The sequence below is a fragment of the Crinia signifera genome, chromosome 1, assembly GCF_055691185.1.
Source record: "Crinia signifera chromosome 1, ASM5569118v1, whole genome shotgun sequence".
Lineage (NCBI taxonomy): Eukaryota > Metazoa > Chordata > Amphibia > Anura > Myobatrachidae > Crinia > Crinia signifera.
Window position 1 is genome coordinate 398,813,549 of NC_139217.1, and position 72,089 is coordinate 398,885,637.

Here is a 72,089-nt window from a genome sequence, read left to right on the forward strand (position 1 = left end):
TGCCCTGGGACTCTTTACACAGTGTGGTTGCTTGCTTGGCTGTGCAGCATTCTGGCAGCCTGTCACTCTCCAGCAGCTCATCCAGGCTAAAGAACATTACTGAAAATAAGGATTGCAGGCTCTGTACAGCTTGGCTTCACTAAACAGCCATGACATGCTATAGCAAAAACACAGTCTATTGATTACCTATCAGTACGAAGCAGAAATCATTCTCTCAACAACTGGCCTTTTGTCCTCAGCCTGAGCGATTTACAGTTTCTATTAAAGGTTTTGCAGTTATTACTGTGATCACACATTACCTGGAAGTGCTTACGATGAACTTGAAACAAAACTACGCGTTCTATGGGAAATACTGTCTTTAAGGTCCAGTAAACCTAAAATGCAAGTTGAGGTCATGGGTTCAATTCCCATCATGGCCCTAACTGTGCAGAGTTTGTATACGCTCCCCGTACTTGTGTGGGTTTCCTCCGGGTACTCCGGTTTCCTCCCAAAATCCAAAAATATACTAGAAGGTCAATTGGCTTCCAAATTAACCCTAGAATGTCTGTGTGTGCCTGTTCGCCAATCTGCGTATACTCACAGCCTAGCGAACAGGTAAGCGTCACTCACCGAATTACTGCGACATCCCCCCCCCCTGCTGAATCCACTCATTTGCCTGTGACGAGATGTGTACTCAAGCAATGCCACACCTGCATTCCCAGTTTTTATGGGGATACCCGTATAACGCTGAGCTTTGCCTTGCTCCAGCCTCCTGGCCAGCCCCCTCTGAAGCGATCGGCCCCGACAAGAGAAACTCACCAAAGCCGTTCACTCCTGGGATTTGCACATGCGCATAAACATAAACCCCAAACATCGGGGAAGGGGCCAAATTCGTCCTGCTATGAGCTGGTCTGAATCAGACCCAAAGGGTGATGCTGTGGGATGGGTTTCAGATTGCATGCACATGCTGTGGTGCTAAAGGAGTTAGGCATTTACCTCAAGTGGGACTTCAGGGGATAAGTATTGAAAAAAAGTATGCAGTGTGGGTCCCTCTGGACCCCAGGGGCTCTTGTACACCGCAAATACCGCAACCATTATAAATATGCCAGTGATTAAGTGTAATATCAGATAGAGCCTTATGCCCTTTTGCTGACCGGACCTTTTACCCACTTTATTGGAACCCATACAAGGACTTATGCCCACTGTGCCCAAACCTATTGCTGCCTTTTGGGGAAAAAATACTTATAGAGCCTCATGTCATCTGTCAGCTACGGTCTAGTGCCTCCTCGTTTGCACTCATGCCTTCCGGGTCCAAAGCCCACTTCCTGTGCCACAGGTCTAATGCCTGATAATGTCCCGGCCCTAGTGCTTGCACCCTAATGGTCTAGGGGAATAGGTGACCAATGACCCCTGGAGGGATTTGGCTGGACCAAGCCTTGTGATGCTACAGCATTATGATGCATTTTGGGGGCATGGCTAGTGCAACCGTGTCCTCATGGTCCACCCCTCGCCATGCAATACCGGTATTGCACAGCGGGGGCGGGGCTACAATGATGCAAATGTGTCATTTGGTGCCATGGACCTCCGCTGATGGGAGGGGTGCAAGAGAGGGGCAGAAATCCGGGAGGCTTGTCCCCCTTTCCAGGGGGCCAGGAGGGTGTTCCAATTTCCGTGACCCTCCCGCCCATTCCAGGAGGGTAGGCAATCCTGATGTAATTAAAGTCATGATACAGGCTACAGCTAGAGTGTTGCAGATACAGTAATCATCGTTGGTAAATGAGAGAGGATCAGAGAAAAGCCTGAAATTGGTCAGCAGCAACAGCAACATCAGGAAATCCCCTGCCTCCGCCTAGCAGGAACAATTATTAGCCCAAGCTCCATATGCGCAAATTATGTCCTGTTACAAATTGTATTGCATGTTTATGTACAGTGGAGGGCTACTTAGCCATGTTTCAGAGGGCAGAAGAGGGGGCTGATGGGAAGTAGTGTCATCAGTCCTATTGGTACTTATTATTTCTTGAAAATTTGTTTGACTTTAAAAATGCGGTACTTATGTAATATCTGGACTCCCGTTTTTCTTATGAGACCGCGTCCCCTCGCGGGGCTCGCTGCGCTCACCACGCTTCGGGCACGGTGGCTCGCTGCGCTCGCCACACTATATAAAATCAACTCCATGCGTAGTTGGATAGTAGGGGTATGAAAAATGGGGTGCATTTAACATGGGAGTCCAGATAATACATAAGTACCAAAAATGCAAACACTTTAGGCTATGAAAAATTAAAAATAAAATGTTGTCCCTATATCAGCTAAGTATGTGAGACAATATCAGGTCATACATCCCAACAAGAAGATGGAGGCAGTGGCAGAGACAAGAAGATGAAAGCGGCGGCATGGGCAGGGGGGGCATCTCTGCAGCCCCTCTTTTTCGACGAGGTAAGAGCCGTCACTGATTACCGGGATGAGTCACCGTTAATGAGATAATTAATAAACCTATACAATTGGCGACTATTTTTTCTGTATAGTCGCGGACTAGCGGTCCCATAGCCGCAGACTGATAAGTTTTCCCAACAATAATTGAAACACTACAATTTGTATGAACTATATAATTAATATGCATGTCACTCAAAAGTACTGAATGCCTATACAACTATTGATGAATAGAAGAAGTGTAATCAATCATTTGTCTATAGATGGACAACAGACCATAGCTACAAATTATTATAGATTTACTGTTTATTAATTGCCTCAATAGACAGCATTTTGGCTGATTAGAACATGTCTGAGCAAAACACACTCATAATATTTAGCCTAAAACAGTTACTTTTCCTTTGACAAAGTAACAAGGAAAAAATAACAGATGTAACAATCAGGTAGACTGAAGGAATTAGGCAACTTTTATTACTGAATGCCACTGGCAACATTTAACCAATTCCTAGATTGGCTTCCTAGTATAAGAACCAGAGCTAATATATAATTGAAGCTGACTACCACATACTGTATTACAAAAGCAATACTAGCTAAATGTTACAAATACTGTAGTCTCAACATCACGGCCTCATGATACACAAATTGTTTTTAATCACTTTTTTTCATGATAATCTTTATTTTATTTTATTTCAATTATATCAAATTCTTCATATATTGAATTTGAAGGTTACTGTCTTACATGAATTTTTTTTTTTACGGGGAATACAATAAAAAAAAAAACAATATTTACGACGCGCTAGAAACCATGTATAAAAATATGAATTTATTATGTAGAAACTCACTGGCCAGTGATAGAACACAGTATACTCTAATTATAAAACATTATACGTGTATACATCTAAGACATAAATATGTAACATCAAAATATTATAAAAGACCTAAGTATCACGCCTGGATGTTTTGGAACCAGGACCTCAATATCTGTCCCAGTATGGTGGAAAATGGGAGAGTGTTTATTTTGAACATCACTCAGATAGAGGATTCTTTGATTACATCTGGCCAGACAAAAGTAAAAAAACAAAAATAGTCTTTGTAAGAATTAAAAAATATATATAAAAATTATTATAGTGTAGGGACGTCCACCCTGTACCTTTAGCTGGAAAAGCCGGTCAATAGAGGTAGTAGTCCTGGCTTTTTATAGTAGGGAGCCCAGGCTCTTTCCCATTAGGGATGTTCTGTTCGCTGAGTTGAAAAACAGCTGCACAGTGATGGATAGTGGAGCGTCGAAAATTTGCGGAGAGATGAAAGAAATATATCTGCTCAAATGACGCGTTTCCCCGCCTCCGTTGGGACTCGGCGGCTTCCTCAGATTTTGAGCTAGAGTGTAAGCTACACGGTTCACCTTAAATAGGGTGTTTTCAGCTGTTTGTGCTTATGGTTAATGTTACTTCTGGGTACGGAGCCCGGTATTGGTATACGCCCCCTTCATTACCTCCAATGGGTGGCGTGTGTTGCAAGCCTTGTTTTAACAGTATGTTTAATATCGGAGTTATTTCCGGATGTGCGGGATGTTGCGTTCCAAGCCTCGTTTGGACGGAGTGCCTGGTGACAGAGGTATTTCTGGGTGTGCGGCAAGATGTTAGTGTCCGCCCCCCTCTTTCTCTATTGGATAGTAGCAGTTTCAAGCCTCATTTTGGAGTGTCTCTGTTTTTAATCCACGGACTTTCCAAGCCTCGTTTTGGATCTGTATCTCCCGACATATCACATAATATATTAGAAATTTATAGCATACCTCGGAGCAACCTTTTATTAATAAATTTGTTTTTATTATCATAGAACACTTCCTCCAATCTATATTGTTTCTATCGTTGAGGGATAGTGTTATATATACCACAGAGGTGGCTTGTACAGTTTTTATATATATCTCTTAGAGGAGGCTTCAGCGGCCATTTTGTTTATGGGAAATTTGTGCCCTTAGTTGGTCGCAAAAAATTTTCAAACAAATATTAGGTCATTAGTCTTTAGACTCTTTTTCCAAATTATATTATTTTTGAAAGCTGTGGGTTTTTAGTAGGTTCAAAAAAAAAAAAATACATATAGGGGGACCTCTTTTTCTATAATTGTGTAGATACAGTATATTTAATATTTAAATCAACCGGAAAGTCATGCTCTGTTTCATTATTGTTGCGAAACCCAGATGGACCTCTGGTGAGTCGCATTCAATCCGCAGAACATCAATATCCCGGTACCCGACATACTGAACACCTGTATTCATGTATCTATTGTGTCTCCACACGATGAGTTGTATTAAACTGTATCCAATGGCACCAGTAGTTTGTGGATCCCAGATGGACCTCTGGTGAGCCACCTCTTATACCACATAGGACACCCTTCTTACACAGCCCCCATATGTGGACATTAGATGTTGTTGAGTTCAATAGTGTCGTTAAGGCCATTTGGCACTAACGATCCCAACCAGAATATCCAGTAGGCCTCACGTCTATTCAGTTGTCCGAATCTGTCACCCCCCCTTTTGGTATTTTTTATTTGTTCGATACCGATAGCTGACATACCCTCCACTGTGCCATTTTGACATGCATTACAATGTTTGGATAGAGGGTGTGCGCGAATTCCACTCAGTATATTTCGCCTATGTTCCATTATTCTAATGTGCAAGGTACGTGTGGTGCGACCAACGTACTGTTTGCCGCATTTACAGGTGATGAGATAAACAACAAATGTAGATTTACAATTTATAAACTCTTTTATATCAAAAGATTCTCCTGTTATGCTTGAATTAAATGTCAGTGTTTTTTTGGGACAAAGTTTGCATACCGAGCAGTTCATATTACCACATCTATGGTAACCTACTGGCCTAGTTGGTAGCCAACTAGTTCTATTTGCGTCCACATTAGTGGTCTTATTGACAAAATGACTTCGGGTAAGTTTATTCCTGAGATTGTCGGATTTGCGAAAAATAACATTCTCTGCTATCTGTTGACTTTGGTTCAGGATTCTATCTTGTTTTAGTATATCTGAATTATTTTGAATAATTTTTTTAATTTCGTTTGCACAGCTATTATACTGAGTGGTAAAGACGCATGTTCTATTTATTTTACCAGTGCTTTTGGCTTTCTGATTACCTCGTAGTAGGTTTTGTCTCGGGATTTTCTTAACCTCATTATAGGCTTCTATCAGAATCTGTGATGGATATCCTTGTTCCTTAAAAGATTCAATCAATGAATCTGCTTGTCTAAGGAAAGCTTCTTCGGTAGAGCAATTTCGCTTGATGCGAATGAGCTGGCCTTTTGGGATCTTGGTCACCCAAGGTCTTGCATGTGAGCTCTGGAAATTCAAGTACCTGTTCTGGTCTACTGGTTTCGTATAGGTCTCTGTTGTTAGTTGACCATCTTTAATTTGTAATGCAACATCGAGAAAACTTATAGACTCCGTGCTGTGTGTAAACGTGAAGGTGAGACCGAATTGATTAAAGTTAAGATTATTGGTGAATTTACTTAGTGAGCTATCATCCCCATCCCAAATAATAAAAAGATCATCTATAAATCTACCGTAGAGGACCAGGTCCGACCCACACCCCGCCCCCCACACATGTTCATCTTCAAAGATGCCCATGTAAAGGTTGGCGAAGCTCGGGGCGAACCTGGTCCCCATAGCGGTCCCCCGTGTCTGTAAATAATAATGAGTATCAAACAAAAAATAATTGTGCTTTAAAATAAAATGAATAGAATCCAAGATGAAGTTGCGGAGAGGGGGAGACATCTCATCATCGTCTGATAGATATTTATCAATAGTTGATAATCCCAATTCGTGTGGTATATTTGAATAAAGTGCTTCGACGTCACATGTTAATAATTTGTAACCCTCTCTCCATTTTACACCTTCGGTCAGATTTAAAAAGTGTTTAGTGTCTTTAATATGTGATTTTAATTTTAAAACATATTTTTGGAGGTGGAAATCAACGAAGGCAGATAAATTGCTGGTGAGGGAACCCACACCCGAAATAATTGGACGACCCGGTGGAGTGATCAGTGACTTGTGAATTTTTGGTAAAAAATAAAATGTGGGGGTGATGGGGTGTGCACTAAACAAAAAAGAAGAAATGTCTCTTGTAATTGCACCTTCCTCAACTGCAGTGTCCAGCATAATTTTTAAATCTTGTTGGAACAGGGTGGTGGGATTGCTAGTAAGTTGAATATAGAAGATTTCATTATTCAACTGTCTCATCGCTTCTATCGAGTAATCACTCGTATTTAATATAACAATCCCACCACCCTTGTCCGCTGGTTTAATGACAATCTCATTGTCATCATAAAGATTTTTCAGTGCTCTTCGTTCTCCCCATGTAAGGTTATCGTTTCCTGTCCATCCTTTCGCACAATTGTTTAAACTGGTTCATAGTATTTGTATAAAAATACTCGATATAGGGGCCCTTATATTGAAGGGGATAAAAATTAGATTTATTTTTAAATGTTTTAGCTTTATTTGAATCAAATATTTTCACTGTCTCTCTCTCTATAGATTCGTCTCTTAGGGATTCTAGGATAGATATAGCCACTTCATCATCTTCGTCAAATTCTAAATGAGTGCCATCTACTGTGTTCTCCTTCATTTGTTTGGCTGCAAAGAATCTCTGTCTACTTAAGGACCTCACGTACCTATTTAGATCGACAAAGAGTTTGAAAATGTTTGGCTTGCTTGCCGGTGCAAAATTAAGCCCCCTTTCCAGAAGTGTGTTTTCTTCTTTTGTCAAAGTCCTTGTCGATAAATTATAGATGCCCTTTCCTGTAGTACCTATCTCATAGGAGTGGTTTTCTTTGGTCTTGTTCCTGTTTCTTCCTCCTCTGTTGCCTCTCCTTCTCTTATTCTTTTTAGGGGCCCTCTTTGTGTATCGTTTATATGGCGGGTGTATGCCGTTCTCCCTCCTAAAAAAGCTTGACTTCTAGGTGAAGCTTCAAATTCTCCCTCAGTTTCAGAGGTATTACTTAGGATCCTATTATGTCTCCTGTTGTAGAATCTTTGGGGGGACTCATAGTCCCTAAGATTTTCGAATCTATTTGGGTGAGCAAAGTTTCTCCTTTATTGTCTAGGTTGTTGTCTTGAACCTCTATTTGGTGAGGAAAATTGCGGGCGGGTGTTGTTAGAATATTTATTAAAACGTACATTTTTATGCGATCTTTGTACCCGTGGCTCCCCTTGTACCTGATTATCATTTTTATAACTAATTCTTGATGGATTAATATTTTTCCTATATGTATAGACCTCTCCTCGGTCATAGTCCTGTAAATCTCTATCTATTTTGTGTTCCTTTCTAGTGATTAATTGTTGTTCAAATTTTTCCAAATTAATGTTTACTTGTCTGTCTCTTTCCACAAAACCATCTTTCTGTTCAAATTCCTTCAATGAGACATGTAGTTTCTCTATTTGTGTCTGTATCTCCCTGACCTTATCCTCTCTGTATTTGATTAAAAGTCTCATAAAATTTTTTGAGCAGGCATCAAGTGTATTATTCCAATTTTGTGTGAATTCACAATCATCCTTAAAGGTAGATGGCTTTATTATTCTAAGTCCTGGTGGGATCATATCTCCATCGTCTATATAATTTTTGAGATATATATGCGCAGCAGTGTATATGGTCTACACCTAAACCTTCTAAATAAGAGATAGTGTGTCTGTTGGGATAGCGCTGATATTTTTCTGTGTTTGAATACAATAAAAGTTACTTTTATTTACTAAAATGAAAAATGAGTGCACCATAAAAGTCTCTTTCTATTTACTTTTGTTTTGATTAGTTGCCACTAATTGTGGCTGAGACAGGGTGGAAGTGGTCATAGCTGTCGTCACGGACCCTCCTTAGAAATGTCTATATTTTTTCCAACCTACCCAGAAAATGGTAGGTTGTCCCCAACCCCCACCCCAAATGTTAGTAAATGTCCCCCATTGTCTCAGTGTAATTCTATTGATTGTATCATTTTCTACCAACCATATAGTTAAGCCCCATACAAATTATAGGATATAGTAAAATATATCGTTCAGAAGGGGCTTTTGGAGCGATATCTTACTAAAATATATAGTTCAGAAGGGGCTTTTGAAACGATCTGTTACTATATCTTCTAGTTAATTATCGTTAATGATATGCACCACCATGCATCGTTAACGATCCCCTCCCTCATCCTGCATGTACAGACGAGGAAGGTCCTTGTTAATGACGGTTGCAGTGGTCCCCCGTCACCCCCGTGTATAAAAATACTTAAAGAGAGCTGAAAGCAATACTAGGCATTGTACTATGTAGTTGGCTAGTATTGATATGTGCCAAAACCAGAAATATTTGTGCTCTCTTACTGCAAGAAGTTCCTCCCTGGAATAAAACATTCACTTACAACTAAACTCAATCATTTAGTACATCCCTTAATGAGATGCAAATCTAACAGTGATTCCTGCTATGTAAATTCTAGCTTGTCAATCCCTAAAGTATACAGCAGCTAAATAATCATTTGGAGGTTTTAAAGTAAAAAAGATTTCAGTTTGACAAGAAAAAATACATGTTCTCTAATTAACTTTTTCGTAAGTAAACACAAACGGCTATTGAAAGATCTCAACATCTACAAAAGTGATATGTTTCTTAATATAATGGATAGAAAATATTTTCAAGTAATGCATGGAGGTAAACTGTGCTGGAGAAAAATCCCAACTGATTTATGGCCTGTAGAACTTAAAGAGTTGAAGGACCTGAAAGGTGATGTTACAAATAGAGAACTCAAAAGTACAGTAGTCCAAGAAAGAATGGAAAGCAAGAAAGAAAGTTGAAGTCCTAACCAGTGGTGGTTTTAACCTATGGGCTGCAGCCTGTGGGTGAACACCCACATCATTCAATGGTCACCAACCATCGAATGATGCGGAACGTATACGCATATTTAAGTGATTCTCAGGTCACTTAGATCTGCATGCATTCTCGGGAAAAAGTGGGCAGCTGCCCCCCCCCTCCCCCCCTCACCGACATCAAGATCTGATTACCATGGGAACACCCAGCATTTACATGGGAATGCCCATTAAACGCTGGCCATTCCAATGAGCGTGACTATCCACCACCGGCCACAGCCTTGGGTGCGTACACCCAGCCGCATGCACCCAGTGTATGCACATGCGCAGAAATGACGAGGAAAGGGTAAAAAGGTCGACCTGAAAAAGGTAGACACATAAAAAGGTCAACATGAGTTTTTCACCTTTGTTCCTCAGTCTATGTCGACAACTGTCAACATGGACCCCAAATTAGTGTAAGCGTACCCTCGTATGACTCGCTTCACCAGCCATGCTGTGGGCTATTATAGTCTTTCTCTATGGCGACATGGATGGTAAAGTACAGTAAGAACAAGCCGGTTTAAAGAAAATCTCATGTAGACCTTGTCATGTGTCTACCTTTTTCATGTTGACTTTTGACCCTGTCGACCTATTGCATGTTGAACTTTTTCATGTTTACCCTTTTGACCATTGGGGTAGACCTATTGATTGCCTATTTAGACACTGTAGCTCAATCAACCAGAACCGGGGTAAAAGGCAATTTAATTGAATAACTGTTTCCCACACTACAGGATGATTAGCCAGGGATTAGTTCATTAATAATTCAATATGAAGAAACCCATGTGTAAAGAATAATAGTAAACATTGCTAGGATAGAGCCATAGTTGTGTCCCTTGTTGGCATAGAACTTATAGAACCTGTATGTGATATATTTAACATGTTATTTGATTTGATGTTAAACATGTGTACATTAGAGTACTTACATTAAAGTACTGTAATATGACTTTGTTCTTTTTGGACAAAAAGAATCATGCTTAGCCACCCAGGGACCAGTGATCGATGTTCCTGTTAGAGCTGCCGGTCATCTGGGCTCCATGCAGCTTCTGGATCCCCCTCAGAGATCGCAGCAGCAGCAGGGAGCCAAGATGACCATTAGCCCTACAAGAGCTCAGATTACCGATCCCCAGGTGTAGCTGAGTATGATCATGGATGGGGAGGAGTTGTTGCGATGGGGAGGGGGTTGCCAATGGCAGCATTAGTGGCGCATAAGCAGTCATTATTCTGGGTATTTTTTAAATTTAGCTGTGGCGTGGCATCATGGAGACAGAGCTTTCCCAAAATCTCTGTTCCTGGGTGAGATAATTGTCCAGCACCATTGTCAGTGGAGAGGTGGACCCATCAGAAGCAGCCAAGGAACCAGCAGTAGCTGGAGTCCTTCTGCAAGTCAGTAACAGGATACAGCATCATATCCAGGATTCCTCAGAAGAATCCTTCAGCACTACTCCCGCTGCTGCGGAGGATGGATTTTCACTACATAAGGGGATCAAGAAGACTAGTATTTTACAATCAGTAGTAGTTTGTATTTGACTGGGATGCCATCATGGCTATGCTAGTATTAGATCCAGTCTCTGATTAACCAACTGCTGATTAGTCTGCAGCCTAGGGCCCCAGAACAGAGGGAGGAAGCCAAGGAATAAAATGTTAGTTATCACCCATCCCGATGTACTATGGGGTGTAAAGTTCTTGAGGTGACTGCAAGATGGCTGTGCCATTGTGACTTACTGATGGAACCATTACTTTATGTACATTGTGCTACAATGCCAGCTGGACACGCCACAGGCAGGGCAGCCGAGAGGGGGGGGGCTGGTACTAATTACCCGGGCTTGCTGGAGGGGCCCTGGTCCGATCCCTCCCTTCCCCGTCCATCCCTCCTGGGCAGCAACAGCAGCACATACCTCTACAGCATGTGCTGTGCTGACAGCAGGCTCAGCATGAGCATATCACTGAAAGCGTGCTGTAGGTGTGTGGTGCTGCTGCTAAGTTTAGAGTTGTTAGAGTTTTCTTCCACCCCCTCTAAACATATTGGGGGCATGGCCTAAGCGCGGGAGGTGCCACACTTAGGCCACGCCCTCAAAATTTTACCGTGGCCCGGCATTCCTCACGGCTGCGCTGGCCACAAACATTAGATCCTACAAGCCAATTGTATACCCTTCACCAGGGTCATCTTAACAGCATTGTAGGCCCTAGGCACAGCAATGCACTGTGGCCCCTACTTAAGTTAAAAAAACATAACTTCCTGCAGTCTCTTCCTGCTAACAGAAATTAGTATGCCTACAGCCATTAACTGTTTTCACTGACATTCAGAGTCACTACTCTGTGTATCACTGACTGACAACGTCTTAGAAAACTATGGCGAAATGGCTTTCCCCACTTGGATTCTTCTCAGGATTTGTGATTTCTGACACCACAAATATTTGAAATAATTACAGCTGTGAAATCCAACACATCCCATATTTTGCTCACACAAGCAGTTAGGTGGTACAGGGTTAAAACATAAGCATGCAGGAGATGGTGTCTTGGGATCAATATATTCAGCCACAGCATGCAGGAGATTTCAACACCTGCAAGAACACTTTAATATGCCCTGCCACCAACTGAAAGTGGTAACAAGGTGGAATTCCACCCTTGATATCAGTGGTTCTCAAACTCAGTCCTCAGGACCCCACACTGTTCACCTTTTCCAGGTCACCTGACAGGTGCATTCATTACTCACTGACAGACTTTAAGAGATCCTTAGGTGGAGATAATTATTTCACTTGATTCTGTGAGTAGACCTGCAAAACATGCACTGTGTAGAGTCCTGAGGACTGACTTTAAGAACCTGTGCTTTATATGATTCAGCAAATGGACGAACAGCACAAAGTGCTCCATAGCTATAGAACAAGCAATGACTTTGAGAGGAGTGGGGGGTGTACTTTATTTCAGTGCTATCGAGAATATTTTCTGTCTTATGCAAGCTGCTCAAAACCTTCACAGTAGCCACCTTTAAATTAAAAAATATGCTTTTTCTATGTAACCTCTCTGGGGCCTAAGAGAATAGTCCCCATCTGGTAAGGGTAGGCGGCACAACACCAGGGAAAGCGCCTGAGACTCTGTCCAATTTTTCTTTTTCACCTTTAAAGCGAGTTCAAACTCTGGTAGCTTGAGTCAGGTGATTTCCCTAATTAGGCTTTTGTAATATCAACTGGGGGATTAAAGGAAGAGATGAAACAAAGTATGTTGGACTTGTAGATCAAGAGATGCAAATAACTCCTTGTGAGCAAATTGGCAGCTCAGGCGGCACACAACATGATGACATCTCCTCCTTCAGTTTCTTCAGCAACAGGCAGGAAAAACCTCAGGTTTCCCAAAAGACTCAGTGGTTATACAGATGAGTCAACACAAAATTTTGACCTCTGGTTGGGTCTAAAAGAATTGTTTAAAATTGTTGACACATCTACTGTAACTTCAATTTATATGATCATCATCCAAAGAATGTAAAGGATTCTTTTTATGACTGTACAAATAGGCATGTCTCAGAGTCTCTTTAATTGCTGGAAAGAAAAATGAAATTTGGAGACCCTTGTACAAACTGGCTTTGCATTACTTAAGCTGCCCATCCTCCAGTGTGTACTCAGAAAGAATTCTTATCTCAGCCTGGAACCTTATTACCAATTGGAGTACGGGGCTACTTACTCAAAATGTAAAAAAAAAAATTATATTTATCAAAATAAACTGCAAATTCCACAAGGAAGACCTTTACCGGCAATTACATCAAAAAATGGTAGATTCCAGAGGGGATGAATTGATATTGTGTGAGGATAAAGTGCACATTGGTGAGGGTGAGAATGATAGTAAGTATGACATCTTGCCACAGCAGAGCTGTTAATTTAGGTATCTTAAATCCATTGGTAGCTTTCTCTTTGTAGCCCAACAAACCAAGCACTTCAGCCACAAAAGCTGCAGTCCCTGCCACTAGAGTGCTTGGTTTGTTAAACTGTGCAAGTCCTTTTTGCTATCCAACAAAAGAGTGGGTTTGAGTGCCTAAGGACAACTCCATGTTGCACCACTTTTTCCTTCCTGCTACTGCTGTTTGGCAAAGTTTCTTAGATGTTCTATAAACTGCCGTGTGTTTGTGCCACTGGGCCTTATTCTAGTTCACTTTTTCTGACAAAATCCTTCTTAGATGGACAAAACCATGTGCACTGCAGGGGGGTAGATGCTTGCTGCAGCTTTTGGCCTAAAGCAGATGAAAACAATATTGTGAGCTCTGAGGTGGTCAACATTGACTAGTAATGAGTGAGAGTGAATGTTATTGGGGTTAATAATAGTCTAGTAACAAAAAAAGGCCCAAATGCTTATTATTTTAACACTGTACATTTGTATGCACAGTGAATAAGACTGTGCTATACAGTGACAACACAAATGTAGTGATTTTATTAGCAGAGAAAAGCCTGTCATTTATATGTTTTGATTCAGCTGTGTCCTGATTCAATCAGACAAAATGATTTATCCCCTTATTCATATCTTTATAAATATTTCAAATGAAGGGATTGGTGGGGGGCAGACCTGTCACTGTTTTGGTGTTACTGATTAAATGCGTCATGTACTGTATTTTGTATTTCATTTTCTGCAAGGTTATTTCAATGGCTGTATGTGTATAATGTAGGGGCCGGACTTGAGGCAAAGCCTAGGGGTAGGCTCCCCTGACAGGGTTTGTAGGGAGCTGATTAGCGGGGTAGTTATAGAAGGGGTGTCAAAGGAGAGGGTCATAGTGGGAGGGGCTTAACGGGGTGTTGGAGGGGTTTATAAGCAGGGTTCAGGCGGGAAAAGGGGACACTGGGAGATTTCTACAGCAGCTCCCACCCACCCTCCCTGTTTTTATAAGGTTTCAGGTAGATAATTGTTATAGTATGTCCTTTTTTGTCACAGTGGCCTGTGCGGAGGGGGGTCCTCGAGGTTAGTGGCATTGAGGCTTAATTATGTGACGGGGAGGGCCCCATGAGGGGGCTGGACTCCCCTGGGTGAGGTTAAGTAATGAGCACTGGGTGTTGACAATTGGTGCCCCCGAGCCAATCGCTATCGGCTGGGGGTAAGAACTCCTGGAAGTGCTTGAACGTGTGGATAGGTTTATTGGGGCCTCAGGGACCACCTCCGTTGAGAATGTTTTGGTTATTGTTAAACTTGTATTGTTTCAATAAAGATGGCCGCTGTGGCCAATTTTATCCAACAGGAGTGTTTGTGTCATTTTGGGTAAGTGGGGTCAAAGAAGTATGGGTCACAGCGATTAGACAATACCCTGTCATGAGGTTTCAGGTACTTAGCAGAACATCCGTTGTGTGTATTCTGCGATTGGGCAATCGTTTGGAGAAACATCGATGGTGGAGCACCTTTGATAGTCCTAGTCTTAATCACAACCTGCCATCTGTTTGTGTGCACTAGCTGCTCATGTATTTGCAGCCATGTAAAAACTATGCTTGCATGCCCTGCACCATACGCCCACTGCATGCCCATCTTCACATCCCTCTTCACAGGGGTGCAAAGCCACAGCATGCCATAGACCCCTGGACCACTCCCAGCATGGCTCTTTCATGCTGCCTGTCTGCAACCTGGTTCTTGACTGCATGGCCGCAATTTTTTTGCAGCTCACATTCAATCTAGCACATGCGCAGTAAGCATTTTGCACCAAAATGCAAGATAATTAGCAGCAGTGATCAGGTCTGAATGACCCCCACAGATTGGAAATGTGGCTTCTCTGTGCCCCTAGGAGCAGCTGTTGCTTGGATGTAGGTAAAATAAATGTCTAGCACGGTACTTGTCCTATTTTACTTTCAATTCAATTCTAATTATGATATATGAATAATTTAGTACAGACTTTAAAAGAGTGTATTGACACTATAATCTATATTGACATCAATGTTTTAGTTATCAAGAACTCCTGATTGATTTGAAAAGAAAAATTCTACAACAATAATAGAAAATGTTTGCCTTGGAAACTGCAGCTATATAATTAATTGCAATCTTAACAAGAGAGCTAAAGTATTTCAGGAGAACAGAATGTACTACAGCTCCAAGTATTGACACAATGTGCACAATTAATGCACATTATGAAGCCCACAGCATGTCTGAGGCAGAAATGTTGATTAGTGCCATGTTCTGTTCTGTGCTTCTGGGAACGCAGATTTTCGGGAGCAGATTGGAGATGGAAGTTCCATAATCTGAAAAAACATATTATTATTTTATTTTCCACTTTATAAATATGATCTTTACAAAATAAAACAAACTTGGGTTATGTCCAAATGCTCACAATGATATTTAATCATCTATTTCAGTAAAGACATGGCTTATAACTAGGAGGGTGCGCGCAATTCCAATCTCCCAAAATGAGAGTACGTGAACAAGCTTTTATGGGGACTTTGAAAATGCTAAACTGTTAATGGCATTAGGCATATCATAAGTGTAGTTTGCCAGTATACTCATTCTTTAGGGCCCTGATTTATAACCAGTATCCAGTGACGTAACTCCCTGCTGATCACTGCAGCAACACAAGCAGCACTTATAGTTGGATCTACCTATTGCTGGGGTCCAGGAAGCAGTTGTGGCTTGCCAGTGGCTGTCTAGAATAGTGATTTTTTTTTTTTTTTTGTTATTGATAGAAGGCATGAGCACTTTACTGCTGTCGGAGGAGGTGGCGGCAGCACAAACAGAAGCCGCCACTGTTGGAAGGCACAAAAGAAGGAACGTGTCTGTGGGCTGCAACAGGCTGGAACTGGGGAGACAGAAGGGAAGCTAGCTGGGGAGGCATATGAGATGTTGACTGGATAGACAAAAGAGGTGATGGCTGGTGTTGTGAGACAGAATAGACGCTGGAGCAACATCCGCCAGAAGACACAGAAGATGGTACAGTATATGTCTTTGGGCTGCAGGATGCTGGATGTAGGGGCCAAAGCTGGAGAGATAGAAGGGTGGATGGGTGGGTAGGACAGAAGGGAGCTAGCTGGAGATACTGAAGTGGAGCTGGCTGGAGTGACAGAAGTTGTGCTGTCAAGAGAGACAGAATGGGTTGGAAAGATAGAAATATGTTAGAGAAACAGAAAGGTACTAGTTGGAGAGACAGAAAGGGGATGGAAAGATAGAATGGGTGCTGATTGGAGAGACAGAATGGGGGCTGGCTGAAGAGACAGAATGATATGAAAGAAGAGTGGCTGGCAAAAAAGGGGGCTGGCTGGATAGACTGAAGTGGTGCTGACTGGGGAAACATAAGGTGTGAAAGCTGGAGTGACCGAAGAAATGCTGGTTGGAGAGACAAAAGAGGTGCTGTCTGTAGATACACATAAGGGGTGCATGCTGGAAAGATGGAAGAAATGCTTGCTGGAGAGACAGATGAGATACTTGGTGGAGATACAGAAAGGGGATGGAGAGGTAGAAGGGGTACTGGTTGGTCAGACAGAAGAGGTGCTTTCTGAAGAGAAAGAAGCAGTGATGTCTGGTGAGAAAGGGGTGCTGGCAGGAGAGATAGAAAGGGGCTATAGAGAGAAAGGGTGCTGGCTGTTGGGATAGAAGGTGGTGTGACTGATGGGAAAGAAGGGGGGCTGGCTGGAGAGACTAAAACACTGCTGACTTAGGAGACATAAGCAAGGCAAGCTGGACAGACAGAAGAAATACTGGCTGAAGAGACAGGTGATGTGCTGGCTGGAGAGACAGGAAAGGGCTGTAGAGATAGAAAGAGTGCTGGCTGGAGAGGTAGAAGGGGTGCTGCTGGAGAGGCAGAAGGGGTACCAGCTGGATAGGCAGAAGGGGTGCCAGCTGGAGAGGCAGAAGGGGTTCTGGCAGGAGAGGCAAAAGGGTGGTGACTGAATTGACACGAGAGGGTGCTAGCAAGATATATAGAAGGGTTGCTGACTAGAAAGACGGAAAAGGGCTGGTTGCAGAGCACTAAGCCCTGTGGATGGAGCCTCAGAAAGGAGCAGGCTGGAGAGACAGAAGAGGTCCGAGCAGAATCCCTGGTACAGTGCTACTGCACATGTGTTGTTGGGAAGCGTCATTCATGGCACCACTGTCTACTTTGCCTCTAGAATTACAATCGTGCAACTATGACAGTATTGTAATCCACAAAATGGAGCTCTACCCCTCCAGAGATATGTCAAAACAGACAACTGCTCTACTGGAATCAACATTACTTGTGTAACCTATGAACTGGTTTTGTTTTGTGTATGGAGCTTTTTATATCCATCTATATTAGTTATTGATGCTAGTGCTATTTCCTCCCGAGGCACTGGGACAAAATTGTAGCTGTTGGCAAAGAAACATTTATAAATTCACAAATTCAGCACGTACAGTGTTTACAGTATTTCTTTGAACAAAAATCTTGATTTTATGTTTATACACTTAGGTTGGTCTGAATTTCCATTTAAATCCCAATAGCAAAATATATCCAATAAGCGGGAGTTTTTTGCTTTGTTTTTAGAACTGGTTGCAAATGCAAGATGGACAGAACAGTAGTACAGGTTGAGTATCCCGTATCCAAAATGCTCGGGACCAGGAGAATTTTGGATAACGGATTATTCCGTATTTCGGAATATTTTAATATTTCAATGATGTATTTTGAAGTATCTTGCATTTATGCTGTATAAACACATAATATACACACAAATATATTTTATTACCACATAAAATACACACAAACATATTTTAATTGTTAAAAAAACAAGGTTTCAAAACGTGAAACAAAATGTGTGTACTATCTCAGCACTGAATTTGAATGCCAAGCAATCATTGTCTTGCACATATATAGTGCCAGTTACATATCATGTCCCCAGTGATGCTGTTACATATGTCCCCAGTGAGTTTTTAGCAAAAAAAAAAAATGTTTTCACTTTCTGGAATGTCCGTATTTCGGAATAATTCGGATAACGGATATTCGGATACGGGATACTCGACCTGTATATGCATCTAGTTTATGGCAAGTTGTAACTTTACAGGGATATTAGGAATTGACAAGACTATGGTACATAAATCACATGCACACTATTATATACTGTATGTCTGAACAGGATGATGATGATTATTATTATTATTATTATTATTATTATTATTAACAAATAAACCCCCAATCATCATTTAGAAGGAAATTAGTCTCAAAGACAAAATTAATATAAATCAAGTTCAAATCAATACATACACCAAACACATTCAGATGAAAACTGAATATGCTTCTCTGATGTGGTCTAATTGATACATCATTGAAATAATGTGAATAGATCACAGCAGCCATATTGCAGTGATATTTGCATAAATAGAGCTAATTAAGATTCAGTCAATCAGAAGCAAACAGCGGTTAGCATCATATTTAAATCAGGGCTCAAGCTCTTGCCAATGGTCTACCTTCTGTTTATGCTCAGTTCTACCCCTTCAGCGCACTCCCTTCTGTCTGACCCCCCCATTTAGAATGTAAGCTCTCACGAGCAGGGCCCTCTCTCCTCATGTGCCTTTCTTAGAATATATAAACCTCTGCCACCCTGATGATTGCTTCAGTGTCCTGTCCCCTAATGCAACTATCCATATTTACCATGTACTTGTCCTAAACTGTCTTGTACTGTAATTCGTTAATTGTTTTTTGCTCATTTACAGATGGGGCCGCTCTCGTTGTTGCCGCCAGATAGCCATCCACAGGTTTCTGGCAGATGGATATCCAGCGGACGGGGATGGAATGTGGATGCGCGCGCGTCTCACATGCTCGCCCGTCAATTGCCGAGAATGGGCCGCATGAGCGTCTTGATGTGCACGCACCCCTTTCTGGGCGGGTGGCGCATGGCGGTAGTCGAGCAGGGAGCCGTTCTGTTGAGAGCAGCTCCACCTGTATGTATTGTTAGGCTCTGCTGAACCTTTGTGATGCCATAGAAATAAATGATAATAAATAAGTAAGAGGGCTATGTGTGACTTGCTTGTATTAATGAGGCACATATTTACTGTCCTTTGGTTGCGCCTACAACTTTAGCGCCAAGGGTCTAAAATGCTAAACGCGTCTCAGCAGGCATGGCTGTGGATGCGTAACAATGTTTGCTGTGCTGTTCAATAAAGTGGAATCTATAATCCCATAAAATCGCTTTCATCAACTAAAAAGACCATCTCCATGAAAGTTTACCTAAATGTCCTTATAACCTGTTAGAAAAAAAAACATCAATGTGCCGCCCTGCTTCTATTACATAACGTCTGAGCCTTGTCAGGCAGCTGCAGCTAGGAAAAATAATGAGAGGCAACCCTATGCCTCTGCTACTACTAGACCGGCGATCACAGAGGAAATTATACAGAACACCTCCAGTCAGCAGTGTGTATGCTAAGCATTCGGAAAACCCTCTGCAAGACTGTGAATTATTGAAGCTGAAAGAATGATTTAGTCAGCTTTGTCAGAAGGAGCTGAGCGCTCTCTGGGGAACGGACGGGTTTTCCCCTCATACACATGGAATACTTAGCAACCCTGCTGCTTTTCAAATAGACCGTTTCTATTTACCTGCACCAGTATGTTATAGCTGAACTGGCTTTACTAGAAGCTTAAGAGTTAAGTCACTAAATAAAAGGAGCTACCTGATATCTGGCATTTCCTCTACAGAAAGGAATTCAGATAATTATTTAAATGGAAAAAAAAAAAAACATCCAACCAACACGTGAGAAGGAAAACATCTGCAGATACCAATGTCTCCCTGGTAACCCCGTTCCTATGGCATTAGATGCTTATGTACCTTAATGCACTTATGTAACATGCAAGGAGCACAAATTGCCAGTATTAATAATAGCAAAAGGTTTTAGTGATCGGCAATCAGTAGGAATTCTCCTGAAAAAAAAAATAGCTTCTGAAATGTGGAAAAGACTCTTTGTCTGGCATAGGCTTCCCCTGGGGGACGTAGATCATTACTTTAAATTGCCTAGTCTGAATGTGAGGTTCCTCTAAGTGCAGCACACAGAGTACCAGCAGCAGGGAGAATGCTTGGCATAGTGCTCAGAGCAGAATTCAGTGATAGATTCTGTTAGACATGAAGAACTACAGGGCTTGCCTGGGGGAAATGCCAATCATAAGTCAGGAACATATACAGTTGGTCACTAGAAGTGACATATACTCTGATCCAGCCTTGCATGTGGGAGAGAAGCTGCTGAGCATATTTATCTTTATCATGTACTGTATTCCCTACAGGTTTTATAGATGCCGCATATTATATTCAGAACGGGACCATCGGATAGCACCATTTCCCCACCCTATAATATATAACAGTAATAGGTAAAGAGACAAGAGGATAAAGACAAAGCAAATCCATCATTCAATAATGACTATTGTGATATTGAGCTTGGGGCATTTATGTAGCTTCTTATCTTATGTCACTATTAATAGTGTTCCCTTTTGTACATTTCATGTTTAGCTTCCAGCTGAACGACTAGAGGTGTTACCAGAGCAGGCCCTAACCATTTTGATGCCCTAAGCAAGATTTTTTCTGGTGCCCCTTAGCACCACCGAAATTTCCACCAGTGATCCAGCAGTGAACCAGTGATCCAGCACCTCTCTTCCAGCACAGCAGAAGCACAAACTACATCAGAAGCCAGTGACAACCATTACCCCTCAACCATAGGGATTCAGTATTAAATCCCGGCGTTCAGAATCCCGACGCTGGAATCCCGATCGCCGAAATCCCGACAAGGAGGGGACGTAGATCGACACCCCCCCCCCCAGCGGGCCCGGTGCCTCGCTACGCTCGGCACACTAATTTATTCTGGAGGGAGAAAGTGTCGGGATTTCGGCGATCGGGATTCCAGCGTCGGGATTCTGAACGCCGGGATCCCGACCGCCGGGATTTACACTGCATCCCAACCATAGCACCCTTCATTTTAGTGCCCATTCCAGTAAAAGCATTGGCAACCCCAGCCCCCCCCCCCCCCCCCCCCCCCAATATTCCAAACAGGGCCAGCGTGTGCCGAAGGTGTGTACACACAATAGTACCACTGATTCAAATTACGCCACACAATAGTGCAAGCTTGTTCACATTATATCACATGATAGCGTTCCTTATTCACTTTACGTTACATTAAACCACATCAGGCAGCATCTCCTCTACTCCACCGGCACTGCTGTGAGCTTCAGACTGCACCAGATTGGCTGTTATTGCTGCTAGTGCAGCACAGCAGCATGACTGTTGGGTGAACCAAAAACCACCACTTTTGAAGCTGAGTTGGCCTCTAGGCATTGATTATGTCCTAGGGAAGTGCCTTGTTATGCCTAGGGCTGGCTCTTGGTTTTACAATCAAATGTACAATGCTAGTCTTAAAAACTACTAAACAAAATGCAAACACTAAAGGTGCCCAAACACTAGTCCGATTTGGCCACTTTTCACCTGAATTGGATGTGTTTGACATCTGATCCGATGTATGGTTCCATGTGCATCGGATCGGAGTTAGAGGTCGGACCTGCTGCATGTCCGAAATCAGACTTGGGCTCCCAGCAACAGGGAACGGGGTCACATACGATATAGCCCATGAAAAAGGAACACATGCAATATATTGATCCTGCTAAGGGGGATCTGCTGGCCATACACTGCTGCGAGAAATCGGCCACCTCTAAAGGGATATTTCATACTTGCCTACTCTCCCTGCACCTGCGGGAGACATCTGATTTTTGACCTTTAGTTATATCATGCCCGGGGAGGGAGGGACTGTAAGATCCCTCTCTGACCAGAATCCAGAGTTAAGGGGGGATTCACATTGGCTTGGTAAGCAGTCTACATTCGCTGCTTACTGAGCGGTTAGATGCCGCGGGGCGAGCGAACTCGCACCCCCCTTAACTGATTGACCCCCTTACAATAAGCAAACACATTAATTTGCATGCAAGTGTATGGAGGAATAAAATCATTGGATGGTCGGCAGCCAGCAAATGATTGTTCCACCTGTTTACAAATAAAAATCAGTCTAGGTTCTGGACAAAGACAAGGTGGGCGGCTGACATCCTGTGACCCACAATGTCTTTCCCGCAGCATCAGTCCACGGACCAAATTCGGCCAAATGCAAGCCAACCTGAAACACCCCCCTAAGTGAGGTAAGGTTACGAAGATAAGTCCCCAAAACTTTGGATCCTAATTTTAGATCTTGTTGATTTTGTGTGTCTGCCATTTAATAAATATCCTTTTTACCTACAGTACAGAAAGAGGAAACTGGCAATGTACAGAACCAAGGGCTCCTTGTTCTACACTACATTACCTGTGTGAGATCAGAGAGATTATGCTGCAAGGGTTCCAGTTCATACTCCATGGTAACCAGATGAGTCTATAACCCACAAGTCATTTCTGCAAACTAAACAGAATGAAATACACATTATACTTCAGGGGATCACAGAACAGGTATTTCCCACAGGAACATCTAAACTGCAGGTGATGACACCTGTGATCAATTAAGTCTATAGAAAGCTGTTGGCATCGCGCTGACATCGGTGTATTATGTGCTGAGCAGTGTGTCTAGTTACCGGGTTGCTGGTGCAGAGAGTAAATTGTTACCTCTCCTTATTTATTTAATGTACTTTATAATACATTACATACTATATATTACATATCATATTTTACGAGACCTATCGGTACATATATGTAATCTTTTTTTAGGCTGTACTTCTAGATGACAATACTTCCAATATTAAATTGCTGCAGAACCTTAGCAGTAATAGATTCTGAATACAGCTTGGAAATAGTTAATGAAAATACACTTCATACTAGAAATCTAGATCCGTAAGAGCTGAGCTGCTCTCAGCTATATTGTGGTCACATATCCTTGTTCTTTCAATTGTAAGTACATTGGGGCTAAGAGTACTGTATCCACTTTGGAAAAGCTTAAGAGGGAAACATTTTATTAGAATTGCAAGAGATAAGAACTGATTATAAAGAACGCTCTAGCACACTATGAAAGAGCTTTCAACAAAATGATATAGCAGAGACACACAAACATTTATTTGGAGATTTCAAATATGACAGTTATTTATTGTTTGATGAGAGTACATAGAAATAGCTCTACTCCCACAGGAAGACCTACAGTGGTAAATTGAGAGATGTTGCCCAAAGCAACTCAGCAGATTCTACCTATTATCCTCTAGAATGTACAGTATTAGATCAGGCATGGCCAAACTGTGGCCCTCCAGCTGTTGTGAAACTACAAGTCCCATCATGCCTTGTGAAGTCGGGCTTGTTCTGCCAAGATACCCTGTTCAATGCTGTCGGGGAAGACAGCACTAAGTAGGGCCCCGCAGCCATCTCCCCCATCGGGAGATGGCTGCGGGTGATTGAATACCCCCTTTATATTATTTTGATAATTAACATGTATTTTATATTGTGCCATCATTTTCTGCAATGCTTTACATAGGTTCTTATTTGCCATTCACATCACCACCTGCCCCGTGGAACTAATATTGTAAATGGGCTACTACAGAAATACACACACATGTGTATAATACACACACCTGTAGGTGCCAATATTGTCCAAGGGCAGTTAGCTAAAAGTAAAAAAAATTGGGACTGTGGTAGGCAGCAAGACCAACTGGAGGAAACCAGATCCCCCAAAAGAAACTCAGACCATCTGGAGGAAACCAGACCACCCAATGAAAACTAGACCACATGTAGGAAACCAGATCACCTGAGGGAAACCAGACCACCTGAGGGAAACCAGGCAACCTGGAGGAAACCAGACCACCCACTGGAAAATCAGATCATCAGAAGGAAACCAGGCCATGAAAGGAAATTCACATGAGTACAAGATACAAATCCCTATGCACTGGCAATCCACTATGCAAATCTCTGCACTGAATTGCTATTTCCTCCAGATTTCAACTCAAGCTCTACGCCCAGCCTTTAAAACTATCAGCAACTTCTCTCCTTCATACATATCTGATCGAGTGTCAAGATACACTAATGCTCACCTTCTTTGAAATAACTGACCTATGAATCTCCCCCTCCTTGGGAACCACCATTCTCATCTACCTCCTAGACTTCTAGCATGCTGTTCCTCAGTTATGATTAAGTAGGGATGGAAAAATGTGTAAGCGATGCTTTGGCAGAAGAAGTGCAGACAGAGAATGGGAGTCTTGTTGAGGGAGACAATGTAATAGCAGATCATCTTAATATTTTTATGAAATAAGTACATTTACAGAGGGTCAGAAGGTCCTGAAAGAACTCTCAAAACTAAAAGTGGATAAATCAATGGGGCCAGATGGGATATATCCAAGGATACTCAAAGAGCTTAAAAGGGGATGTTAGCATCCCTTTAACATAATTATTTGGTCACTAGCTACAGGAATAAATCCAGATGGCTGAAAAAGAGTGAACTTTGTACCACTGCACAAAAGTGGAAGCAAGGCGTATGCAAGACACTGCGAACCAGTGAGCCTTATATCAGAAGTAGGAAAATTTCTGGAAACTTAAAAGAAAGAGTTGTAGATCATCTCAAATTCAGCAATATACAGGATCCCAGCATGGGTCTACTCAGGGAGATCATGTCAAACAAACCTTACTGACTTTTTTGACTGGGTGACTAAAGTAATAGATAAAGGAGGGGCCATAGATATAGCTTATGTAAACATTAGTAAGGCTTTTGACACTGTCCAACATCGCAGACTGCTTAACAAACTCGAAAGCATGGGATAGGATACTAGGATGGTGTAATAAATAAGTTATTGGTTGCAGGATAGAAAACAGACAGTTTGAGTAAATGGAATGCATGGATGGTAATGTTACCAGTGGAGTACCCCATGGATCTGTAGTTGAACCAGTGCTTTAAATATCTTTATTGGTGACATTGCCAATGATATTGAAGGTAAAGTTTGCCTTTTTGCAGATGACACAAAGGTTTGAAACAGGGTAGACACGCTAGCAGCAGTAAAGCAAATGATTGATGATCTAGGACTAGGTAGACTAGGGAAGTGGCCATTGTAATTACAGCCAAAAAAATAAAAAAAATCACTTGAGTCTCAAAAATTCAAAGGCTAAATATAGTACTAATGGCACTATATTGGAACTACTGAGTAGGAAAGGGTATAGGAGCCCTATTTCAGGTCATTTAAAGGCAGGTAAGATATTTATTTATTTATTTACATTTTCTTAATTAGTGCATCAGAGTCCGTTGCACTTTACAATTGTAGACAGTGATAGAATAAACTGGGTAACAACAGATAGACATGGAGATAGGAGGGCAATGCAACAAAGCAGTGATGAAGGCAAGTCAGATGCTTGGTTGCATAGGGAGATGAATCAGCAGCATAAATAAAGAAGTAATAATGCCAATATATAGGTCATTGGTACAACCTCATCTAGAATACTGTGAGTTCTAGAAGCCATATCTCAAGAAACATATAAATACATTAGAGACAGTACAAAGAAGGGCAACTAAAATGGTTCATGGCCATACATCTCAAAACGTGCCAGGAAAGACTACAGACTACTAATGCCAAAACATCTATGCTGGTATTAGATGAGCGTTTAATATTCGTTGTTAATGCAGTGGGTTTTAAACAGTTAATTGAGGTCCTGTGTCCCCGCTTCCAAATTAGGGATGCCAATCCCAGGGCATTTTTTCAATCCTGGGATTCGGGATTGAAAAATGCTCAATCTCAGGATTCCCGGGATTCTGGGATTGGCCTCCCTAATTAAAAAAAAATTCGCCCCCCAAATGTCACTATAAAGGTCCTCTATCCTCACCCCCCAAATGTCACTCTATCCTCCCCGCCGCCGCCAATCCTTTCCTGTTACTTACGACCGGTGGAGCTGACAGCCAGCAGGACGTCCGACCATCTCAAGTGGGCAAGTGGGCGGGCGTCTGGGAGTGGAGCAGCACAGCGTGCGTGAGGCCAGGCGTCTGGGTTTGTGACAGATTGTGCTCTGCTGACAGGCATGGCAGTGACCTGACTGCGCAGTGTGACGTGATGTCAGGGGTCACGCTGCGCAGCCTGGGCACCGCCATGCCTGTCAGCAGAGCACAGTACTGAGTAGTACACTGTGCCAAACAGCGGCGGTACTTAGGTACTGTATATGCTCAGCGCAGCGCTGCGACTTTAGAAAAATATTGGCACTGGGGTACTAATCCCAGAATCCCAAGATTGGAAGCTTCAATCCCGGGATTCAAATCCCGTTGATTTTAGGCCAAAATCCCGGGATCCCGCCGATCCCAATCCTGGGATTGGCCTCCCTATTCCAAATCTATATGGCAGTGTGGGAAGAAGAGGATGTACACACTGACGGGACTGATGATGATGACAACATCTTGCCTATGTAGAGCCAGTTTGTGCACAGAGAGATCATTGCCGGCAATGTCCAGTGCCCATCGGCAGCTTGTTTTGTGGGGCCAAATCAAACCAATCATTTCAGAAGTAAGTTTCCTGTCGCTGATATGATTGGTTTGTTAACCTGTGCATGTCATGTTTAATATATACAACATAAGGGTCTTTTCTTTGCACAATTAGTTTATTAAACTGCCATTCTGGATGAGTTTGGGTCATTAGGTCGACAGTGTGTAGGTCAACAGTCAAAAGCTCGACACATAAAATGGTGGACATGCATTATGTCAACATGGTCAAAAGGTCAACATGAAAAAAGATTGACATGAGTTTTTCATGTTCTTTTGGTATCTATGTGGAGATAAGTCGACATGGACACCATATAAGTGTACAGTATCCCCTCGCCTGGCTCGTGGTGCTCGCCATGCTTCAGGAACAGTGCCTCTCTGTGCTCTTCACACTATTATATTCTCCTCTTTGCCCATTGGGTTGGTAAAGTATGATCAAGTCGGTTTAAAAAGAATTCACGAAAAACCCATGTAGACCCTTTTCCACGTTGACGTTTTAACATGTCAACCTTTTCAAGTGTTGACCTTTTGACTGTCGACCTTATAACCACATACCGTCTGGATGAAAACAATATTGTTGTAAGCTGTAAGGTGATCACAGTAGACTGGAAATGAGTGGAAATTAGTGGAAATTAATATTATTGAAGTTAATACATTAGCAACAAAACAGGGCAAAATTCTGTGATTTTATTGTTTTTATGATTAAAAATAGAGATACAAAAACAAAAACCACTAAGGGTGGTTTTGGCAAAAGCAAATACAGACCCCAAACCAGAAGGAGATACAGATACAAAATCAGATGTGGCGCACATCCCTACATATAGTCAATGACATTTTATAATGATGATGATGGTTATTTCTAGCAGCTGTGTAGCCTCTGTTTTTTAGAAATGTCCCTGTGGGTTATACCTACATATGGTTATTTTGTATTTGCTATATTATCTGTACCAGTATTTATTTGTACAAGTCGAATACAAACTATGTAGCTGATATAGCTAATGCCCCTTTCCCACTGCAGCTAAAAACCGGTAAATTGCCGATTTTCAGCGCAATTTACCGTTTTAAGGCTGCAGTGGGAAAGTGCCAGAGTTGAAATACCGTTTAAAGTTAACCGGTATTTCAACCCGTTTTTAAAGCAGGGTCCTACACGTTAAAATAACGTTTAAGAGGCAGTGGGAATGCCTCTTAAACGTTATTTAGCCTCCAGGCAGTCCCCGTGCCTGATGAGAACTAGTAGTTTTCACTTTGTGCATGTGAAATGAGTGCACGTGCATAATAAAGAGCAGCTCATTACATATGTGCATATGTAATGAGCGGCTCATTATTATGCACGTGCCCTCATTACATATGCGCAAAGTGAGAACTACTAGTTCTCATCAGGCACTGGGACTGCCTTGACCCCGCATGGACCCTGCATGGACCCCCGCTGCCTCCCCACTGCCCTGCATCCCCGTGCAGGTAAGTACAAGGGGAGGGGAGGTGGGGGCACAGGGCAGGTACGGGGTTAGGCACTCTTTACACTTGAGGGGGAGGGATTAGGCACTCTTTACACTGGGGGGGGGGGGTTTAGGCACTCTACATTTTACATGGTTCACTGCAATGGGAATGGTACTTAAATGGTATTTAAAACGGTAATCTGCTGCAGTGGGAATGCTAATACCGTTTTAAATACCATTTAAGATTACCAGTACTTTAAACTGGTCTGCAGTGGGAAAGCAGCATTAGCCACTCACATGCTGACTAAGTATAAAGAATGAAGTTGTTTATATACAGTATAGTATCTGAAAATATTATACCATAAAGTCATTAAACGACATCATTGATTTTGATCTAAATCACTGTGTATCCACTCTCTGGACCTGTTACAGAAATGATTTCAGCTACTGGTCATTTTGGAAGTATTCCCCAGTATTTCCTAAGTATTGCAGCAATATTTACATAGATAAACAATCCCTGCATTATGCAATGAATAAAATGGGAATTATTACTTAACCCCTTCCTGACACAGCCAGTTTTTGCCTTCCTGACAGAGCCCTTTTTTTTCAAATCTGACATGTATCACTTAAGTGGGGATAACTTTTTTTTGCTTTTACTTATCCCAGTGATTTTGAGATTGTTTTCTCGTGACACATTGTACTTCAAATTAGTGGTAAATTTGGGTCGATACAGTCTGTGTTTTTTTGTGAAAAATACCAAAATGTTGTAAAAAAATGGAAAATTTAGCAATTTGCAAAATGTTAAATTTTCTGCTTGTGAGACAAATAATCATACCACTCAAAATAGTTAATAACTAACATAGACCATATGTCTACTTTATGTTTCCATCATTATTTCAACATTCTTTTAATTTTTTTGGACACTAGGAGGCTTAAAATATGAATAGCAAATTCTCAAATTTTCAAGAAAATTTCAAACACTGATTTTTTTAGGGACCAGGTCAGTTATGATGTGACTTTGAGGGACTTGTATGTGAGACACCCCCATAAATGATGCCATTTCAAAAACTGCACCCCTCACAGTATTCAAAACAGCATTTTGGAAGTTTGTTAACCCTTTAGGTGTTTCACAGGAATTAAAACAAAGTGTAGGTGAAATTTCAAAATTTCATTTTTTTTGCAGATTTGCAATTTTAATACATTTTTCTAAGGAACACAGTAGATTTTACTAGAGAAATGTGACTAAAAATTGATTCCCCCAATTCTTTTGTTTTCATAAATATCCTATATGTGGCCCTAGTGTGCACGTTGACCAAACCACAGGCTTCATAATAGAAGGAGCACCTACTTGATTTTGGAGCCTCCTTTTTATGAGATTATTTTTTAGGCACCATGTAGGTTTCTAGGCACCATAAGATGCTAAAAGTTAGGAACCCCCCCACAAGTGACCCCATTTTGCAAACTACACCCCTCAGGGAATTCATCTAGGGGTATAGTGTACATTTCAAACCCCCAGGGGTTTCACCAATTGTGGTACAACTGGGCAGTGAAAATGAAAAATTAATTTTTTTACACAAAAATGCAGTTCTGGCTCCAAATTTTTCATTTTCACAAGGAATGAAGGAGACAAAGCACCCCAAAATCTGTGCCCCAATTTCTCCCGAGTACGGCAATGCCTCACATGTGACCAAAAAATACCATTTGGGTGCATGGCAGGACTCAGAAGGGAAGGAGTGATTTTTGGATTTTGCAGCTCAGATTCTGGTGGAATGTTGGTGGGTGCTATGTCGCATTAGCAAGACCCCCCAAGCACCAATACAGTGGAACCCCCCCACAAGTGACCCCATTTTGCAAACTACACCCCTCAGGGAATTCATCTAGGGGTATAGTGTACATTTCAAACCCCCAGGGGTTTCACCAATTTTGATACAACTGGGCTGTGCAAATGAAAAATTACATTTTTTACACAAAAATGCAGTTCTGGCTCCAAATTTGTCATTTTCACAAGGAATGAAGGAGACAAAGCACCCTAAAATCTGTGCCCCAATTTCTCCCGAGTACGGCAATGCCTCACATGTGACCACAAAATACCATTTGGGTGCATGGCAGGACTCAGAAGGGAAGGAGTGATTTTTGGATTTTGCAGCTCAGATTCTGGTGGAATGTTGGTGGGTGCTATGTCGCATTAGCAAGACCCCCCAAGCACCAATACAGTGGAACCCACCACAAGTGACCCCATTTTGCCAACTACACCCCTCAGGGAATTCATCTAGGGGTATAGTGTACATTTCAAACCCCCAGGGGCTTCACCAATTTTGATACAACTGGGCTGTGCAAATGAAAAATTACATTTTTTACACAAAAATGCAGTTCTGGCTCAAAATTTTTCATTTTCACAAGGAATGAAGGAGAAAAAGCACCCCAAAATCTGTGCCCCAATTTCTCCCGAGTACGGCAATGTCTCACATGTGACCAAAAAATACCATTTGGGTGCATGGCAGGACTCAGAAGGGAAGGAGTGATTTTTGGATTTTGCAGCACAGATTCTGGTGGAATGTTGGTGGGTGCTATGTCGCATTAGCAAGACCCCCAAAGCACCAATACAGTGGAACCCCCCCACAAGTGACCCCATTTTGCAAACTACACCCCTCAGGGAATTCATCTAGGGGTATAGTGTACATTTCAAACCCCCAGGGGTTTCACCAATTTTGATACAACTGGGCAGTGAAAATGAAAAATTACATTTTTTTACACAAAAATGCAGTTCTGGCTCAAAATTTTTCATTTTCAGAAGGTATGAAGGAGAAAAAGCACCCCAAAATCTGTGCCCCAATTTCTCCCGAGTACGGCAATGCCTCACATGTGACCAAAAAATACCATTTGGGTGCATGGCAGGACTCAGAAGGGAAGGAGTGATTTTTGGATTTTGCAGCTCAGATTCTGGTGGAATGTTGGTGGGTGCTATGTCGCATTAGCAAGACCCCCCAAGCACCAATACAGTGGAACCCCCCCACAAGTGACCCCATTTTGCAAACTACACCCCTCAGGGAATTCATCTAGGGGTATAGTGTACATTTCAAACCCCCAGGGGTTTCACCAATTTTGATACAACTGGGCTGTGCAAATGAAAAATTACATTTTTTACACAAAAATGCAGTTCTGGCTCAAAATTTTTCATTTTCACAAGGAATGAAGGAGAAAAAGCACCCCAAAATCTGTGCCCCAATTTCTCCCGAGTACGGCAATGTCTCACATGTGACCAAAAAATACCATTTGGGTGCATGGCAGGACTCAGAAGGGAAGGAGTGATTTTTGGATTTTGCAGCACAGATTCTGGTGGAATGAATGGTGGGTGCTATGTGGCATTAGCAAGACCCCCGAAGCATTGTGAAATGATGAACCTAATAATCCATAGATGTGTGGTATATTTTAAAACACTCCTTTATACATAGGCCGGGTTTGTCGGGGCAAGTTTCACAGTGGAAAATAGTTTCCTTTCTTATTCCCTTTTTATAGCAAACTTTGCACCTTTTTTGTGTCCTGCCCTTTCTTGCAGTGGAGGGGATTTCGTTAGGAAAATGCTGCCCTGGTACAATACGGGGGCCAGTACTAGAAGTACTGGGGCCCTCTGCCTGCTGGTTCCCAAATATAGGCCCTTTATGACTTCCTCTTGAAAGTGCATAAATGTCCCCCTCTGGCTGGTAGAACGGAATAGCACGTAAGCATTATACAGTGCCATCTGGATGATATACACGGCCAGCTTCTTGTACCAGATTTTTGTTTTCCGCAGGGCACTGTACGGCTTCAGTACCTGATCTGAAAGATCCACTCCGCCCATGTACCTATTGTAATCTAGGATACAATTAGGTTTTGAGGTGTGGGTACTGGTACCTCGTACAGGGATGGAGGTGGTACTGTCTCCATGAATTGTTGTCAGTATAAGGACATCCCTCTTGTCCTTATATTTGACCAACAACATATTTTCGGTGCATATTCCCCTGCTTTCACCCCTTCTCATTACTTGGGCAATGTGCGTTTTTGGGAGGCCTCTTTGGTTCTTACGCACAGTACCGCAAGCTGCTGTACCTCTTGAACCAAGGGCCTTAAACAGGGGGATGCTAGTGTAAAAGTTATCCACATAGAGGTGATAACCTTTATCCAGGAAGGGGTGCACTAAATCCCAGACAATTTTTCCACTAACACCTACGAGGGAGGGGGGGCATTCTGGCGGTTCAATTCTTGAATCCTTCCCTTCATATACCCTAAACCTGTGGGTGTACCCTGAGGTGCTTTCACACAGCTTATACATTTTTATGCCATACCTTGCCCTCTTACTGGGAAGGTACTGGCGGAATTTAACCCTTCCTTTAAAATGTATAAGGGACTCGTCAATACAAATAAATTTTTCAGGGATGTACATCTCTGCAAATTTGGCACTGAAATGATCAATGACCGGCCTGACTTTGAATAGCCGGTCAAAGGTGGGATCATCTCTGGATGGGCACAGTGTATTATCGGTGTAATGTAAAAATTTAAGGATTATCTCAAAACGAGCCCGAGTCATGGCCATACGGTAAAATGGGGTGCTGTACAGAACATCTGTACTCCAATATTGCCTAATTTCTGGCTTTTTTACTATGCCCATATGTAACACCAGACCCCAAAACGTCATCATCTCTACTGCATCTACAGGGGTCCACCTAGCAAATGATGACGTGGGGTTTTGAGCAATAAACTGCTGGGCATATAAATTAGTTTGGTCCACCATTAAATTTATAAAATCATCAGAGAAAAATAATTTGAAAAAGTCAATTTCTCTGAGACCTGCTGAATCAAATTGGATTCCTGGGATGGCCAAAAACTCAGGAACCTGGGGCTCAAAATTGTCTGGTGGTGGGGTCCATACGGGATCAATCATTTGGGGGGAGGGTCTCAGCTGCTCTACGGGGGCGTCTTTGAGGGGGTCCCTCATCAGCAGAGGAGGAAGAGGAGCTTAAGGCGAATCCTTTAAATTCCCCGCTTGCATCACTGGCTGTGTCAGAGTCAGAGGCAAGCATGGCATATGCCTCCTCCGCTGAATACATTCTTCTGGATGACTGGGATGACATTTGGGATGACATTTGGGATGCCATTTTTATTTTTGTGTTTCTGGTAGTGAAATGTTTCAACACGTGTATAGTGTAGGGGGGGTACAAACTTTATTTCAACACGGGGGGTATGTAGTGTGTAGTGTGTATGTAGTGCAGAAAAAAAAAATACTTTATACAGGAATTTGATCCCAATAAAAAAGGGGTTAAAAAAAAAAAAAAAAGGTCCTGCGCCAAAAATTGAGCACAGATGTTGGTCAGTAACGTCCGTCACTGAACAGCGCTCAAAGGCAACAGGAATTTGATCAAAAAAAAAACAAAAAATAGATCAACCCTGTGCCGAAAAAGCTGATCAGTGATGTACGTCACTGATCAGCGCACAGTGGCCACAGGACACCCACAAAATCACAGTGTGTGTAAAAAAAAAAATTAAAAAAAGACCCCACAGCACCCTCAAAAATAAAAAAAAGGTGATCAATGATGCGACACTGATTACCAGTGAGGGGCAGCAGGTGCACAACCTTTGGTGCAACTGACAGTGCAACTGGCAGCAACTGACAGGTATATATAAAAAAAAAAAACCCTGCACCCCCAAAAAGTTGCTGATCAGCACAGATATACTGATCAGCACAAAAGGGGGGGTAGCAGACACAAAATATAGCACTCTCTATCACTCTCTGTCACTCTCTGTCACTATCTCTCTCTATCTCTCACTCTCTATCACTCTCTATCACTCTCTATCACTCTCTATCACTCTTTGTCACTATCTGTCCCTATCTCTCACGATCTGTGACTCTATGACACTGCTGCAGCAGCACACACAAAAGTCACAAGATCCAGGAAGTATCCAGCTGCTGGCAGCACGCTACCAGCGGTGATCAGAGGTGATCAGGTAAGTTTCAGGCAAGGATCAGGTATGTATCACGACAGATTGGCACGGTGACCGCTCTACAAAATATAATAAAGAACCTGCGCTCTACACAAAGGGTGCAGCCTTATCAAGAAAAGATAGTCACCAAACTATCCAGCAATAGTAGATACAAAGAACAGTAGGTTTGACAGGGCGCTCCCACTTGAGATAAAGGATTTCAATGTAGATGAGCCTTGTAGAGATGCGATACCTCAAAAAAAGAAAAAGAGAGACATCGCAACCTTCATAGTGTAGATATTAAAAATGAACATATAATAAAATCTCTCAGGTAAAAGGATTTTTCCCGTACCGCAAATGAGCCTTCTCTTAGGCCACAAGATATCTCGTATAATGTCGTTCGATGTTCCACAAACGATCCCCTTTCTCTTTCACTTGTATACCTCGGTTTAAATTTAAATATTGCACATAGTGTAAAACTGTAACAATTTATTTCAATACACAAAAATACACACAATGATTGGGCATAGTACCGTGTCTGGCCTTATTATCAAGGCTATTAGTGTCGCTTAGTGGACAATCAGAGGGATAATTCTCAGTGGGATCCCGGGCCTCCACCGAAAAAAAGTCCTCCTATAACAGCCTCAGATGGTATAGTGATAAGTCCAGTCCAACGGCCTCTATGTCCTTTTAAAATCTCCACCAACGCGTTTCTGCTTGATCACAAGCCTTCCTCAGGGTGTGTGTTCAATGGTGGCCTGTCTGGGTTTTTATACCCATCATGCCTCTTTACTCCTCCCCCATACTCAGTCACATGGGGATATGCATCTCCTATATATTTGGCTACATCTGTCACTCAAAGTGGGTGTCTGTGTCTATAACGCTCTGTTCCTGGACTTTCCTCTTAATGTGTGATTGCCTTCATCTGTGCTGAACACCTTTCTGAGAAATTAACCTGTTTAAAACAGGTGATGGCAATCATACATTAAGGGGAAGTCTAGAAACAGAGCATTGTGTCCCTCCTGGAGAGGGTCATGTTGGGAGGTATGTGACAGAGAACCAGCCCAGTGAGCCCACAGACAGTGCCAGACACCCACTGCCTTCCCATGTTGCCCAGCACTGCTACTCCACAGCCACCAGGTGAGCGCCCCCTCCCGCGATTTGCGGCAAAACCTCCCCCCCCCCCGCGCGCCCCCCCCCTCCCGCGATTCGCGGCAAAAACACCCGCTCCCCCGCGACCCCCCCTACCGCGATTCGCAGCAAAAACACCCCCGCGACCCCCCCTCCCGCGATTCGCTGCAAAAAGAACCCCCCCACGACCCCTCCCGCAATTCGCGGCATAACCACCACCCCGTGACCCCCCCCTCCCGCGAATCGCGGCAAACCCTCCCCCCCGATTCGCGGAAAAAACACCCCCCCACAACCTCCCTCCCGCGATTCGCGGCAAAAAGAACCCCCCCGCGACCCCCCCTTGCACGATTGGCGGCACCCCCCCTGCGACCCCCCTCCCGCGATTCGCGGCACACCCCCCCCCCCCCGCAATTCGCAGCAGCCCCAGGATTAAATGGCACATGCAAAACACTGACATGGCTATGGTCGACAATGAAAAAGGTTGACATGAGTTTTTGAAGATTTATTTCATTTTTTGAATGTTTTCATATTCATTGTCATGTGTCGACATGGACACCAATGAAGTGGCACACTTATGTCAACATTTACATGTGTTGACCTTTCTGTGTTGATTTTTTCTTGTGGCGATTCGCGTCACACCCCCCCGCAACCCCCCCTCCCGCGATTCGCGGCACCCCCTTGACCCCACCCCCTCCCGCAATTCGCGGCAACCCCCCACCGGAACCCCCATGAACCCCGCTCTCCCACGATTCGCGGCACCCACCCCCCGCAACCCCCCCTCCCGCAAATCGCGGCACCCCCCGCGATTCGCGGCAGCCCCAGGATTAAATGGCACATGCAAAACACTGGCACGGCTATGGTCGACAATGAAAAAGGTTGACATGAGTTTTTGAAGATTTATTTCATTTTTTGAATGTTTTCATATTCATTGTCATGTGTCGACATGGACACCAATGAAGTGGCACACTTATGTCAACATTTACATGTGTTGACCTTTCTGTGTTGATTTTTTCTTGTGGCGATTCGCGTCACACCCCCCCGCAACCCCCCCCCCCCCCCCCCCGCGATTCGCGGCACCCCCGTGACCCCCCACCTCCCGCAATTCGCGGCAACCCCCCACCGGAACCCCTGTGAACCCCGCCCTCCCGCGATTCGCGGCACCCAACCCCGCGACCCCCCCCTCCCGCAATTCGCGGCACCCCCCGTGATTCGCGGCAGCTCCAGAATTAAATTGCACATGGAAAACACTGACATGGCTATGGCCGACAATGAAAAAGGTTGACATGAGTTTTTGAAGTTTTTTTTTCATTTTTTGAATATTTTCATATTCATTCTCATGTGTCGACATGGACACCAATGAAGTGCCACACTTATGTCAACATTTACATGTGTTGACCTTTCTGTGTTGATTTTTTCTTGTGGCGATTTGCGTCACACCCCCCCCACCCCCCCCCCCCACAACCCCCACTCCCGCGATTCACGGCACACACACACACACCTCCCCCGCGATTCTCGGCACCCCACCCCGTGACCCCCCCTCCCGTGATTCACGGCACACCCCCGCGACCCCCCCTCCCATGATTCGCCACAACCTCCGCCCCGTAACCCCCCCTCCCGCGATTCGCGGCACCCACCCCCGCGACCCCCCCTCCCGCAATTCGCGGCACCCCCCCGCGATTCGCGGCAGCTCCAGAATTAAATTGCACATGGAAAACACTGACATGGCTATGGTCGACAATGAAAAAGGTTGACATGAGTTTTTGAAGTTTTTTTTTTTCATTTTTTGAATGTTTTCATATTCATTCTCATGTGTCGACATGGACACCAATGAAGTGCCACACTTATGTCAACATTTACATGTGTTGACCTTTCTGTGTTGATTTTTTCTTGTGGCGATTCGCGTCACACCCCCCCACCCCCCCCCCGCAACCCCCACTCCCGCGATTCACGGCACACACACACCCCCCCGCGATTCTCGACACCCCACCCCGTGACCCCCCTCCCGTGATTCACGGCACACCCCCCGCGACCCCCCCTACCATGATTCGCCGCAACCCCCGCCCCCGTAACCCCCCTCCCGCGATTTGCGGCAACCCACCCCGCGACCCCCCTCCCGCGATTCTCTGCAATCCCTCCCCTCCCGCGATTCGCAGCATCCACCCCCCACAACCCCCCCTCCTGCAATTCGCGGCACCCCCCGCGACCCCCCCCCATCCTGCAATTCGCGGCACCCTCCACGACCCCCCCTCCCGCGATTCGCGGACACCTAAGTTGCAATACAGGGCATCTTTCATACAATTCTAACCATATTTCTCATATACAAACGTTCACAAATTAAGGGGGCGCAGCCCCTTACGACGGTGTGAAGAGCGCCCGTAGGGCGCGATGAATCACCTAGTATCTTTATAATCATTATTCGAAATAAACAAACCAAGGTATACATGTGTTACAACAATACATACTAACAATGCTATTGTCCCAAAAATAGATAAATCATTCGGATATTTATATTTCTTATACTGGCGTCCCACGTGACCGGAAATATGTCAGCCGGAAGTGCGGGTGCTCGGTTTTATTATCCCCGCCGTCTAGCTTAATAATCCTTATTAGTGCAATACTATGCACCCAGTGTTTACATAAGGAGATAGATCTCCTTCTTTAATGTCCCCTCTGTCGGACAGCAGCGTCCACATCACGGGACGGAAACGTCCGAACCCGGAAGTAGGCGCGCGTGTCAGCGGCCATTTTAGATTGCGTTCCACCCGCCTGTCTGTCTATGCGGAGCTTTTGATCATAGCACCCGGAAGTCCCTGTGCGTTCCATAAGCCAGGAAGTGGTACGCGTTCCACTGGGCTTATCTGTCGTTCCTATTTATACGATATTGTCACTATGGCGCTTTACAGGGCATATACAAATATAAACAAAATTTTAAGGTGCAAATGGGCCATAACAAATAAATAAATATAAAGCTAAAAATGGAGAATATTAAAAGATAAATATAAAAAGTTCATTTACACAGTACTCATTCATAAAAACCACTTGATCTCAAAATCGCTATTCAATCCTAATGGTTCTAAAGTTTCAACATCATAGATGAGTTTCATTTCATTTTTCGCTAGGAAACTCTCAGTACCTTTTATTCTCCAGTTCCCTTCAATTTTCTTTATACCCATCATTAATTTGATACCATCTGTTGAACAATTATGTTTTTCCTTAAAATGTTTGGAGAGACTATGATTCATAAATCCTTTTTTAATATTACGTAGATGTTCTCCCCATCTTTCCCTCAGTTTCCTCGTGGTCCGTCCTATGTATTGCAGATCGCAATTACATTGTATTAAGTAGACACAATTTGTGCTATTACATGTCATAAAATCCATGATTTTAAAATTCTTCTTATTTGCATTAGACACAAATTCTATATGTTTTGGTTCTTGTTTTTTGTGTGTCCTACATACCAGGCATGAACCACATCTGTGGAAACCTTTTGTCTTGATGCGATCTGATTTTTTGTCTGGGACTGCACTTTTTACCAATCTATTTCTTATATTCCCAGATTTTTTATAAATGAATTTTGGTCGATTTGGTATAATATCTTTTAAAATCGGGTCAGCTTTTAAAATGTGCCAATGTTTTACTATAATTTTCTCCATTGATCTATATTGTGAATTAAAAGTAGATATAAAGGGGACATTAGGCTTATTTTCTAATTTTTTATCTTTATATACCAATAACTCATTTTGGGGGATGTCTGCCATTTCAGTGATAAGGAGGTCAATATTTTTACCATCATAGCCTTTTTTCAAAAATTTGCTTTTTGTCGTTTTCACTTGTTCCAAAAATACCTCTTTCTTGGAGCAGTTACGACGTACACGTTGGACTTGGCCTTTAGGGATGTTTTTTAGCCATTGTGGGTGGTGTTGGCTTGTTATACCAATATAGGCATTACTGTCAGTGGGTTTGTTAAAATTGCTAGTGAAAATTATACCTTCCTCAATTGAAATAGTGAGGTCTAAAAAATGAAGTTCTTTATTACTGACAGTAAATGTTAGTTTAATGTTGGAAGTATTTTGATTCAGATATTCACAGAAGGCTGTTGAATCTTCTTGACTCCCTTCCCATAAAAATAGAATATCGTCTATAAACCTAATCCATAGTGGTATATATTTTAAATATGGATTGTTGTTCCATATATTGTTGTCCTCCCACCATCCCATAAAAAGGTTCGCATATGATGGGGCAAAACGTGATCCCATGGCGGTACCTTGTATTTGTAGATAAAATTGACCCTTGAACCAGAAGAAATTATTATTTAATAAAAACATAGCAGCATCCTTGATAAAAGAAATAAGGTGTGGGTTATCTGAACTGACATTAAAAGTGTGTTTTAGGGCTTCAATCCCTAAATCATGCTTGATAATCGTATACAACGAAGTCACGTCAGCTGTCACCAGCTGACAGTGATTCGAGATATTGGTATCCTTTAATTTTTTAATGACATCTATAGTGTCTTTTACATACGATTTTAATTTTAAAACTTCGGGTTGTAAAAATGAATCTAAAAAATGACTGAGATTAGATGAAAGTGACTCTGTGCTAGCGATAATTGGTCTGCCGGGTGGGTTCTGTGAATCCTTATGGATTTTCGGCAGTATATAAATGACTGGCATGACTGGTTGATTATTAATAAGGTATTTACTTTCTTTATCGCTGATGGTTTTTAGGTTCTTATATTTTTCCACTAACTCGATAAGATTTTTCTCTATCCTTTCGGTGGGGTTACCTCTTAATAGTTTATAGGTTTCCCTATCATTTAGTAGGCGGAGTACTTCCTTATCATAGTCCTCTGTATTCATAATGACCACTCCTCCGCCTTTGTCAGCCGGTTTAATAGTAATCATTTCGTTCTCTTCTAATCTTTTTAGTGCTTCTCTTTCCTTTTTGTTTATATTTGCTTTTCCATGATACTTAGGTTCGATTTTTTCTAAATCTGTACAGACAAGCTTATTAAAACTTTCAAGGAAACAGCCCCTGCTAAAAGTGGGATTGAATGTAGATTTAGGTTTGAATTGATAGATTCTATCTGAAGTGTTAGCCTCACTTTCTTTTTCACTGCTAGATTGATTAAAGAAATATCTTTTCAGACTCAATTGTCTCACAAACTTTTGTATGTTTATATATGTCTCGAATTTATTCATTTTACTTTGTGGGGCAAATTTGAGACCTTTTTCTAATATTTTTTCTTCGTTAGGTTCTAATGTGTAATTGCTTAGGTTAAAGATTTTTGTTTTAACTTCCGCATCAGTATTGGGGTTTTCCATTTCTATTGGTTCTTTGATAATTGTCTTCTTTTTGCCCCTTTTGCCTCTTTTATTGGATTTGGTTTTCTTTTTAATTTTGGTCCCTAATCTCTTTGATTCTCTTTGATTCTCTTTGATTCCTCCTCCAGTTCCGTTCTAAAAAAGACGGTCTGGTGAGGGGATCGTATCTGTTCTTAGTATATGTTGACTCCCAGTAATCATCGTCCTGCCGGAATGGCGTCTGCAGCGCAGTCACCGTTAGTTTAAATCACGCGCCTTGGCTGTGATTGGTCCGTGGGTCCCACGGACCAATCACAGCCTTGGGGGCAGGTGGGGTGAGGTGTCGTCGTCACCGATGACCCCCTCATGCCCCCTGACGCCCGGCGGTGATTGACACCTGTGTTACCGAGCGTCTGATTCGCCAGTAACACAGGAAAACGCTGTGAATGGCTGTTCACACTGAACAGCCAATCACAGCGATCGCCGACGGGGGGGCGGCATCGCAGCCCCCCCTGGGCATGCAGGGACATGTCTGCTGTCAGGGACAGCAGACATCGTCCCTCTGTCACTGCGTCTCGAGACGCAGTGGCACTTTGAAGTCATGACGTATATATACGTCGTGTCGGGAAGTACATCCCGGCCATGACGTATATATACGTCAAATGTCGGGAAGGGGTTAATGACAGCCTCAATATGTAGTAAAGTTACAAAGATACTACAGAACTCAGTCACCCTGACAGCAATTTAATTTACATATAAATAACCTTGGAGCCAGAATAACCTGAAGTGCAAGGCTAAAAGCTCTCTCTCTTATACAGTCATCCATAACGCTGCCCCTGAGGTCTTAATAAGTCCCACTTTAATGGATATAAACTATGGACCCCTCCCCCCCCCCCCCCCGCCTTTATTATATACTTTCTTTGAATTCCAAATTTTGCCAATCAGCTCTTACCTGTCATGCTATAGGCTGTGTTTGAAAAATGTCAGGTGGGAGCTGATTTGCTGGTCATTTATCACTCTCCATTTTGTCACTTTTCAAGGCTTAGCACATCTCGCCCAGAGCGCTGACCATGCCCCCACAGCAGCGAATAATAATTATGAGCCAGTGGCATGCAGATTTGTCCCCCTTGCTTGTAATGAAACATTAGGAGGTATGGTTACTGTGACATACTGTACTGCATTTAATTAATAATCATATTATGATGAAGACAGACATTATTCTTTTTATAATGGTACTTTTTTACCTTCAGATAACTTTAATATGTTGCCTTGTGCATGTCACCCTATAACTTTCACTAAGCATATTGCTTTATTCGTCTAACATTCTACTAGGGATGGCCATCAGCCATCAAGGATTCAAACTATTGATGGTCTATGTATGATGTTGGATACTTTTTCTTTTGAAGGGGGGACAACCAGATGGTTTCCCGCCATCAATGATAAAGAACCACCCGACGATTTTTGGGTGGTTAGGCATCGGTTTGAGGGGGCCTAGCTCTGCCCCCTCAAACCGATGCCCCAGAAAAAGCACTGTCTGGGAACTGATTAGCTCACAGCTCAGTGAAAGGTAAAATTGTGTTAAACCACCAATGGCCAGGCCTACACTACTATGCTTTTCAGCCATGAATCTACAGTATAGCAGTTTTGCTAATATCAGAGTGCAACTAAACTTATATAGACCAGATTAAAATAGTTTTAAGATTAAAAATCTCTTTTAAGATGTGTTGAGAGCCTTTATTTCTGTCTGCAAGAAATGTCTCTTTAGTAGTTGCAAGTGCTAATGTGTGCCAAGGGGTACAGAATTCAGTTTTGAACTTTCAACTGGCCCAAATGGTCAGCATAGGGAAAGATGTACTATGCTTTGGAGAGAGAGTAAATAGAGCAACCAATCAGCTTCAAACTTTTATTTATCTAGCACAATCTTTGAAATGACATTTACAGATGCACCCAAGGTTATCTTTGCTCCCGGCGCACCGGAGCATTCCCGCCTCGGCGTGCCAATTGCCGAGAATGGGATGCTTGTGTGTGGGAGGCGCTTGCGCACCCAGTTCTCAGTGATTTTCTCACCGAGACGGGACGTTCCAAAGCATCAGGAGCAAAGATAAGCATGGCTCCCTCTGTAAAAGCTGATTGACAATACTATAGTTTCTTCTTTCAGGGTGTACAATCACTAAATAGCATACACATCATCTATATATATATGTCTAGTGTCCGTGAGTCACACATCTGCTGGCAGAGTGTGAAACTACATCTCTTTCTCGCACACGCACAAACACAGAAGGTAGCAGCCTAGCTTTCCAAACTTCTGCTTCGAGCGGTCTTACTGGTAGATGATAAATACTGTATTTCCCATTTGTGACTTGAAAAAGACATTTAAATGTTACTTTTATTGAAGCCTGTATCAGTGCGCAGGCACACTAGAAAGTGGGTCAGTGGATAATGTGACATATTGTGAACCTCTGTGAAATACATTGGGAAGGATAAAGTAGGTTAACCAAATCCAAATGTTATTCTAATTATTTAAACCATGAAAATGTCAGCAACAGAAGTGCAGCCCTAAAAGTGGAACAATAAATTATTTTTAGTGATGTGTTCCAACGATTAGTGGTGTGGGCATAACATACAGTAGCAACATAACCGAATATACAGAGGGGTGGTAAGTGTATTTGCACAAGCAAGCTTGTAGTTGCAAAATGATTAGATACATTGGGTGACATTCTATGGGATGAGATAAATGCGCGTTTTTTTTATCGCACCACTTCGCCCTTTTTCAAATCGCAAGATTGGCCCGTTTTTCGCATATTTAATGAGATGCGAAAAACGGGCCAAATAGTGCGAATAGGTGCGAGGTGGTGCGATGTCTTTAGTCCTGAAAATGGTCCCCCGCCAGAGCATAACCAGCCCCGGGCTCATTGAGCCGGTGCTGGTGACATAAAATCAGGGTCCCCGACAAATAGGGGTCCCCTTGATTTAATGAAACCAGCACCAGGCTCAAGTTCCGGCGCTGGTTCCCAAAATACGGGGGACAAAATGACTAGGGGTCCCCCATATTTTAAGAAACAGCACCAGACCCAACCAGCCAGCAGGGTAATGCCACTAGGCGGCCAATAGAATCATCCGGAGGAAAGGCGCGGAAGATGAAACATCTCTGTGCCTCTTCAGTCCGAGAGCGGGTACCACAGCAGCCGGGAGCAGCGCGTCTGCCGGAGAGGATGCCGATGTCGTCGCCGGGGACCAGGTGAGTAGGATTTCCTTCCTCAGGTACCCCTGTGGACTTCATCGGATCCTGGACCCCGGACCAGCCCCGGAACCAGGACCAAGGCCCCGGAACCGGACTCTTCAGCCCTGGAGCCCCGGAACCCCAGGACCAGCCCCGGAACCAGGACCAAGGCCCCGGAACCGGACTCTTCAGCCCTGGAGCCCCGGAACCCCAGGACCAGCCCCGGAACCAGGACCAAGGCCCCGGAACCAGACTCTTCTGCCCTGGAGCCCCGGAGCCCAGACCCAGGATCCAGGGACCGACCTACGGGCTCAAGGTAGGTAAGTATCAGTGTGTGTGTGTATTAAACTTTTATTTTTCAGGGTGTCAGTGTGTTTTATTTAACTATTTCTTGTACTATGGAACTACAAGTACCAGCGGGCCCTTTAATGCCCCGCATGCTGGGACTTGTGGTTCTCCAAGTACCAGCATGCGGGGTAGGCTTGCTGGGACTCATAGTTCTTCAGCATAAGACAATAGTTTATCTTCTTTTCTTTACACTTTACATCAGCCCGATGCCCACCGCCCAGGGGCATCGGGGACAGCCCCGGAATTTCAGCATGGGCTGGTAAGTCCTGGAGGGGGGGGACCCCTTCATTGGGGGGGTCCCCACTTCCCCAGGACCCCTGCCCATGCTGACCAGCCACGGGGATAATGCTTTGGCCGCGGGACCTTATATAATAAGTGTCCCCCCGCTGTGGCATTACCCTGCTGGCTGGTTGGGTCTGGTGCTGGTTCTTAAAATACGGGGGACCCCTAGTCATTTTGTCCCCCGTATTTTGGGAACCAGCGCCGGACCTTGAGCCTGGTGCTGGTTTCATTAAATCAAGGGGACCCCTATTTGTCGGGGACCCTGATTTTATGTCACCAGCACCGGCTCAATGAGCCCGGGGCTGGTTATTCTCAGGGGGGGGACCCCGCGCTCGTTTTTTTTTTTATTTTAACTGTTTAATTTTTTGCGATGTGCTGCGAAAAGCAGCCATCGCATTTCCAGTGTGTCCAACTTGTTGGAAAAAATCGCACTTTTTTCACATTTTCGGAGCTCATTAAATATGCGAAAATGGGAAAAAATGCGATTTCGGCCATTTTTGCGAAAAAATTCGCAAAAGTCTATTTATCTCACCCCATAGAATGTCACCCATTGTGTCTTTATTAATAAAACAAATACATTATAATGTGCAGTTAGACCTGATAGAAACTTTAGGAAAACTATGGGTCTGATTTAGTGGTGAAAGCTCCAGCACAGTTGTACGCAGCAGCTGTGTTACAATATGTAAAAGCCTTGGGGGGCATCTTAAGTAAAAAGACACCCATTGCTAGCTTTTCTAACCCATTGCTGCTTCTGAAGGTGCGGCATTGGATCAGTTATGTGGACATTGATTAACCCTCAGGTAACTCAGGGTGAATAATACTGCCAGGGCTAGTGAAGATGCAGAGACGACACGATGGGGGTGACAACAAACTAATTTGTGGGAGCGTGCGATGCGTGACACACACACACACAACCTAGTGTTGGCAGTTGTCATTTTGCAAACTTTCTTCAAATTGCAACTGTCTCTGGATCGGGCCTTTCATCTGCTCATGTACAATTCTCCTCCTGCACATGTGCAATTCTCCTGCACATGTACACTGTTCCTCCTGCACGTGTAAACTGCTCCTCTAGCACATGTGCACTGCTCCTCTAGCACATGGGCACTGCTCCCTTAGCACATGTGCACTGCTCCTCCTACACATGTGCTCTGCTCCTCCTGCACATGTGCACTGCTCCTCCTACACATCTAATTGTACACTGCTCCTCCTGCACATGTGCACTGCTCCTCCTGCACATGTTCACTGCTCCTCTAGCCAGGGCCGGTGAAAGGCTTCTCAGCACCCTAGGCAAAACTTTAACCTATTGCCACCCCCACCCCCCATACTGCCACCAATAACCATATTGCAACATCAATGCATACTTGCCTAACATTCTGGAATGGCAGGGAGCCTCCCAAAATTGAGTGGTCCTCCCAGCCCCTCAGGTAGGTGGGAAAGACCCCTGCTTTCTCTGGAGGCCCCCAGCACCCTCCCCTTTGCCACCCACAACAGAGTACAGGAAGAGAGGGCAGCAAAATAGGGAAGTATGCCGCAAGTGGAAGTATGGAGGTGAGGTGAGCAACCACCTCCATTAAGTACAACAAGGATCCTCACAGACATCCTTGATTTTTTGATAGGCAGACTTGATGGTGCCCCCCTAGATCCTGGCACCCTAGGCAGCTGCCTAAAGCTGCCTAGTGGTAGAGCCGGCCCTGCCTCTAGCACATGTGCAGTGCTCTTCCTGCACATGTACGCTGCTCTTCCTACACATGTGCTCTGCTCCTCCTGCACATGTGCACTGCTCCTTCTGCACATCTATTGTACACTGCTCCTCCTGCACATGTGCTCTGCTCCTCCTGAACAGGTACACTACTCCTCCTGCACATGTCCACTGCTCCTCCTGCACATGTCCACTGCTCCGCCTGCACAGGTCCACTGCTCCTTCTGCACAGGTCCACTGCTCCTTCTACACAGGTCCACTGCTCCTCCTGAACAGGTCCACTGCTCCTCCTGCACAGGTCCACTGCTCCTTCTGCACATGTACACTGTTCCTCCTGCACATGTACACTGTTCCTCCTGAACAGGTACACTGCTCCTTCTGCACAGGTCCACTGCTCCTCCTGCACATTTGCACTGCTCCTCCTGCACATGTGTAATTATCATCCTGCACATGTACACTGCTCCTCCTGCACATGTACACTGCTCCTCCTGCACAGGTACACTGCTCCTCCTGCACATGTCCACTGCTCCTCTTGCACAGGTACACTGCTCCTTCTGCACATGTCCACTGCTCCTCCTGCACATGTGCACTACTACTCCTGCACATGTACACTGCTCCTCCTGCACAGGTACACTGCTCCTCCTGCACAGGTACACTGCTCCTCCTGCACAGGTACACTGCTCCTCCTGCACAGGTACACTGCTCCTCCTGCACATGTCCACTGCTCCTCCTGCACATGTGCACTACTCCTCCTGCACATGTACACTGCTCCTCCTGCACATATACACTGCTCCTCCTGCACAGGTACACTGCTGCTCCTGCACATGTACACTGCTCCTCCTGAACAGGTACACTGCTCCTTCTGCACAGGTCCACTGCTCCTCCTGAACAGGTACACTGTTCCTCCTGCACATGTACACTGTTCCTCCTGAACAGGTACACTGCTCCTTCTGCACAGGTCCACTGCTCCTCCTGCACATTTGCACTGCTCCTCCTGCACATGTGTAATTATCATCCTGCACATGTACACTGCTCCTCCTGCACATGTACACTGCTCCTCCTGCACAGGTACACTGCTCCTCCTGCACATGTCCACTGCTCCTCTTGCACAGGTACACTGCTCCTTCTGCACATGTCCACTGCTCCTCCTGCACATGTGCACTACTACTCCTGCACATGTACACTGCTCCTCCTGCACATGTACACTGCTCCTCCTGCACATGTACACTGCTCCTCCTGCACAGGTACACTGCTCCTCCTGCACAGGTACACTGCTCCTCCTGCACATGTCCACTGCTCCTCCTGCACATGTGCACTACTCCTCCTGCACATGTACACTGCTCCTCCTGCACATATACACTGCTCCTCCTGCACAGGTACACTGCTGCTCCTGCACATGTACACTGCTCCTCCTGCACATGTACACTGCTCCTTCTGCACATGTCCACTGCTCCTCCTGCACATGGACACTGCTCCTCCTGCACAGGTACACTGCTCCTCCTGCACATGTACACTGCTCCTCCTGCACATGTACGTTGCTCCTCCTGCACATGTTCCCTGCTCCTCCTGCACATGTGCACTACTCCTCCTGCACATGTGCTCTGCTCCTCCTGCACATGTACGCTGCTCCTCCTGCACATGTGCTTTGCTCCTCCTGCACATGTGCACTACTCCTCCTGCACATGTGCTCTGCTCCTCCTGCACATGTGTAGATCATAAAAAAAGGCAAATTGCAAAATAATTGATTCAACATCCCCCTTTGAAACAGCCTCTATGTCACTTTGCATAACATCTGGGAACAACTTTCAGTGTCCAAATCCTGCACCATGTTTACTTATCTACTTTTTTCTCCTCTCCAGTAGAAGCATGGACAAGAGACTATCACCTGACCTCATCAAGCCCCACCCCCATTACAAGAAATGCCACAATTTGTGTATCTATGTGGAGTGCAAAAATTATGCTATTTGTTTCATTTTAGCACAGCCCCGAAGAGTAGCGAATGCCAATGTTTGACCGGCGGAGGAAGGGGATGTGGGCCGGAAGGGGATCCTGATTTTCTGGAGCTTCCCGTCACTTCCGGAAGGGTATGCAAGTACGTGTTTAGCAATGCTTACTTTTCTGGTATTGCCAAGGAACCATTCCATGAAACACAACAGACCAGAGACTTATTCCAAATCTGGTCACTATGTGTAAAAATAAAAAAATATACATATTTTATTACTCATGATGCCTAATGAATGTAATGCATTTTATGCTCAGCATCCACGGACTCCTTCAATTAGATACATACACTATATAATACTGCAGATAAATAATTTTCAATAACATAATTTGGGATTTAACATAGCTATACAGTATTCTGGTGGATGGGTTGACGGTAGTCACAATTCTGCTGCTAGCATCTTGTCTACTGCCAGAATACCAGCCCCAGAATGTCAAAATCCGACTGTCGGCATACCAAAAGTAAGTATGTGGGCAACAGTAGATTTAGCCTGGAGGGAGGGTTAAATATAGACAATAGGGGGGACTTAGGGTTAGGCAGGGCCGCCACCTTCAGCCCGGGCCCCCCCCCTCCCGCGTGCCGACACCCCCCCCCCTCCCGCGTGCCGACACCCCCCTCACGCACGCCGGCACCCCCCCCCCCTTGCGCGCGCCGGCGCCCCGCCTCCCCCCCAATTACTATTATACTTACCAGCGGTGGCGCAGCTTCTTCTCCCTCCGGGCGTCGGGACTCGGAGCACTCACTGCACATTGCAGCCTGCAGAGTGCCGAGCCCCTCTGTATCCTAGGCTCGGCGCTCTGCAGGCTTCACTGTGCATTGTGCGTGCCTGGCCACCGGCACCGGGTGGCATTGCCCGGGTGCGGGGGGGTGTGCTATGCCACTGTGGGCAGCTGCCCGGGCCCCTCCAGCTGTACCCCTGGCACCCCCCTGTTGGCAGCCCTGGGGTTAGGCTATGGGGCAGGGGCAATGTAAGGGTTAGGTTGCAGGGAGGGAGAGTTAGGCTGTGGGGGGGAGGATTAAGGGGGACAGGGGGAAGGTAAGTACCCCTGTTGGGTTCCCTCCATTGGGATACCTCTAACCATGCCCCCCACAGTGGCAAAATCTGTGGTGTGGCTCGCACCTTCTCGGTGAAGCCATGCCCCCTTATTTAGAGGTGTACCAGGAAAGGTCTATGGCCCCAATAGATCTAAATCTGGCTCTAATCCCTCGGATGTATCTGGAAAGACCAAAAGCGAAGTAAAGGAGAAGCAAAGAGGCCCTGGTCCATATATGTGTTTTCAAAATTTGTTAGTAGCTTTAAAACTCTCCTTTTAAAGTGTACTACAAGTGATATCCTATAGGTTTCTGTTAATATTAAATAATGTACCTGTATGTTTGGTGCACATTTGCACTGCAAGGGAACACTACAAAAACGTTAACAGCATTTTTTGTCTTTTTTTTCCAGATTTGCTGCAAAGACAATTTAATGTTTCCCTTCAAGTAAACATTTAACACATGACTGGAAAATCTAAAGTACACTGGGTACCTTTAATAAGCAAAATGCCTATCTTAAATCTGTAATGTGGTACTCTTTTTTTATAAAATGAATAAATACATAAAATATGGAAAGTCTAGAACATGCTATTTCCTTCTACACATGCATGCACATCACATTATTATTATTAACATTTTTTGTATAAAGTATTTAAGACCATCAATTTACATAACATTGTAAAGAGAATATGTGTTACTTACATTACATCAGCCATACCCCTCTGGAACTTAAGTTGGCCATACACTACTGCAAGAAGTCGCAGCAATGTACGGCCAGCCAATCCTTCTTGAGTTGCCTGGGACCTTCCCGGTCAAGCAGGATCACATGCAATGTATCGCACGCGGCCCTTCTGCGACATATTGCATGCAATCCCATTTCCCACTGACGGGAGGGGGGGCCAAGTTGAAAGTCGGATGCATAGTAAGTCCAACCTCTGACTCTGATCCATTGCGTGTGGGACCGCTCATCAAATCGGATGTCTTAGCATCCAATTTGGCCACTTTTCACCGATTCCTCTGCCCAATTCATGGGAATCGAGTAAAAAGTGGCCAATCGGACTAGTGTATGGGGCCTTTACAGTCTGATTCCCCCAGTGCACAACATACATACATACATACATACATACATACATACATACATACATACACATACATACAACTTTTTTTTTATTTCTTTATTTAGTCACCAGGCAGTTAATCTACTGACCTACTGATATGTTTATGGAGCAAAGGTGGAAATCTGAGTACCCAAAAGATCATACCCCACACAGATCCTCGTCTGCACAGATCCTGGTCTACACAGCTCCTGATTGGGAATGGAACTGATGACCTCAGTTCTGTGAGATACTGTAACCAATATAAAATGGATTATTTAGCCACTGAGCATATACTTTAAACATACCACCCTATAAGACCTTTTTAATATTGGGTCTGTGGAAGACTGAGCTATCCTCGTTTACATGACATACTATCACCACTACACACAGCAGGGTTTTATTAATCCTGACATAAACTTCAGCTTCAAAAATAGCTGAAAAGTAGCGCAACCTACCCACCATCATAGTACAGTTTCTGCACTTCTTCATGTAAAATATGTAGAATAAGTTCAAATGAAAGAAAGTAGGAGACTGGTGAGATTATAACAATATCTGATAAATGATGAGAAACATTTTCTGAAGTGTTTTATTTTGGCACATAAAAATAGAATTTTACAGAAAAATGAACACTTGTCTGTCTGACCTTTTGTACTAGCCAAAGAACAGGTTTAAAAATAGAAAGTACTCACTAGCTCATGCATTTCCCAAGACAGGTCAAATGGGAGTCTACAATTAATTATAATGCCAGTTCAGCCTTATTTAAAAATATAGTACAATTAGTATTGATGGTCCTTAGGTCTCAAAGATAATAATACTATACATTAAAGGAGAGGTCTCGTCTTGCTACTGGTATAAACACAGTAATATTATCAGTGAATGGAGAGTACAGTCTGTCCCTTGGTTAAACACTGCCATCTAGTGGTTTTAAATATAGAGATATTTTCAAATGTTGATCTAAATCAACAGAATCCACTTTCTATGTGTGAGCAGATAGAAATGGTAGTTAGTAAGTTGGGTGTAGTGCATTATGTCTACATAGACAATTTTGACATGTATTAGGTCAAAATGAGATTATCAGCATGACGGGTTATCCTGGACTTGTCGACAGTCATACTTATGGTCATAATGTCAAGATTAGTTATATGAACAATTAGCATGTTGGCATTGTTGAAATGTTTACTGTAAATACAGTATGTTGCCTCACTATTTACAGTATATATAATAATTGTAACTATGTGGATCATAGTTGCCTACCCTCCTGCATTCTGCAGGAAACTCCCTGAAATAGCAGCAATCTCCCTCTCTCCCTCATTAGTCTAGCAATCTCCCTCATGTCACCCAGCCCACATTACACTGTTACATTGTGGGGAAAAAAATGAGAGATACTGTAGACACATTTACATTGAATCATCAGCACCATTTCCCAGCACTTTAGCAAGTATAGTAGCGCTTACTAACTGCTTTGGGGCTCATCTACATTTGGATATAAATAATTTTAAAATATTTCTCTCATATGTAGCAGTACACAACCAAACTTCTAGGTGCCACATCCATGCCTACCCCCTGGTACTACAATGCCTGCATGCTCATAAGCTGTACCAAGAGGGTGTAGTGATAGTAAAAATGTACTGTATGTAAAATGTTAGTGACATTGCTTTGTTATTCAGAGAATTACGTCAGTATTGCTGAAGATCTGAAACAGTGTGGGCTACAGTCACATTAAGCAAAACTCCAGCTGTTGCAACTTTAATATAAAATAAAATTTGAAAAATGTATTGCTTTCTAGGCGCTGTGGTTGTTACATTAACATTTTCATTTATTTGTACTATAGTGGTGTTGAATGCATGAACAGTAAGGACATTTCATTTCGCGGGCCATTTGCTTGTTCCTTACACACTCATCAGTATATTGAGTATATTGCATTTGGAAATCTTACATGCAGTGTGTCAGTTTCACAAATACACAATTAAAAGTATTTCAGTGTATGGGGCCTATTCAGAACTGTTCACATGGCTGCGATTTCGCACAGGGAGGCTGATTAGCGATACACTGCGTATGCGTACAGTTTGCAGTAAGCATGCATGAGGCCATCCTACTGGATGCAAACATGAGGCCATCGTACTGTAATTACGCACGCGGCCAGGGCCATCTTAACGGCATTGTGGGCCCTAGGCAAAACAATGCACTGGGTTCCCTACTTAAGTTAAAAAAAATCGTAACTGCCTGCGTTGTCTCTCCACCTGCTATCAGCCACCCAGCAATTAGCAGCTTACAGCCTTTAACTGTTTGGCTGCAGGCCGGTAGAGAATGTTTCCCGGCAGCTCTGATTTTGTGTAATTCACAACCAATGCAGCCGGGCAGCAATCTCTGCCAGCCTCACAAGAAACTCTGGAGGCATAAGCAAACCCCTGCTCGAAGGCCCCCAGAATTGTGTGGCCCTAGGGCAGCTGCCCAGTAATCCCATGCATTAAGACGGTCCTGCGCACGGTGGTCGTATGGACAGGAAGTAGACGTCTGGGGGTGGAAACCGGCCATTTAGTGGGAGTGCTAAGAAAAACATAGGTGTGCCAGAAAAACCACTGAAAGTGTCAGGGAAAATGAATGCGTTCCCAGGCGTTTAAGGGGAGGGTGTGTGATGTCAGCTTCAGGCCGGATATGCCTGTTTTCAAGCAGCTTCCGAGTAAAGCTGGCCATACATCTACAGATTGATTGTCAGATCTGGCTGGTTGGAACAAACACCTGGTAATATCTGAATGAAAGTTTTGGCAATTTTCCAGCATTTCAAAGCAAATGGTCACCTGTCATTTACTCTCACCCATTACCAGGTTTTTGTTTTAACCAGCCAGATTGTACAATAAATCTGTAGATGTATGGCCAGCTTAAGTTCAGGGATAGACAGCGCCTGCTATGAGTTGTGCCCAGTGTCAACATAATTAGATGGATTTTCAATATATTCGCTCAGATGAGAATGGATGAGTAGCACATTGAATTGCAAGGCGGGATTTCAATCTAGCAGGGCCAGGGGTGCCGAGAGAGGGGGGGAGCAGGTACAATTTACCCGGGCCCAGGCCTGTCAGGGGGGCCCTGGTCTGGACACACAGGTTTTTTTTTTATTTGGTGGCAAGTACCCCCAACATTACCCATTCCATTAGGTACAAAATGCTCTGTTCCTGGACTTCCCTGCCAGTGGTAGTTACAGAGGTTGGACTCCAGCACAGTCCAAAATTCAAAGAGAGGTGTCACATCAACTGCCAGTGTGTCCAGGACAGTGATGCTTGGGGTGGCAGTATATGTGACCCCCCCTTTTGAATATTGGACTGTGCTGCAGGCTCACTTCTGTAATTGCCACTGGTAAGGAAGTCCAGGAACAGAGCATTTTGTACCTAATGAAATGGGCCATGTTGGAGGGTATGTGTAAATCCTTTGCAAAGAGCATGTAACGCCTGGCAGAGCATGTTAACCCCTGACAGAGCATGTAAATCAGGGCAGACAGGTTAATCCCTGGCACAGAATGTTAACCCCTGGCAGAGCATGTTAACTCCTGGTAGAGCATGTTAACTTCTTAATATGAGCATTACGGTGTGTGGCATAACGTGTAATGAGCATTATGGCATGTGGTATAATATGTAATGGGTGTGTGACATGTGTAATAGACATTACAGTGTAAATTTTTGCACGTGTATCCACCTTGGAAGCAGTGGTGTAACACCGGGTCCGCAGAGTGTGCGGGGATCTCCGTCCATGGGGGCCCCAGGAAGTTGTTGTACCGGGGCCCAGGATTTCTCTTGGCGGCCCTGAGCAGGGCAGAGCCGTAACTGAATGCTCAGCTGTGCAATCAGGTCTGAATCAGGCCCAACGTGTAAGCACATTTTACCAGAGCAGGGATTATGCCATCAGAGTAGATGTCTTCTAATTCCCTGTATTTATTTTATACTAGTAAGCAAAAGCTTTGAAAGCTAGTCTGCTACCTTCTGTGTGTATGTGTGAGAAAGAGATGTAGCTTCACTCTCTACCAGCAGATGGCAGTGTTTCAGAGACTTACGGACACTAGATATATATATATATATATATATATATATATATATATATATATATATATATATATATATATATATATAGATGATGATAAAATAATAGGAGAAATTTGAAATCTTGCTTTTTTCTGCGTTCTATTGTCTTAAGGTGGAAAATGACAGTTAAACTCAGCCACTTATTTACCGCACTAAAGGTTAACTGCATAGAAGATAACTGTAGCTTTATTGCATCAAGCTAATTGTATATGCCACTAACGTCTAAATTATGCACTGCGCTTGTAAAATGCAGTACATGGATGTGACACATAAAATCATTATTCCAGGGGACATACCAATCTCCAATTTTACCTGCATTGTGTTTGCATTGATTTTTCCATTTATATACATTTGCCACATTTTAAACAAATTGGAAATTTCCATTGCAAGAAAATGTTGCATGTTTAATGCATATCGGACACTTTTATTACAAAACACCATTCCATGTGTACCCTTAAAGGGTAACTAATCATATCTGCTGAACAACTTAAATATACAGATGGGGCAGGTCCCATCTTGGCAGGGGATGGCGATGGCGACGCCAGCCGCCATCCCCCGCCAGCGCCATCTGCACAACGAGAAGGGGACATGCGCGCACGAGAGGCGCGCGTGTCCCCTTCCGACGGCGCTTCCAGCCGCTCCCCCGGGTCACCGCCGGCTTGTCGGCGGTAACCTGGGGACCCGGCCGCCTGCCCGCACCCCCCCTAACCCTGTCCGTCTCCCTGAGGCGGAGACGGACAGGGTTCCCGGAGATTGAGACGCGCGTGCGCGTGAGACGCACGCGCATCTCAGTCAGATGGTGAGGCAGGCCGCTGGCGGATCGCCAGCGCTGACATTCTGGCGATTCGCCAGCAAGGAAGAGGCCTACCCCATCTGTAGTGAATATGGAAAGAAATGTGAGAAACAACACAACACAATCTTAATATCAGCTCTGTTTTTGTCCACCACATGCAGCAGAAATTATAATTCTACTGATTTATATACACACCGGACTTACTGTACTTACTTCTTACCAGAGATCCAGGAAGCAAAAAGTCCACGCTGGCAGGGTCTTGATGACATGATTCCACGTGAATCTAGAGATGGACATCGGTCTGGCCATCGGTCTGGCCATCATTGATGGTTGCCATTGATGCCAATATTTAAAATGGCCATTGACGGCATCATACTATGCAATGGATCACCATAGATGATTTTAACAAACAATGGTAATCCTTTTCTTTGGCTAAACTGCCCGTGGGACAATTAGAGCCTGGTTCCCTCCTATTCCCTATGCTCTAACTTACTTGCCTTAATAAAGTAGGCTGTTCAACTTGGCAAGCTTGAGGTGGCAAAGTTGAACAGCCTGCTTAACTACGGTGCAGGCACTAGAGCACAGGGAATAAGCTAGCTGAGGTCCATGTTAAAGGAATCATTAAGGGGTTCTTTTTTATGCTGGAAGGTGCACTTATGCCATGCATATATGCATATATAGCATACCCCCGTTGCACAGTGGATGCCACTTGTGGCTTACAATACCTGCGCGCCAGAGCCTGCCAGACTGATGGACAGGCGAGCCCAACTGGTGTCATGAAAATTAAACAGCGGGTGCATGCGCAGAAGACGACTGACTGAGACACCTCCACATCGCACACACAGGGCCTCACCGCACATACAGGGAGGAAGCACACTCAAAAGAGCATACGGCGGATCGGAAATCTTTAACGCTGTGGAGTACATGCGAAAATATTACGGACATTTTTTTATCACATTGAATATAAGTGCATCTCCCCCATAGGCACTTATTCTGGTTCACTCGTAAAGGCAAAATCCTTCTCAAATGGAAAAAACCATGTGCACTGTAGGTGGGGCAGATATAACATTACATTTGGGTGAGTTATTTTGTTTCTGTGCAGGGAAAATACTAACTGTTTTATTTTTACACTGCAATAGTGATCTATCTATGAAGAAAAACCCCCACCCAAATCTAATTCTCTCTGCACATGTTACATCTGCCCCCCTGCAGTGCACATGGTTTTGTCCATTTGAGAAGGAATTTGCCTTTGCGAATGAACCACAACAAGGGCCATTGGTTGCCTGTATATTACCGTATTCAATATAAAACACTTCTACTTGCATATAAAGCTATTAACCATACTGCAAAGACAACAAAAGGGGTTGACTGCGCTAAAACATATTGTGCTTTCACAAGCTAGAATAAATTTACATATACATAAATAGGAACAAATATGAGTGGTCAGGTGTGTAAGAAAAATAGAAATTGCATTTATTTTACCATATAATAAAAATTGAATAAAAATATATAAAAATAGGGACAAATGAAATAATAGTCACCCAAATAAGGAGCAGAGGATTTCAGAATAGTTGGGGAAATCCCAAAGTAGGGATAGTCCTGGATGATTGTTTGTAATCCAAGTGGTGAGGAAGAACACTGAGTGCCGATGCCACTGAAATTTCCACAGATGATTCCCGGGCTCTTTTTAGGGAGGTGGCGTGCCTCCACAGCGTGTTGGTGCCTCTGGGTACACACTTAAGGAAGATTTCTTCCAACTAGAAAACCTACTATTTATTACCAACCTTAGCGCTTTGTATAACTGCTTCCCTGAAGAATAAAACGTCCTACGAGGGCACACTGTGTGGTATATGTATGTTTGACATTTTCTGGAAACTCCTTAGTACATTCTGATAGAGTCCTGGGACAATTTTGCTGCCCCTCCTCTGCAAGCAGGAATGGGGAGGGGTCCTTGGTATTGAGAACAACTTGTATGGAAAGCAGGAGACTTGCTCACTTTTCTGCAGGGTCAGGAGTGCCACCCGATTTTCAGGAGCCTCCCGGATGTTATGTTCATAAGCTTGTAATTCCAATCATTGGGTCCCAATGATTATTATTTAGCTTCCCTTCTGGACTTGTAACTTGGTGGGACTGCTATGCTATTACTGATGCCTGTCCTTGTGTTTCCCTCCTATATACCTAATAGATTGTAAGCTTGCAGCAGGGCCCTCTAACCTCCAAGTCTGTCTGTTACCCAGTTTGTTTTATCACTGTCTACTATTGTAAAGCGCAACGGAATCTGCTGCGCTATATAAGAAACTGCAAATAAATAAATAATAAATAAATAAGGGCCATACTCTGTGTCCATCACCTTATGGAAAAATTTTAATAAAAACTAGTAGATTATGCTGTGCCATCGATGTAGGGAAACCATCTGCTTCTCCCCCATCAATGGCAAAAGTAATCTACATCGACCATAAACCATCGATGATTATGAAACGTTGATGGCCGATGGCCATTCCTAAGTGAATTACATCACCCTTCTCATGTCATGCTCACTTCCCTGGCAGAGTGATTGGGTTGTGGGAGGGTTGTCTATGAAATCAGGAGCCTCCTGGATATTTCAGGACAGTAGAAAAGTATGCCTTATTATCCACTGTAATGATGCACGCAGGGTGGTTTTCTTAGTACCCAGAAGCCCTCCCCTGGTGGAGTAGATTTTCTCTGAGATGAAGACTGTTTTATCTCCACACCTACACTTCTATAGGCCGTTCTAAATAGGTTTTCACCTAAAAATTATTCCAACAGTTTTGAAACTTGGCACACTTACTTAGAGGTGTCTAGTGAGAAATTATACAAAAGTCCTGATGAATCGGAGGTGAGCTCTAGTGTCAGTGATGTGAAACATGCCACTTTTTTGCATGTTTTTTGTTTTTATCTTAGAAACTGTTGGTCCTAGCAAAAATGTAGTCCTATACAACAATAAATTCCTCACATGGAAATCTATGGAGCCAAGCAGATACAATCAGGTAAGGAACTTCCCTGGAGCCTGCTCCTGATTGGCTGAGGGAGGACCCGGTGAATGATGTCACCGGGGGATCCCTCATTCTCAGGGAAGAGCTCTACACACGGTGGTACGGGAGATTCATTTTTTTTTTTTCAATCGTGGATGCCTACATGGAATGATTAAAGGATAGTGGGGGTTATTCTGGTTCACTCGTAAAGGCAAATTCCCTCTCAGATGGACAAAACCATGTGCACTGCAGGTGGGGCTGATGTAACATGTGCAGAGTGAGTTAGATTTGGGTGGGATATTTTGTTTCTGTGCAGGGTAAATACTGGCTGCTTTATTTTTACACTGTGATATAGATATCAGTTTGAAGTACACCCCCACCCAAATCTAATTCTCTGCACATATTACATCAGCCCCACAACATTTTGTTTCTTTTTTTACACTTTTCCCTCCATCAGCCTGCCACCCACAGCCCAGGGACTCGGCCCGGGCTGACCAGCCAGGGTGATTATGTTTTCGCCAGGGGACCTTATATAATAAGTGTCCCCCGGCTGTAGCTCCAGGCCCAATCTCCAAATAGGCCCCTTTTGTAGCTGAGGGCTGGGGATTTCCAATGAGCCTGGCCCCACTTCGCTAGCCCCCTGGGAACCCAATTCCAACGGGTGCCAGTTCCCCCTCTGGCATCACAGAAGCTCGAGGTTGATATCAGCCAAACCCAATTGGACCTTCAATCTGATAACAGGCTGGTCCATATGGGTTTAATGGTTCCAGAGATATTGCGGGTAAACCGATTTTTTCATTTCTAAAATGTAATTTCATGGCTGTTCATGTTGTTTGAGGGCAGATTTCTCTGGAAACAAACATTGGAAGCCCACTCAAAAATTCATCAATATGATACTGGTCTCATGTAAATTTTGTGAATATTGTGAATTTTTGCTCAATTCGTTTGGCATAGTGTGTATTTTTGCTCAATCCATGGTGCAAAATTGGAATTTTTCCTTAATCTGTATGGCATGTTAATTTTGACTTAATCCATGTGCCATAATGTGAATTTTGGCTCAGTCGGTGTGAATTTTGACTCATTACATGTGGTATTATGTGTAAGAGGCAAGCACAGTATAAGGGGGTTACTATTGTGTTGCATGATTTGTATAAGGGGTATATGGTGTGGTAAACTTAGGTGACCACATAAAAGGTGCTGAAATGTTGTCTACCAAGTTTTGGCTTTCTGCGTTTTTTTTTTTTTATGACTGGAATGCCACCTCACCCAGCAAGTATCTTAGGCATAGGCGTGCGCACATAGAGTGTTAGGGGTGCACAGGCACCCCCTAATGCTGTGCCCACCCTTATATACTTTTGCTTTTAGAACTGGTATTACATTAAAACCAGCGCCCATCAATCAAGTATGTGTGTTTTGCATTGTTAATTGTAATAGACCATTGTCATATCACTACATACCTGCGCCATCCATATCACTACATACCTGCGCCATCCATATATGTTTATGACTGTATTTGCATGTTCTGTTACACAGAGTAATTAGAATATTAAAACTGAACTAGGCAGAAGATTATGGTGTGGCTGATATGTTTTATATTGTAGCGAGTGCCAATAGCTGATGGTAGTCTGATTGGTGGCGTTATACACACCCAATCGGCGTGTAAGACACCCCCTAATGAAATGTGCACCCCCTAATGAAATGTGCTGTGCACGCCTATGATCTTAGGACATCAGCATCCTGCGGGTGCACCTTTGGAGAGCACCCGGCAATATATCCCCCTGCATCCTGTAAGTGTCGGAATTTGTAACATATATATATATATATATATATATATATATATATATATATATATATATATATATGCACATTAAACTGTACCAGCACTTTTCTTAATAAGTTTGGAGCCTTATGTGTGCCGCGTACTTTCCTGCGACCATATAGAATGGACTCACCCCTAAGGAGGTAACCTAGATTATGGACACCGGAGTGCTGGGGAAGATATTGTGTGTGCGTGTGTGTGTGTGTGTGTGTGTGTGTGTGTGTGTGTGTGTGTGTGTGTGTATGTATGTATGTATGTATGTATATATGTGTGTGTGTGTGTGTGTGTGTGTGTAGCTAGTTGGTTGAAGCAGGCACTCACCATAAGCAATAGAGCAAGTTGAATGAAATAGTTTATTTAGGTCATCACAGCAGTCAACGTTTCGATCCTCGACAGGGATCTTTGTCAAGACACAAAGTATGTCACTGCATGGTGCTTTCTGTCCTTGGATTTGACATACTTATTGAAAGAAATGACAGCCGGGCAGAGAGCGATGTGCGCTGCCCGGCTGTAGTCTAGGCAGAGGCATTGATATTTTCAGTTTTCCCTTTGGACCGCCGGCAGCCAATCAGGAGCGGCATTGGTGATATTGGTAGCCGCTCCTGATTGGTTGCCGGACCCCAGCACGAGAACTAAAAATATTGATGTGGCTACAGCCGGGCAGCGCACATCGCTCTCACTGCCCGGCTGTCATTTATTTCAATTAGTTGAGTCCAGCAGCGTGTAACATCCCCGTAGGCAACAAGCAATTCCTTAGACTAAACAGCCATGCAGCGCACAGCTCTCTCTGCCCAGCTGTCATTTATTTCAATTAGGTAGTAGTATGACATCCCCCTTGGCAACAAGCAATTCCCTCCCCCCTTGGCAATTAGCAATTCCCTCCGCCCCTTGGCAACAAGCTAACCCTCCCCCCCATCCTTGACAATGAGCTAACCCTCCCCAACTTGGCAATGAGCAATTCCCTCCCCACCTTGGCAACAAGCAATTCCCTCCCCCCTTGGCAACTAGCAATTTCACTCCCTCTTGGCAACAAACATGTATTCCCCCATGGGATCGAGCATGAAGCCCCCTTGGCATAGAGCAAGAACCCCCTAGCAATGAGCACGTAGGTAAGCGGCACTTATGTGTCAAATATGTAATGGGCATAACGTTTTGGTTATATAATATGTAATGGGCATTATAGTGTGTGGCCTTATGTGTAATTGGCATTACGGCTTGTTGATTTATGTGTAATGGGTATTACGGAGTTGGCTAAAATGTGTAATGGGCATTACGGTGTGTGTCTAAAGTGTAATACCACGCCCCATTTTGTGATGCCACACCTCCGTCCCATGAAGCCACGCCCCATTTTTGCCGCGCAAAGGTCCCACATTATTCTAGATTCACCTATGATGGTAACAGACAAGCACTGATACTGTTTGTCCACATGTTATCATTGGCAGCACTGGTTTCACATGTTATATTTATAATAAATAACTGTAATTTGTCCTGGGTCACTAACTCAGGGCTCCCCTGCAAGTGTCCTGGGGCACCCCAGGGTGCCACGGCACACAGTTTGGGAACCATATGGTGTAGACCCATTGACTGTCAATCTATCATCTACAACTGCAGGAAAACATTACTTCCCACATATCTCAACAAATGTGTGCAGGACAGCAGGACACTGCCCTCAAACATGGAATTCTCTCCCAGGGAAGATGGCAGGTTTGCTACTAGATAATGGCTCACACTTCAAGTTCTTCAACAAATCAGCATTAATCCTTCCTGTGATACCTGCCTTTATAGGACAGCCTGTTTTAAAAGCAAAACAATAATTTTCTTGTTCCACTTACTCCTCACCATCTGCGTCTATTTTACTGGCTTTATTGTGCTTCGGGGACCTTGTTAAAGTACTGTGTTTGTTATTATGCAGGCCAGCTAGACAATGTAACTTTCCATATTCTTTTGTCAGCAGGTCAGTATTGCATATTGTTTATGACTCATTAAAAGAAAGAGAAAATTCATTTTGCATTACACAACATGACCTCACTACAAGCAATGTAATAACACGAGCCACTAATTTCTGCTTAGCGCATCTCTCGAATGCTAATGCTCCTCTGTGTCAGGGAAATGAGAGGTATGCCATACTTTACAGCCTACAGGTCCCATCTTAGCAGCATTTCCAGTGATATACTCAGTGATATTTCAGATTAAAACACCATTTGGTTGACTTGTGACGCCTTTTGGTTCTTAGTTATACATTGTACAGGTTAAAAATATTTCACAGCCATTTAACATTACTCACAGTTTTACGCAAAATGTAATAGTCAGAATTTCAATAAACTGCTAAGATTATTTACTGTAAATGTATGGTGCATTTGGTCTGCAGTAATCACCAGCAGTAGCTGTGAGATTTGCCTTTGTGCTCAGATGTTGGGAGTTTCTGTAGATATTGGGGTTTATTTATCCACATGGAAAATATGCCAGGACTGTCCTCACCACAACTAAAATCCTTGTTTCTGGCTGCAGAATGGTAGAAATACTCTATAATTATTTTGCTGTTGTGATTACTACATTGTTGCTCTAGCTTGCAGGGGCGGATTGGGAATTAAAACCAGCCCGGGAAATATCTTGAAGCAGCCCTAAAGGGGGGGGGGGGGGCGGTTTTTTTGGGTGGGCGTGGTCTATCAATATGGGGGTGTGGCCTATGTCAACAAGGCCCCGCCCTATTTTTTGCTGCTGTGGGGGCATGGCTAGTGGTTCTCTGAGCTGCTGGCTATGTCCCCAGCCCCTCAGGCTGCAGAATAGGCGCATGCGTACAGCGTTTATTCTGCAGCCTGTGGGGCTGGGGAGATAGAGACAGGGGGAGGGTGACAGGGGGTCTCCCAACTGTCCCCCCCCCCTGCCCTGTGGGACTTTGAGTATGGGCCACCTCCCTTGAACACATTATGCACCATAACATGAGGGCCCTATTTTCTATAAAAAAACCTGTACACCTTATGCCACACAGTATGAGCCAATATTCACATTATGACACATGGAATGATCCAAAATTCACAAAATGCCACACAGAATGAGTTAAAAAAAAAATAGGCTAAAGTTCACATTATGCAACGGAATGAGAAGACACAGGGTGAATAAATGGCGGCACTCAAAGACTGATAAACTGTAAACTGGGTCATTTTGTAAAAGCATATAACAGTGCATCATACTCCGACGATACAACCCCATTTTCAAGGTGCAGAAAGTGACAACCGTTGTCACTTTCTGCACCTTAAAAAACGGGGTTGTATCCCTGAAACGTCGGAGTATGATGCACTGTTCTATGCTTTTACAAAATTACCCAGTTTATATCAGTCTTCGAGTGCCGCCATTTCTTCATCCATCTACCTTAAAAATCTGTATTGTAAGGCACCGGAGCAGACGCACATTCAAGGAGAGAGTGCCGGCCCGGACATCGGAGCTATATATATATATATATATATATATATATATATATATATATATATATATATATATATGGGATTGGCGGCACTCCGACAGACTTTCACTGTCCAATAAATGCAAAAAACATTTATTGATGGTCCTACGCCATTACGAGTTATCTACCCTGTCATCAGGGACTCGAACAATACAGTACACAAAAGACATATATATACACACCACAAAAATCCCACCCTCCCGCCCACCCTCCGGTTAACCCTGTACCTGACAGAAAGCCCGTGCATGCAGATCTCCGTCCGCCATTGAAAAACCGGCAGTCAGCCTCACTGTGCAAGCAGACGCCGGCGGAAGTCGCTCTCACCTGACCTCCGCTCAGCGCAGCCCCTCTCCCAGCAGGCTTTCTCCAGAAGACGAGTCAAGGGAAATGCATCACAGTTCTGATCAGAATGCAGGAGTCCGGTTACTATGGAGATGAAAAAAAAAAAAAAATATATATATATATATATATATATATACTGTATATATATATATATATATACACACAAGAAGAGGATCTGCGCAACGTCACAATGTCATATATATGTAAATCCGTCTTTAAGGATGTAGTGCTGGTTCACTTCCAGGAGGCTTTGTCACGGCCTCAGTGTATGGAACATCCAACAAGAAAAAGGAGCGCACACATGAGCAAAGTAATGACAAGTATTTACTGAAAAAGTGTAGGCTCACATACAATTCAATATACTGTAGTCAGCATGCGTAGTATTCACCGCTAGCTCCACAGCCTGTGCCATTACTTTTCTCACGTGTGCGCTCTTTCTTTTTTTGTTGCATATATATTATATATATATATATATATATATATACATACACTGAGGCCTCAAATTATTAATTCTGCCAGCACCAGTGCCTTGTTTTTACCCTCCTCCTGTGGCCGCCTGTCAGACAGTCCCCGGCTGCTGTTTATTTTCCGGCCTCTGCATGCTGGCTTCTCCCTGCTTGATGCTCCTGCCACCGCCCAACAGATCCATCCAGCGCAGTGTGCGAAACAGTCCTGCGCGCTGCTGCTGGGATGGCTGATCACGTGGGCAGCGCAGCCAGACTTTCTGCACACCAGCACTCCCGCCATTTTAACTGTGGGAGGACTTGAGGCTGGCCGCGGCCATCTTCAATCAGGGCACAGTGCCGCGGCCCGGCACGGAGATGCCGCGGCCGGCCCTGTTAGGAGGGTGGGCGGCCGCTTCCCTATTAAAATGTGCTGGTCCACCGGGAAACGGCCCACTGCCACAATGCCCATTACACATTATGGGACACACCGCAATGCCCATTAAACATTATGGGACACACCGCAATGCCCATTACACATTATCTGACACACCGCAATGCTGCGGCTGCCGATCTGCGAGCAGTTATTAGTTCACTCACAGCGTTCACTCACAGCGGCAAATTTAAAATGCAGCTGTGTTGTCTCTACAAGTTTTACACTAGTGGAAAACCTGGATGGGGGGGAGGGGTTCCGGGGACCGCAGTGGGTATGGGCTGCGGGGAGGGTATCAGCGGCAGCGGGAGGCTGGGGGGAAGTGACAGCCGTGGTGAGTGGCTGTGCCTCTTTGGACACAGCCACCACCACACTAAGGGGGTTATTCACGTTTGTTCGGTCCTGCGTGCATCCGCACGCAGGACCAATGTTGCGCGTCTGCATGCGGGTTTCTGCGCATGTGCAGACGTATGGTGCGTGCACCCATGGCGACGTGCGGGGGGCGGAGATGGGCTGGGGGCGCCGGGCTGCCCCATTACATATGGGAACGCCCAGCGTTCCATGGGCGTTCCCATGAGAACGCTGGGCGTTCTCATGGTAATGAGGCAGTGACGCTGCTGCTGGGGGCGGGTACCTAACATAACCCCTGGTAGTTCCACCCACCGCCACTGTACACATACAGTTTAATGAATGCACAAAAAACTTCAAAGAATATATATGCATTAGTAGAAAACTTAAACACATTACAAAATAAAAATAATGCCAGTCATCTTACAACTCTTTGGTGAGTCTGCCCGCTGTGACTTCCATACTATAATCTAGGCAGTCGGGCATCGGCACTCACTCCTCAGCGGCTCAGCCTTCCCACATTGCAGGCAGCCTTGTACAGTGGGCGGGTGCGCGGTGACGTCACACGCGCACCCGCGATCGCGATGCGGCCACCACCTCTGCACAATATCAGCGGGAGGAGCTGCGTGCGGCCGCACATGCGCCGCAGCCCTCCCGCGGCCATTTTCACTGTGGAACTACTCGAGGCCGGCCGCGGCCATCTTTAAACAGGGCAAAATACACGGAGATGCCGCGGCCGGCCCTGTTAAGGAGGGAGGGCGGCCCTTTATACTAAAAATATGCCGGCCCACCGGGAAACAGCCCGGTTTCCCGGTGGGCCAATCCGCCCCTGCTAGCTTGCATACCACCCAACTGTCCCGATTACAAGGGGACAATGCTGCTATTTGGACACTATCCCACGGTTATACCTGTGCCGGAGTGTCCCACGTGGGGAATTGGCAGGTTAGGAGAGTCTGTGTTCACTGCTGCTCTAGTGTTCTGCTCTGAAAAGCAGCTGGTGATCACTGAATGAGCTTGTGTCCAGTAGGGATGCCGATCCTGGGGATTTTTTTTCCTCCCCAGGATTGACTGGGTCCCCTTACCCAGATCGGCCGCCCACAGTTTTACCTCCAGCAGCCTAGTCGGGAGCAGTGCAGGGGCCAAAGGAGGTGCAGCCAGTGTGCGGAGAAGGGAAGCAAGGTGCGACCAGTGCTCGAAAAGGGCAGCCAGGTGTGGCCGGAGATGTGTGGCGTCGTGCTGCACAACATGACCTCTGGTGTCATGCCCAGCAGCATATGACTGGGTGCTCAACACTGCCCAGCAATAGATTTAAGCATGTGCAAACTAATCCCAGAATCCCAGGATTCAAATCCGAGCGATTTTGGGTCCAAATCCCGCAATCCTGCCGATCCTGGGATTGGCCACCCTTGTACCTGGGGCACATCCCCAAAATGGCAAAAAATGGGGGTCGGTTGGATTTTCCCTGCCCCTCCATCTGGGGGGCTTGTTGGGCACTGCTTTCGGTACTTATGTATTATCTGGGCTCCCATGTTAAATGCACCCCATTTTTTCATACCCCTACTATCCAACTACGCATGGAGTTGATTTTATATAGTGTGGCGAGCGCAGCGAGCCACCGTGCCCGAAGCGTGGGGAGCGCAGCGAGCCCCGCGAGGGGACGCGGTCTCATAAGAAAAACGGGAGCCCAGATATTACATAAGTACCCTGCTTTCTGATGGTGGGAATAAAAGATGCTGCTTGTGTTCTCCTAAACTGGGTCTCCACAAATCAGTACCACTGGTAACTCTTAAAGGTGAAAAAAAAATGAAAAGGAAAAGTAATACAAAAAATACTGAAAGCCTTCAGAATACCACATGGTATTTGACTAGGCTGGCGGTACATGACTAGCCCGTAGTGCTATCTTCAATATTGGAGCGGTGGCCCCTCTGATGATTACTTTGGGTTGTGGTCTGACCCGTCTAATAACACGAATCGTATGTGTAATATATTGTATTACTCATTTTGTGAGCCGCGGCTCCATAGCATTGGCCAGAATCATGAAGTCCACCTTGTGTGTCAACTGCGTTCACTAGCTCTATTTATTTACCATGTTTTCTATTGCTCAGTAATACTTCACCCATTCAGTGCTAAGTGGCACTTAGCCTCAGCACATACCTCAGAAGTCCTAATAACAACTCTTGCTTGTTCTCACCACTGCAAGAGTACTGACCAGTCTAGGGGTGAGAGTCTCATGTCGAGCTCTCCTCCATCTTGGAGAGCAAACTCAAGGGGTAGCCTCATTTTATGTGCTAGGTTGTCTATTCTTTTAAAACAGTATTAGGGTATATGTAATAGGTTCTGATTTACTGGAGCCAGCACGAATTGAGAAAATGTTGAATTTAATTAAGAGGAATATTATGTATTCATTATATTAAAGGGCAAAATAAATTGCTACTGCAGTGTTAAAAAATTGTTTTTATGATTTACCTTATGTAATAAAAGGCTAAGGCTGCTCTTTGCCTCTGTGGGGGGGGGGGGGGGGGAACTTAAGTGTTGTGTGCGCCATCTGACACTAGATGTGCGGCTCCGTTCAGGCATGCACAGCTGCCATCGCTGACATTACTATAATGGTGTTCCATAATTTTGGTGGGCTGGTAACTAGTACAGCCATAAAATAATAAAAGTTAATTCCCAAACATTTTTAAACATATATTAACAAATATTTTATATTTTCTCCTTTAATATAATGAATAAATAGCATTGCTTTCTAAAGTTAATTACTTCCTTTTTTGAACTTTTTCATAATTTACCATCCATATGGTCTACTATTGGGGACAGTTCAGTGTCCCGAAACATGATGAGTGAAGCAAAACACAAGAGAGGACATGTGCTAATTGGGGGTCCATGTGCTCAGACATGGACAACAAAAACTGTGAAAACCTCGGGATTTTTCCATGTTGAACTTTTTTCAGGATTCCTGCATTTCCCTCCTAAGAGAATTGTTAATATTAATCTGCCTCCTTATTCAATACATAATGATTCTCCTCATTACAGTAATGGAGTATTGTGATTCCTCACTTCCTGTTTGGCCAGATAGATGCTGCAGGTTTTTGGTATGGTAGAGACTAGATCCCCTTCTGTTTTGATTACAGGATGTGACGTTCAGTGAGGGCGGAAGTTGTTAGATGCCCTCACAATGTTTTGTATTTTATCTGTAATTCACGTAGGTGTAGGTTACTTTGTTTTATTTTAGCTGCATTGTATGCTTGCATGCTTTGGGCACGGTGGCTCGCTTCACTCACCACAGATTTATATTCCCCCTCCAGGTATACTTGGACCCAGTGCATGATGGGGAAATTGCCAAAACTGAAGGGGACCTAGACACTACCTTTATGGTATTTATCAGTGGCAGCACTACTGGTGAGAGAGCAACAAAGTAGAAAGAAGAATAGAAAAAATGGATAAAATATGAATAGCTTATCTTTATACATAATTTTCCAGTCATATGACCAACCATCAGAACCATCATATAAAGGATAAAAAGAAATAAAACACAACATGCACTGGTATAAAAAATAACACTGCATTTAAAAAAAACAAAAAACTCATAACCATAAATAGGGATAACTTACTCATCATAAAGTAAAACTACCACAGGTTAAAAAGTTTTAAAATTCAATATTTATTGAAAGGGGGAGATTCTCTAAACTTCTACCGCGACCCACCGCAGCCCCGCACCGACCCCCCCCCCCCCCCCCTCAGCTGTATCTGGGCAGTACAGAGCTGTGCTACCCGGACCTGTGACCTCCTCCTCCCTGAACTGTAATCCTCTTTCGGGTGCAGGGAGGAGGAGGAGAGCCAGCCCCCCCCCCCCCCCAGCACCAGTGCCGGGTAGCTGAGGGAGGGGGGAGACCCCAGGACCCGCTGACTCACCGCAAAGGACAGCTCCCAACGCAAGAGCTGTCCTTTGCCATAATTATCGCATATGTAATAATTATGTCAGTTAAGGGCTGTGGAGGGGTGCTGCGGATGTTAGAACATCACGCCCTAAGTAGCACACGTACAAGAAAATATACAGTATAAAAAACAGCTCTTATCTGTCCATGGGATATTCACAGGTACAACAGTACTCCCAACATGTTTTGTCTAGCGCAGTGGTTCCCAAACTGTGTGCTGTACCAGGGGTGCCAATGGGTTGGTGGTCCAGGACCAATTTAAACCATGCAATTGGCCAAAACCAGTGCCTGTGGCTGCCAATCATAACATATGTGGACAACCAAAAGTGAATCCTGTCCCTCACCACATAACTGACCCTAACAATGATTTGAAAAGGACCTACAATAGGAGTCCAAATTGATAACAAACTGGGGTGCAGTGCTCAATGTTATATATCAACAAATAAGGCCAACAGGACACTAGCATGTATAAAAGGGGGTATGGAGACTCTATAATATGGAGTACAATTCTGGGCCCCGCACTATAAAGAGGACATCATAGAACTGGAAAAAGTCCAAAGAAGAGCAACAAAGTTAATAAATGGAATGGGGGGGGGGACATGCTTAACTTACAAATATATCAGGGGCTAATAGAAAAAACTGTCAGGTTCCCTTTTTTCTGTAAGGAAGGACTCTAGGACATGTGGGTATGAGTTTGGATTAGAGGAAGGAAGATTTTGTTCCTTTAAAATGGCCATACATCTACAGATTGATTGTCAGATTGGGCTGGTTGGATCAAAAACCTGGTAATGGATGAGAGCAAATGATAGTTGACCATTAGCTTTGAAATGCTGGAAAACTGCCAAAAACTGACACTCAGATATTACCAGGTTTTTGTCCCAACCAGCCCAATCTGACATCAGTCTGTAGATGTATGGCCAGCTTAATAAGGAGAAAATTTTTTAAGGTCAGGGCAGCCAAACTATGGAACTCTCTTCCTGGTGAGGCGGTGTCGGCAGACACAATAAATATATTTAAAATAAGGTTGGACAAACATCTATTGGTTAAAAACATCCAGGGGTACAAACAATAACCATAATCTGTCTTTAAATATATCAGAATACACTACATATAACAAGGGATGAAGTTAATAGATCATACACGCTAACCAACTTGATTCAGCCTTAACTATTATGTAACTACTATGTAACTATGTATACACAAATTTATTTCATTTAATATTTTCTTTTGGCCTAGGGGTGCCGTGAAGAAAATTCTGATACTCTATTGCGCTATGGTACAAAAAAGTTTGGGAACCACTGGGTCTGGTGGATACACTTCATCATAATGAAATGGGGTTGCTGATAAAACATCAAAATTTTTGGCCCATGCAGCCAAATGCATGCACAATTTCAGATGGTAAAAATTAACCCTATCTGAATGACACATCCAGTTTGTCACTGTAACAGACAATTTTCAGAAATACAAATCCATAGGCACTTATGTTCATTCCTTCATCCTTTGAAAGGTCCCAGTCACTCTCGCCACCAACTGTCTTTTGTAACCCCTGCCTCTGTGGAGGGCTGCCGTAATGTGACCCCCCTCCCCTCTTGGTCCCCTCTGCTGCCACAAACTAGTCCCTGCCACAGTACTGCACATTCGCTGACCCCCAGTCTATATGGGCTGCTTCAACAGTCGACAGATGCAAATCCGGGGTCCCAGGTCCGGCAGATGCGCAGTATCATCCTCAGTACTGCGCATGTCCAGCACCCGTTTTTATGTGCTGCGGCGCAGAAGTCCATAGAGAGGCATCCCAGAGGGAGAGAACACCTACCAATGGGACTGGCAGGTCAGCCTTCCAATAGGAAGTCACTGACAGTCACAGTGAAGCCATTGCAGTCTCACAGACTGCATCTGGCATCACACAGTGGCAGATTTTATCTGGGGGGGGGGGGGGGGCTGTGCAGCCCATAAGTAAAAACAGCCACTGCCTGCCTCTCTTCTTCACCCTATGCTCCTTTCAACCCCTGCACCTGCTGTCACCCACTGCCGTTCCTTTCACTTCCTGTCTCCCAATATCACCCACTGTATCTCCATGTCACACTAATCCTTCCCAGTCACCCACTGCTTCCCCTGTCACACTCTGCCACCCACTGTTGCCAACTTCCTCTCCCCCTCCCCCTCTCCAGTCACCCTTTTTTCCCCCCAAAAAAATCACAGAATGAGATCAATAACATATTTAAAACATCCAAAACAGTTCTATTTGAAAAAAAAATCTAAAGTTTGTACAATATCGGTTTGCCAGCAGACTATAAGCATCGGACCACTGCAACTGTACGCCAGGTAAATGGTTAAGGAGGTTTCATTTTCACCTTCTGTTCTATGACCAATAACATAGAAGTGTGCTTTCATTTTCAGCGGGCACAAAACTTGAAATTCCCAAAAAATGCAAAATAGATTATACGTTCTTTGGACAGTTTCATCTTGGGGATATTTCTAATATTAATGTGTTCTAATAACATTTCCCAACATATTGGTTTCAACATTTACATATTTTAAGATGAATCACACAGTAACTTTGACAATTTATATAGGAACCACATTTTCTATTCATGTTTTATTACATATTATGAAAGAACCTTTGTATTATTGATAAAAAGAATAAGCTGAACAAAGTGAATAGATGTATTAAAATGGGAATACAAAATAGTTTCTTGCATGAGATGTAAAAGTGAATTTGCGATTTATCTGATAACATCTAAATGTGAACATAATACACAATGAAACACATCCGCACACATGAATAATATTACAATATACAGGTGCTCCTGTTTCTTCCAGCACTGCAAAGATATACGCTGGAAAAGTAGGTAAGTTTGTTCTAAAAAAATGAACTGTAGTGTGTCTATGTTGTAAGGAGTATGTATTGTCTGTAACATGCTGCCTATTATGTACTGTAGGTGCTATATAACAACCCTTAGTAAATAAAGATCCTCAATGGGAAATTGGCTAATAAACCTTTAACCTTTTTGCCTTTACATTTTAAGAATTCCTATCATTGTAAAAACTCCCAATTAAATGGGCTGGTACTGTGTACAGCATTGTTTAAACAAGGGATCTGTAAAGGGGATTATATTCTAAATCACTTTAAGAAGAAAGATTTTTGGATTTACAATCTTCATAAGAGTTTTCACTTTCTGAAATAATGAATAAACATCTACTATGCTAGGATTTCAGAGTTTATTAGAATTATATACAGTATAAGAGCTGTCCCTTGCGATGCGGTGCCGGCACTGGACTTCCGGGTCTGTGACCCGGGAGTCCATCTGCGCATGTGCAGACTGACGCGCCGGCCGCAG